At 36.9% G+C, this 72,089-nt stretch overlaps 1 protein-coding gene across 1 annotated transcript; it reads left to right on the top strand.

The window, feature by feature from the left end:
* The first annotated feature begins 20,656 nt into the window (after positions 1-20,656).
* LOC131033843 (uncharacterized) lies at positions 20,657-28,933 on the top strand. Its single transcript, XM_057965135.2, has 2 exons — positions 20,657-22,992; positions 24,758-28,933. Exons 1-2 carry the CDS (start codon positions 20,823-20,825, stop codon positions 28,021-28,023), a joined length of 5,436 nt encoding a protein of 1,811 aa, XP_057821118.2. The 5' UTR covers positions 20,657-20,822; the 3' UTR covers positions 28,024-28,933.
* The last annotated feature ends 43,156 nt before the right edge of the window (positions 28,934-72,089 follow it).

Here is a 72,089-nt window from a genome sequence, read left to right as displayed (position 1 = left end):
CCTATTCACTTGTCTGCGGCGCTGAAGCCATCTTGCCTATTGAGGTCGAGCTACCCTCTTTACGAGTCTCTTTGCAAAATATTATCAGTGATGAAGACTATAGGGTCTCTCGCTTACAAGAGCTTGAACTACTGGATGAACGAAGACAAACTGCTTTTAATCATCTCAAGGCTTACCAACAACGAATGAGTCGCAGCTACAATCACAAGGTCAAGCCTCGCACATTTGAGGTAGGTGATTTAGTTCTAAAAAAAAACCCCAAAAATCAGCAAGATAGAGAGAAGAAGGGCAAGTTCGAACCAAATTGGATTGGTCCTTACATCATTACAGCAGCATATGGATCTGGTGCATATCATCTCTCAACTACAGAAGGTGAACCTTTGGAGGATCCTATCAACAACATGCACCTTCGCAGGTTTTACACATAGCTCTTCAGAGTATCCTAATTCAAAAATTCAAAAAAATAAAAAATACAAAAAAAAATTTAAAACAAAAAATCGTTACTTGGTGAAAACCTGGCAAACAGGCGCCTTGTGACAGAAAAAAATTTAAAAAAATCAAAAAAAGTAAAGAGAAATAATTTCGTCCAACGGTGAAAACCACTTCGGTGGCGCCCTGGGCAAGTACCATGGTGAAAACTGGGTCACCAGCGCCATGTGTAGAGACATTGCTACTCCCTCCTTCAGGATTCACTTTCATCCTTTCACTTTGCACACACGCACAACCTATTCGTTCATAATAAACTTACACATTCCCATCATGGCTTGTTATTGATCTACCCAAGATTGGTTAGCCATTCATAATAAACCTCCCTTTTCACTCCCTTTCCATCCATAATAAATCAACTCCTATCTGTGGCTAAGGCAAATCCTACATCTAGTGATGGGTGTGGAACTGAGAACATCACATGTTTCGAGGAGTATAGTTTCTTCCAGCTTTCTTCAGTATATTCGCGCACAATCCGCAATAAAGCAACATTTGCATCACAGATTCGCAATAAAGTTTCGTCTTCTTCGCAATAAAGTATCAATTTCATGGCTTCAGTCAGTTTTAGATGAGGCACAACAACAAAAATGGGCTTCAACAAATCAAATATTTCAACAGACTCAAACAACATTATGGTTCAATGCTATCTATCCTTTCTGTGAAAGTAAACATTATGACCACAATCAGATAAGACTTATACAAGTGACAAGAGACACTAAACTTGAGGACTACAGTGGATGTTGGTGTCGAGTCTTGGTTTTCTTTTGATTTTATCTTTTGGGTGACATGTCTTTTAGCTTTTCCAGGATGTCTCTGACTAGAGATTCTATCTCCAGGATGTCTTTGACTGGAAAGGCGAGGATGGGGTATCGTCACCTATTTGTATTCGTTGTCTGTGGATTGTCTTTTAGTAATACTATGACTTGTCCAAGGATATGAGGACACTGTGAGTCTAGTGTGAACTGGGGCATTCCTTGTTTGTGACTGTCTTATCTCCATGCAAACGAGTACAATAACTTTCTAGGTCGAACATATGTCTCGATTGTCATAACCTATTTTGCCATAATAAAGCTCAATGATGATAACGCACAAGAAGCTCTTTCACTTTTATATCTTTTGTCTTCCATCCCCCTTTCTTGATTGACTTCCATCGTCCTTTTTGAGTCCGTGTAGCTTGCTATCACATGACTAAGTATAACGACACACCAAAAACATTTGCATTTCATGTAGTTGCACCTACATTATCACATATAAGCATTTCATACATACATATAGATATCACAACTACATCACATCCTGCACACAACACCTGTTAGCACAATTTACATTTGCATTATCATATTCATCTGCATTACATACATTCACATTTACATTTGCATACACATATAAAACATAAAAGAACACAAAAATATTGCATTTCATCATGTACATATTTGCATCCATATTGTAAGCATCACATAGAAACATCACAGAAACACATAGAAGCATCACATAGGTACACATGCATATAGCTGCCGCAAAGAAGAATCATCTCGTATATATAAATCAAAAGTGTCATGATACAATGATGTCAAAATCATATGGCTATGATCACCCGTAGGTGTCTACATCATCATACAAAAATGATACAATACTGATACATAGGGAGCCCTCTACGGCTATGATGAACTCCCTCCCTCGGAGCTGCCTGGCCTTAATGGAATCTAAGCCCCCGAAGGACCCACCCCAGGATCATCCCTCCTATCCCCTCTATCTGGTGGTGGTGGAGGACCCATAACCCCACCACTAGACGCCTGTCTCCTCCGGCTCCCTCCCGTAGTTGTCGCTGTCCGCGATGGTCTATGGAACCTCCTTGCCCGCTGATCGGCTGGCACCACACCATAATAGAAATCCTGCTAGTAGCCAATCTCCTCCCTTGCCCGCAGGACGTAGGCATATCTAGCCCTTGTGTCCTTTGTCGCCTGCCTCCCAGCCCTCAGTGTTGTCTCAGCCTCTGTGTAGCACTGAATGGCTTGGTCCCGCTCCCACTCAGTATCTCTGAGCCACCTCCTGAGTCTATCCCTCTCCCTCTCCAGGTCCTGGATCTCATCTGCCTGTCCCTGGCAAATCTCCCTTAGCTCAGTCAACTCATCCTCCTCTGCCTCAGCCCCCTGTGGCTCCCCTTGTACGGGTGCCTGCCCCTGTGCCTGTATTGGTGGTGGTACCTGTACCTGTCCTTGTCCTTGCACCTATCTGGGACCCTGTGTTGTTGGCACCTGTAGCAGTAATCCACCGCTACCCCTCACCACCCAAGCCTGCCTGTCCTCTCCACCCTCCCTCCGCGACGCCACCCTCCTCTCTTCAATTGCCCCCCTCCTCCTCTGTCGGCCTCTACCCCCATCATCTCCATCATCATCACCATCCCCACCACCATCTCCATCTAGTAGCTCTCCTGGATCTCTGGCCATATGTCCTAGGGTAGGGGCATCATCTCTACTAACTATGTAATAGCCTGATCATATTATAGTAAGGGCCCAAACTGTGTATGATCCCTGATAGTCCGTGCATACATGCCTGAACCCCATGGCATCCGCTGGATCCTGTCGAACTGCCTGCCCACCCTGTCCACTAGCTACCTCTCCAGTACATAAGGCATCCACCTATAGCGTCCTAAAATTGCGACATTTGCAATTTCGACCGCATTTGGGTCTTCACGATGGCAACGCAACACGGAACCTGAATGGAGACCCCGAAACTTGTCCATGACATCAAAAACTGCATTTTTCAGCACCCTGGCCTGATCCTCCTTGCACCCTGTTGTCCCAGGAGGTGGGACCATGGCGCCCAGCGCCCTGGCCCTTGGCCCTATTTTGGGCCCGGTCTCTTTTGGGGCCTCAGGTCTTTATGTTTGCAATTCGAGAAATATTGTTTCCTGGTCGGCCTAAGGTCGGAAAAATCAGTCTATTAACCCTAATTGGCAAGTATATAAACTACATTTCCTCTCCCATTTTGGTAAGATGGAAAAAGGGCAGAAGCGATACTCAAACATTCAAACATTCAAGCATTCAAGCATTCCTTCAAGCAATTGATCATTCTAAGTCTCCATTCAAGGCTAAGTGTTGCATTCAAGACAAGGATTCAACCATTGAAGAGGAGATCACATATCACATACAACATACAACATACAACAACATCTACACCTTCGCATGTAAGAATACAAACATTCTTACAACAAGGTACTAGTACTTGTTTTACATTACAATCATTTACATTTACAACATTTCTCATTTCTTGGTTAATTCCAAAATCGGGGTTTGACCTAAGGGCAAACCCCTAATCCCTAACCCCCCAATCGTCTTCGCTTTTCTGTGTGTAGGTTGCAGGTATGCAGCTGTAATTGAAGATCTGAAATCCTTGTGCAGAGATGAACAGATCCCCCTTCGTTTCGCGGATTTTTCAGAGGACCGGGCGCCATCGTCCCGTCAACTTTCGCTCAAATTTGTAGGACAGCGCCGTCTCGACATTTTACTGCTAATTTCAGGTCCGCAGCTTCATCCTATATTCCTATCTCTGTTTATAAGTGAATCTTTCTCACTTTACATGCATTCCTAGCTCAATCCTTCTATCTACATTCTTTACAAAAGAGGGTAGCCTTGCTGTCTTAACCCTTGAAACTCATTTAGAATCCAATCTTGCATTGTGTGGGATTGGATCTTGTGGGTTTCAACCCCTCTTTTGAATGTAAAGTCTCCCCTAAGTGAAAACTGTCAACCCTAGTGACCCCCTTTCTCTCTCCTTGGAGTAGTGGGGGGAACACTCAGGGTTCGCTGGCGATTTTCTCCTTTACACCACCCAATCAGGTACCTGCTCCGGAAGGTGTAGGGAAGCTCTACTGCATCATCCTCCCACTGCTCACATCCCAGGTACGACCTCCATATAACCATATCAATGTCATCAATAACTCGCCGCCAGTGCTCTAACCTGCCAATCCGTGGCTGCGAGGTGATCATGTCGTACAAATGCACGAAATTGCATCCGTGACCTCTGCCCCTGAAGTGTATTGGTCTCGTCACCGGTAGATGCTCATAGGCCCACACCTGTAACAATGTGACCCCGCAGCCCAATCCCACTGACCCATGGTACACAAATTGATGCAACTCATAATATAGGTGCACCAACATGCACGAACCCCAGACATATCTAGTGTGTTGTGTCACCAGTGTCTCCAACGCACCTCCCCAGCCCACAGCCAACCCTCATGTCGCTCTATCCGAACACAAGAACCCACTGATTGCTCCTCCTATCACCGCTGGTAGTGCCAATCCTATCTATGTCATGGTATCCCATGCCACATGCCCTGCCCTCATCTCCAGCCCTGGGTCCTAGAACACTCGTCTCAGGGCCTCCCTGTCTCCATCTCGATCGTAGGGAATCAGCTTCCCATCGATCGGTATCCTCAAAATCCTGTATACGTCCTCGAGGGTGACTGTCATCTAAACGAAAGGTGCAAGTTTTGGAGTGCCACCTCTCCGCCAATGCAGTCAACAGTCCCATGTTTGCCCGAAACTCAGACCCATAGCATCAATAGCCACTCGGTCCTCGAAGGTCAGCTCAGGTCGCAACCTCTGAGTCGATGGGAATCTCTCCCGTGACTCTAACATAGGCAAATACTCCTGTAGTCAAGCAAATCAATCATGTCAGTCATAGTGGCATTCACCGTTCATCACAAAATGCTACTACTTTTTTTTTATCTAAGTGCATATGGTACTCTATCCTAGTAACACTCACTGTTCATCACAAAGTGTTGCTTCTATTCCAGTGACACTCACTGTTCTTCACAAAGTGTTGTTGATTATCCTAGTGGTACTCCCTGTTCATCACAAAGTACTACGTGTTTTGCACTCCCTGTTCATCACAAAGTACTACTCACATTTGCACTCCCTGTTCATCACAAAGTGCTCCTCACATTTGCACTCACTGTTCATCACAAAGTGCTGCTCATATTTTAGTACTCCCTGTTCATCACAAAGTACTATATCTTGGTACTCACTGTTCATCACAAAGTGCCTTGATCTATCCTATCTTAGGGCCTCTGCTTGAGTGAATCCTCTTGAGTAGTTTCCTAATTAGCAACGTATTTTCTATCACAGAATTCTCAATCCTAGCCTTATTTGCAATCCTAGTCTTCTTTAGAGGACCTGCTTGAGTGTATCCTCGCAGCAACTTATCCAATCGATGACGTATGTTCATCACAGAACTGCCGATTTGACCTAGAAGACACAAATTCACATTTTTGGACACAAACGCGCTTTCCTGACATAAACGCGCTTGCAGATTGCATAAACGTGCATGTTTTACACAAACGCGCCTGAAGCACACATACATGCCTATGCTCTGCATAGATGTGTTTGGGCGACACAAACGTGCCTTCTTGGCATAGACGTGCCTACACAGCACAGACGCGGCCGCATTTTCCACAGACGCGTTTTCCGACATAGACGCGCCTGACACAAACAAAGACGTGCCTAGTGAGCACAGACGCGCCTGGCACCAATGCAGACGCGCCTGGACGTTTTTGACATTTTTTGGACCCTAACCTAGACCACATTTATTATCCTATCTACCATGCATTAATGACAACAATAAATGCAATGAAGTACGAGGAGGTTTTGTGGTACTCACCGGCTCTCCTGCCTCTGCTGGCCTCTGAAATCGACGAACGCGGTCGAATCTGTGAACAAAAGCCATCGCTGCTGACTGTTGTTGCTCTATTTTTGCTCTGCACTCTGCTCTTGTGGATGTGTGGATGACAATGAGGATATATTTTCCCTCGTGGTCTATCTTATAGACTACCCTAGCCCTAGCCCTCGTTTCCCGAGTTAGTCTTCATTGTCCTGTGATTCTGTCACTTTATCCGGTCAGTCCATTCTATCCCTCTCTTTCTTATCGAGAGATTGTCTGCGATCTTTCCAGACATTTTCATGCAATCTCTCGAGGGTGCATATCATTCCCATATTGGGGCAACTCTGTATCAATTCATCTCATCTTCTTTGAAACAAGGCGACAAGCCGCATTGTCTCAGAGAGGAGCAAAATGTAGACACCTAAAATTGTCATGTCTAATTAAATAAATATTTTATTTATTTAATTACTTTAGCCTAATTCTTCTATTAATTAAATAAATCTTTATTTATTTAATTAATTCATTTATCCTCTTCTAACCTTATTTCTCATTTAAATAAATACATTTATTTATTTAAATTATCCTTTTCCTAAATTAAATAAATATCTTATTTATTTAATTGATCCCACTTCTTCTATTAATTAAATAAATTAATTAATTCATTAGCCTTTTCTACCCATGACACATGTCATTCATCTCTTAATTCATACACTGCCTACCTCTTTCATTATTTTATTATTTCTTTTACCTATCCTCTAATCATAGCCGACCTCCTTTTACACCTCTCAATCTTATCCCTCCATTTCATATAGTCTCTTCTATATAAGGAGATGCTTCCTTCATTATCAAACCCTAATCAATCATCTTAACTGGCTAATCACTTGATCAATTGGACTACTTGACATATGCGATCCTACTTGCAACCACATTTTGTTCTTTGTTGAGCTCTTGTGCACATAAAATCTGAGAGCAAATATATCAAGCAAGATCAATAAAGACAGGAAGAATGGAGATCCAAACCCTATTGGACATGTGATGGTATAATCTTTGTGATTTCATTTGATTTGCATTGTCTTAGGTAATCTTCATACGTTATGATGGATCCTTGTTGTTGTTAGGCTAGGGTTTTGTGGTTGAATTCATTTAGCCTTTCAATATCGTTATTATTGTTATCCATTTTCACCATATACAGTTTTTATTATGTTATCAATATATATTTTTATCTAAATCTATTTATTTAGTTGTTCGTGGAGGTGGAAACATTGAAATAGGGGTTTAAGTGAGGCAAGCCCCTATACAACCCTAACATGTCCCCCTTGTTTGAGTGTGTGAAGGTGATGAGTAGGTTCGAAATGTGGAGCTAAGTTCGAGGGCACATTCTAGTAATTTTTTTGTCTTTTGGTCATACAAACAACAACATAGTGTGCACTGACATCCTAAATATGAAACCCTATCAGATTGACGGTAAAATTCATATTCTGTTAGTATTGGTTCCTTTATGGTTAATACTAATTTTATCACTTTGCATGCTTTTGTTGGTTGGTAATTTGTATATATTAGCATGACCTTCTTAATATTCTTATATTGATCTCCTAGTTCACCAGAGCACTAGTAAAGTGAGGTAGCGAAGGTAGATTTGTTCCTTGAGATCTTGCCATCTTGAGGGTAGCAAATCCCCTTCGCTACATTTTTGTGAATCTGACATGAGTGCCTCATGTCAAATGTCTTTCTTTTAGAGTTCAGTGTGTTTGATAATACACTTTTGAAAGATGACTTTGATATGTTGGATGATGCCTTAGATGATTTCCTAGAGGCATCATATTGCGATCGTAAGACCTCTAAGATCGACTCATGTATAGATTCTCTTTTCTTTGGTAGAGAAAAATATGTTAATTTCATCGTGGTCTCTATCTCTCGAAACCCTAAGAGACTAGTTATTTACAGGACTATGGCTAGTCTATATATGGTAAGTCTTTTGAAAGTAATTCTCCTAATTTATTTATAAGGTTTACTCAATCTTGGAATTCTTCTTATAACACTATTGCACATACTTATAATACACAAAGGAATGTGTAACATGTAAATCAACCCATTACTTCTTTACCACCTTCTCAACCTAACCTTCCTCAAGCACCCAAACCCGTAGCTAAGCAACCTAGTGACTATGAGCTTGTCAAGCAACTTTGTGTTACTCCTGCCAAGATCTTTCTATGGGATTTGCTTCAAACTACTCCAATGTACTAGGGTATGCATCAATAAGCTCTTCAAAGGATTTTATTTCCCTCTTCTACTAATTTAGTGAAGTAAATGCCTTGATGGATCGTATTCGTGTAGATACGTTGACTGTTCGCATGAACTCTCGTCTCTAGAAGTGAGGAATATTACAAATTCATTAATGATAATTGTTTATGTTAATGGCATTGGGATTAGACAAACTCTGTTTGACACTAGTTCGACACTTAAACTTTGTAGTCTAGACCTACTACCGAGGATCAAAGTGGATCTAAATGCTATGCTACATCTTCTCTATCTAACTATGGTTTTGATAAAACTAGTAAGACTGTTTGGGCATTATCATTTTACCATTGGATATTGGACCGGTTACTATTCTAACCTTGGTGTGTGTCACGTCAAGACCTTTACCTTATAATACTCTTCTAGGTAGATCATGGTTGCATGCTTTAGGGGCACTCTCATCTACCCTTCATGGTTGTTTTAAGTTTGTTGCTAATAACCAAGGGGTTACAATCAAGGTTGATCTTGATGCCATGCATTTATCCAAGATGGCAGCAGTTGGTCAAACCTTGATTACTCCATATTTTCAGAATTACATTCCATCATTGTCTTCTAATGCAATGACTTCCACTTATACGAAATTCCCTAAAGAGGAGGACCCAAAGAGGGAAAATTGTATCTAAAGAAGAATCATCCAACAAAAAATATCCTCACAAAGAGGACCCTTCCAAGGTAGATCATCCTAAGGAATAAATTCCTAGATCTACCCCAATTCAATCATCTTCTACTTCATCCAAGCTAAGTTATCTTCTCCATCTAAGGTAAATGCATGTTTGGGTGATGATTGGGGAACTTTGAATCTTACTGATGGTTATATCGATGAATACAAAGTTAATCATGTCCACCTAAAGATTCCTAAGATTTTATTCACTTTGGCTACAAAGGATGATAATGCATTTATAAAGTCGGGTGATACTTATCATATGGATCACCTTTTCTACACTAATCCTTTGATCTTTGAAGAGATACATGGCATATATGTTCTAGGGTTTAATCTAGTTTCAAAATATGGTTGTAATGGTAGATATTGTGATCCTAATGAGCAAGGTTTTTGGATTTCCTTAGAGCCCAAATTCCATCATCATAATATTTGGCTCGGGTATTGACATACCAGCTGCAAGGCAAAACCCTGGTTGAGTGTTAACCTGGTTTTTGCTAAATTTCTTCCTCTTAAGCTTATTCATCTTGAATACATCGATATCAATGGTACGTCCAATGAAGTTCCCTTAGATGCTTTCTCCTCAAAGGAGGCCTTATAGGAATTCTTGGGTGTTCATTTTGATTTACTTACGTATCATCATAAACGTTGATTGTAGTTAAGCACACTTTGAAGAATCTGTTCTTAGTGCTAACAAGGGAGATTATTTATTCCATGATATAGAAAATATTTATGTATCTCATCTAGTAGAATGTAGTACACTTCTTAAAGAAGAAACTATTGATTTTATTATGGATACTAAATCTTCTGAGAAGATAATTAAGATTGAAAAATGTCTTTCTTTGGAAGAATCTAAGTCATATTTGGATCTCCTACATTGATATCTCGATGTTTTTGCTTGGTCATATGAGGACATACCTAGTATTGACGAGTCTATAGTAATTCACAATATCATTTTACATTCTGATGCCAAGCCTGTTAAGCAAAAGATTCATAAAATGAATCCTAGGTTGCTTTATTAGTCAAGACCGAGATAAAGAAGCTCTTGAAAATAGGCTTTATTCATCCTATTTATTATTCTCCTTGGATATTGAATATTGTTCCCATTAGTAAACCTAATGGTTGTATTTGTGTTTATGTTTATTTTTCATGATCTTAATAAGGCTTCTCATAAGGATGATTTTCCTCTTCCGAATATTGATATGATAGTTGACTCGACTATAGGCCATGCCTTGCTCTCTTTTATGGATGGAATTTTGGGTTACAATCAGATCTTTATTAATTTAAAAGATCAATACAAGACTACCTTTAGTACACCTTGGGGTACTTGTGTTATGTAGTCATGCTATTTGGGTTGAAGAATGTGGGAGAAACCTATTAGCAGGCAATGACTCTACTATTTAATAACTTCATTCACATGATTCTAGAGGAATATGTTGATGATATCTTGATGAAGTTTGTAACCCATTAAGATCATGTTAGGAATCTTTGTCTTATTTTTGAAAGGCTTCAACTTTATAAGATGAGACTGAATCCTTTTAAGTGCGCCATCAATGTTTTTTATTAAGCAAAAAAAGGTTTTGAGGGGACTCGAAACCCCTTACATAAAAATCTAAAGATAGATCATTAAAGCAACTGGACCAAGATTAACAATAAAGAAATAGAACAAGCTGCAAGAGAGAAGGACAACAAAGACACAACAGCCAGAGAAAAGAACAACCAAAAACCAGCGAGGTGCTAGCGAACACAACAACAAAAAACCATGACCAGTTACATGAAAATATTGAGACCATCAATAGCCTCTTTCTCCAACATCGTCATGGTCTTTATAGCTTCCTTGAGGTTGAGAAGATCCTAAGGCATATGTACCTCCACAACCTTCATACTTTGTCTGGTCCTCCACGTAGTGCGAGCGATATCCTTGGAGCTAGAGACCCCAACATCCATCTCTAGATCCACAAAGTTCCTGTCATTGTGAATCTTCTCCAATCTAACCACCATTACCGACATATTGGTAGCAGACACTCTCGACATAGCCCCACTATTCTCCATGATCTTCTTGAGAGCAATCTCAATTTTCTGCATTTTCAGGCTAATCTCCCCAAACTTTTCATCATATCTATTCTTAAAAATTTCAATAGCCTCACCATTTTTCTGAAGGCATTCTAGCATCATTCTTTTTAAATCTTCTTTCCATAGGGCACACTCATTTCTCTCTGGAGCACATCCTTTCCCCTGTCCTTAATTCTCGCCTAACCCTCTTTCTCCACAACCCCTTCAATCCTTTCCAGCTTAGCCAAGGTAGTTCTCTGCTTGAGATGCATAGTCTTAATTTCATGGAACACCCAACGTTGGAAGCAATAAATATCAACCGAGGCACTTCTAGCAGTTCCCAAAATATCAAACATCGTTTCAGGCTTGTCTTGTAAGTCCTGCGAGTCCAAGTCCATTGGTTCCGATTCCTGGTTTTCAAAAAATTTAGGAGGTTGCTCACCCCCTGTATCAGAATCAAATAAAATTAACCTCTTACCCTTCACCTTGTAACTAGAGGTTTCCTCTACCGACGATATATCATTGTTCTTCTTGGGGATTCAAATCCTCTTCTTAGGGGGGGTAGAGGCGACGACCTTAACCTCATACTCAGAGTCATCAAAACCATCACTAAGGGTGTAATCCTCATCTTTATCTTCCAAACTAGCCTTCACCCTGTTAACCCTAGCTTCAAAGTGCTCATAAATTAAAAGAATTGATCCCCGAGGAGCCAAAGGGCTTGACTTAGGGTTCTTAATGTGGTCAGCCAGACAATCATTAAGGGATGAAACCATATAATAAGGAAAGGAAACCTTATTCCCATATCTAAAATGATTGAGAAACACAAAATGGTAGCTATAAACTTGAGTAAATCTCCCATCAACCATAGCAAATTCCATTATCACTTTCAACATTTTATGCCATAAGCTTTTTACTTGGTTGGGAGTGAAATAAGTTCTATTGTACTTGACAAGCCTCTCCTTTTCATCTTCATTCTTGGAAAATATTTTCACCGCATTGTCAAAGAATTTTTTGTCCTTGAAGAATTTGGCCCCTTCCATCGACAGCCGTGCAACCTCCGCAACCAATTTCTCATCCAACTTCACCATCTGCCTAAACAAAGTGACTTTATTTTTGTTCCAACCCTTAACAAATAGTTTGGAAATATGGTCCTTTTTACCATGTAGTTTCTCCATATATCCTGTTATCCCTCCTTTCTATAATATTCTCCATACTTTTTGTTCCTTCTTCCAACCTTCACAGCTTGTTGACTCATTCATGTTAATATTGCCCCCCATTGTTTCAATAGTTCCAACAACCCCTCCTTCGCTTAAGAAAAAAGAGACTTTGCAATACCAACAGAGAAATGCAGAGCATACAATTAATCGCCCACAAAGCATGCGGGGTAGTCCACCTCATGCAATCTAGAAACTTCTCGCCAACTCGACCATCATTAATGAAGCAACTCGATCTAAGGGCCATCATGACATAATAAGGGAGTAACCTTTCCATTAATGCGATCAAAAAATAATTTCTCCTTAGCCTCTAAAGACATATTGCTTTCACCTTGCCACATGATAGGGGCTGATAACTTAACTCCTATATTGGCAAAAGTGTTCGCAACCTTATTTGCTTCCCTATAGGTATGAACTATAACACACCTATCCAAGCCTTCAATAATTTTAAGGGCCCTTATAATAATGTTTTTAATTTTCCAAGAGGTCTTAGCCAAACCTTTTAGACATTTGATAATATTTAAGGAGTCCCCCTCTATCCAAACCTTTTTAAATTGCAATTTCTCAATAATTTTAAGGCTCTCCATAGCTGCCATGGCTTCAACTATGTGATTGGTTTAGGAACCCAAAGGCATGGAAACCATAACCAAACAACGCCCTTTAGAATCTCTTACCACTCCCCCCCCCTAACTGGTCTAGGGTTCCCCTTAGCCTCCCCATCGAAATTAACTTTCAACTATCCCATCCGGGGGGTAATTCCAAAAAACATCATCTCTAGATTTTTTTGCTTTGACTTTGCTAATATAATCCTCTAACCCCCCACTCCATAGAGATCCTCTTATCCTCCTCGGAAATAGAAGTGGAAGGAAGGTAGCAAATACCACTGCTAATTAACTTCATATTTTCTCTGATGGATCTACACACCTTGTCAAAAGCAATCTCAATTGTGCCAAATGACTCCCTAAAGATTACGTTGTTCCTTTCCTTCCAAGCATATCCAGAGACATAGGGAAACAACAAGGACCAAAGAATTTTGATAAAAGAGTTGGAAGAGGGACACCTCCATTGAACACAGAATTCTTCCACCTTATCCGGAAAGACCCAAGCAATCTTCCACTTATGCAATATCATACCCCAATTCTCCACCATGAAGGGGCAATGAAGCACAAGGCGAGAGACAGATTCTTCAACATTGAGACATAAATGACATCTATTCAGAATCAAGAATCCTCTCTTGCTTAAATTGTCAGTAGAAAGGATTTTATTTTGGAGCAAAAGCTAGAAGAAAATATTAACTTTAGGGGTGAGGTTTTTGATCCAAGCCTTGGCCCAAATAGGAGGATGGGGTAGGGGAGATACCAATTTTCTAACAACAAAGGCCACGTAAAAGGATCCATCTAGGGTCAACCTCCAGATAAAACAATCTTCAACCAGAGGATTGACAAACAAGGACAACAATGCCTATTGGATAGGAGAAAAGACAATATTAATTTCCTCCATATTAACCCAAGAAGAGTTATGGCAGTAGTCATAAACAATAGATCAATGCATAAGCATAGGGGTTCATCAAAAAATCCATAAATCTTCCCAAAATCCGATGCTAGAACCCTTACCTAATACCCAACCAACTCCAGCTTCAACCACCTTTTTAGCCTTGAGAATGTTATTCTAGTCGAAGGAACCATGTGGAATGTCATAGGAATGAAAGAAGGACACCATATTAGGGACACCATTAAGGTATTTGCTGAACCACACTAAATTCCATTCCTTCCTTTCACCATAAGTCCTCCAGACCTATTTAGCTAACAAGGCATTGTTAAAGTCTTTAATAGCCCTTAAGCGTAGACCCCCCAAAGCTTTAGGTAGGCAAATGTTCTCCCAGGAAACCAAAGACATCCTTCTCCTATCTTTAACTCCAGACAACACAAATCTTTTCGGTATCTTCTCAATTGCTTCAACAAATTTGGAGGGGATCATAAATAGACTCAAAGCGTAAACAAGAAGATTTTGAAGTGAGGATTTCAACAACTGCAATTTCCCAACTTGACTAAGCAAGGCACCTTTCCATCCTGCCAGTTTCTTATTGAACCTATCCACAATGAAGCTCCAAAAGGTGTCGAGAGGGGATGATCCCAGTGGAAGTCCTAATTAAATTAAAGGAAAATAATCCACAACACATCCAATGATGTCAACAATTTTTCTCTACCTCCGAGGAGGAGTATTTTTTTTTTTGATCGATAACATAGAGTATTAGATTGCTTTGAAAGAAAAGTATTACAACCAAGGAGCAGATTGACAATTTGCAATACCAAGGGGTCACGCCCCTACTACAAAAAAGAACCCAAGTATCAACCTACTAAGACCCATAGCCACAAAAGGGGTTGCTTACATATACAAAAAGGACCACACCACAAACCCCAACTAGCCCAACCTAGCACCGAAACCATCCCAAAGCTTCCTCTCTTGAGAAATTGGGAATACCCCTGCTGGAACTAGCCACCTGCGGCTCACTCCCACCACCTGGTACCGTTCCAGGCCTTCCTCCACACAACGAGCCATGCTCCACCACCTTTGCTGATTTCCTTGGGAGCTGGTGCAGAACCAAAGGCCTCCCATTCTAGTCCAGGGGGGCCTCAGACCAAATGGGAGTCACCTCCCGTAGATTTTAACACGTTCAGTCGACCCCAACTGGCGAACAAAGTTCATGATCTCAGCCCAACCATTTCTTGCATCCTCCACCTGCGAGCGACCGGTCGAGAAGCCGACCAGACTACAAAAGGCTGCAGCTCCCCAACATCCACTCCAATCCTCTTGCTTGGGCCCTCTGCCATCCTCAACCCCACACCAATGACAACACGGGCCACCACATCCTGCAAACCTCTTGCCCATTTGGGTCGTAAAACCAGGGAAGTAATCCGTTGCACTTCCTCATTTGACTTCCCCACCTGCAGGGCCAAAGCAGTAAACAAAGACGAAATGTCTAGATTTGTTCTAGGTCGCCAATCCTGAGAAAGAAATTCCTCTCCCAACAGAAGCCTAACTGCCCTCCAGAAGACGTCTCCATCCACTCTGAAGACGTTCAAAAGCCTGATCCTCGAGACCGACCCACGAAAGGCAGGCAATTGTCTGTCCGACTCCAATGAAAAATTCGCCTCCATCCTATCTCTCTGCTGCATAGAAAGAAACCTTGAGCACTTCGTCAAATACCAAGCTTTCACCACAAAGTGCCAGGAATCAACACACAAGGGTCTTTAAAGCCGCCTCCATCTCTTGTCATGAAAGCTTCACGTGCTTCACATTACTCCCAACATCATCGCCGGTCACTCACTCCACACACCTCCATCATCAACCAACACCTCAAGGCCACTTGCAACAAATTTGAAGAACACACACCACGAGGGACTTAAATTCCCACAGAGCCAAGGTTGCGAGTGGACAAAACAAATCGAGCTTGGGTTCACTTTTCCAAAAAGCCATCAACTCAAATCTTACTCAAGAAGACTACAATCTCTAAAGTCCTCAAACATACTAAACAAATTTTCCAAGGAACCATTTGCTCCCACATTGGAAAGTTTGTCAGCTTCCAAATTAGCTTCCCACAGGGCATGGGTTACTTTAAAATCTTCAAAATCGTTCAACAAAAATTGCATCCTACGCACCTGCTTATCTAAAAACCATGCTTCCATTCGCCCTCGCGCAATCCCATTCACCGCAACCTGAGAATCACCTTCCAAATGAAGTTTCTTGACTCCCAATTTCCCAGCCATAAGGATTGCTTCCAACGCAGCTTGACATTCGGCAACATTGTTTGATCCATCCACCAATCTCTTGGCCGCAAAGGCCAGAATGTTACCCCGATCATCTCAAGCAATCACCCCAACACTCGAGGGTCCTGGATTGCCCCTCGAAGCTCTGTCAAAATTAATCTTAGTCCACCCCTTCTCAGGTGGAGTCCACTCCGGGTTTGAATTGCCCTTACTCTGAAGATTAGCCCTCAACAGCCCATTAACAGGCCCCTCCGAGGAGGAGTATTGATGAAGAAGATAGAAGTCTTATTTTAGTTGATAATTGGACCATAAGCTTTAGTATAGGTTTGCAAAGAACCTTTGAAAGATCTAGCTTCATGGACAACGACAGACCCAAGGAGGATGGTATCATCCACAAATTGCTAGTGTGAACAAATGATATTGGAAGATGAAGGCTTCATTCCTTTGATTTCTCCCATACTAGTCAGCTTTTTAAGATATATGCTTAAGCTTTCTGCCATGATAGTAAACAAGATGGGGGAGATGGTATCCCCTTGTCTTAAACCTCTCGAAGACTTGAAGAATCTAGAGGGGGGGGCATTTATGATAACAGAGAAAGAAGGAGTAGAGATAAGTTGCCAAATAATACAAGATACTTTGTCATCAAAGCCATAAGCTTGGAGGATTATTCTCAGAAAACACCAATCAACTCTGTCATAGGCCTTGGCAAGATCTAGCTTAATAATTTACCTTTCAAGTATTATTACATTTTATATTATTTATGTAGTTTATTCAAAATCTCCTCTTTCACATGATATAGTCTTCCAAAAGTTTGGATTGTATTTTATGTCAAAAATGTCTAAATATGGTCAAACAATCATTAAATTTAGGCTTTACTCTTACTTGCCAACACATGATTGTGAATCCAAATACTTCTGTATGGTTTTTTTTTTTTTTCGTCATATTCCATGATCCATGATAAATTCTTTATTAAAAAAATTTCAATTCATCTACATAAACTATTTCTATATCACATCTATTAATGACATGTAATTGTATTATTGCGTTCCATTAAAATGAGCCAAAATTAAACGATAATTGGTAGGGCGATGCAAATTTCACCATGGAAATGAAATGAACTATTTTATTTAATGATGTCCATGAGACAAAGTACCTTGTAAGACCCCAAGATAAAGACTATGCTGCAATCGATATAAGCCACATAATAGACTATCCATATTATGTCTAATTAGTATCGATTTCATTTGTGATCATAAAATCTTGTGCTTTAAATATTGATAAGATAATCTATTATTTTTGTCAGCTTCTCTTCTTCAAACAAAATAATTAAAAATCAAATATTCTAAATATAAATGCAATTAATCAAAATTTTCAATATGAACAAGTGTCACATAGTGGCAAGTACTTGCCTTTATAGTATTGTAATAAAAATATTTGTTGTAGTTCTTAATTATTATAATTTTTAATTATTGTTATTTATAATTATATTATTTTAATTATATTTTTGTAATACTAACTATAACTCTCACTTAAATAAAATAATATTAGTAATTATAATATAATATAAACATTATAGTAAAAATATATATTTCTTAACAATAGAATCCTAATTTAATTATTAAATCTATATAATTATAATAATAAAATTAATCTTAATTTTTTTGTATTTTTATTTTTTAATGGTAAGTGCTATTAGCTGTGGGATAGCGCCCTATATTAATATAGAAAACTGAGTACAAAAGTATTTCACAAATCCAAAAACCCTTCACCAAGGGAGACCGAAGCTACTAGGTAAATCAAATTCTATGCTTAGGAAAAGAGTAAATCTACATGCCTGCCTAATCTATCCAGCCAACACTACCAAACTCCTAAAATCTAGCTTTGTCTGATAAAGTGGAGGATGACCAATACTGCCTCCCCAATGCTGAGGAGATTATCAGTTGAGCCCTCAGATAGCCACCAATCCTCAAATTCCAAAAGCCTCCTGAAGTTGTCAAGGTTACCGCTCAACACTCCTGCTTTGAACGTGTGCCATGCCTCTCTTGCAAACCAGGCTCTCCTTCTTTGATCATCTCCGTGAGCCTCCTCTGCAGGATCCACATCCCCCTCTTTGTGCTCCGATTCTGACATGTCTGTCTCGCCCACGTTCTCTGCCTCATCAACATCCTCCCCCTCCTCACTCTCTGCCTCTATCACCTCGGTGCCTTCTTCTTCTGGTTCCTCATGACTGCTCTCCGACGAGTCCTCTGGTTTTGATGTGGAAGGAGAACTCTCTGCAGGCTCAAAATACAGCCTCAAGATACTCTCCCTAGCTCCTTCCCTAAGTTCGAAAATAGCGTCCGCTACAACATGTATGTTTACTGGGTTAACAAAGCCCTGCATCAAGCCGATACCTTCCACCCACGACTCTAGGATGTCTACAATGGGAGTGATTACTACTCCGTAAACTAGACCATCACACCAATGCCACTCCAAGTTCAAAGAGCAGTCCACCAAGGAGATGATTGCCCCACATATTTCTTCCTCCATAATGAACAAATTAACACATTGTCGCTCCAAGCTGTGCCCACAATTAACGCAGCTCAGACCCATAATCTTAAATTTAATTGTTAGTTTAAGATTATTTATTATTTTAATTATATTTATGTAATATTAATTATAATTGACCTTAATAAAACAACTATTAATAATTATAAATGGATTGGCCTTGTGGTGGAGTGGTGAGAGCACAATAATGCTAATGTTGCAGTGCAAGGTTAAACCCCTAAAGGGAGCAAAGAAAAGGTACGACGAAGGTAGTTGCATGTGATGAAGGATGTGTATGAATTGTCCGAGAAACATAAGATGAAAATCGAAAAAGGTGAAGGTAGTCAGGATGGAGGTCGTATGGTGAAGGTAGGGAACAAAGTGGATGACAAGCTAAAGAGGTGTTAAGACCTCAAAACGAAAATGATGTGGCTAGTACAAAAGAAATTGAAGGGAGTGGACAATGTGTGGATAGGTGGAGAAGGAGGAAGGAGGGAGGGAAGGAAGAAGAGATATAGGATGAGGAGATGAGAATGGAGAGGAAGGATAGAGGGGGGGGCCAAAGAGGAAGGGAAGGATGGAGATGAAAGGAAGAAGATGGAGAGGAGAATGAAGAGGGCAAGGTAGGGTAGCGAGGAAAATAAAGATACTTGTAGAAGCTAGTTGGGGAGGTATTAATGCGTTGACTTGATATTGGGGATGGGGTCCCCCATTGTGATCCCACTATTCATAGCTCCAGTGAAAAGAGTTCATCGATGAAAATAATAATTAATAATTAAACAATTATATAATGTAAACCATAAAGTGAAAATAGTTATTTTTTAATGATTAAATGAAAAATATTTAAATTTATAATTAAATGCTATAAAATTATATTATTGTATATATTAAAATGATTAAAAAGAATGTTTTTTAAAAAGTATTAATAAAAATTAGAATGATTTCAAAAAAATTATACAAAATTATAATTATAAAATATACATACTTGGGTTTATTTTCTTTAACATAAATATTTGTTGTGTAATGCTTGTGATGTAACATTTAAGTATTTATTTAAATTTTTAACTGATTTTATTACTTATATTTAAAAAAAAAAAAAAAACATTATTAAAATTTATATATATTTATACAAAAATCATTTTATTTACAAAATTATTAATAAAAATTAAAAAATGATTTAAAATAGACATTTATTTTTTTAAATACAAAGAAATCTAAAAAGAGTTTATAAAATCTACCATTCTTATAAATTGCTCCTATAATACTTAATTTTTTCATCCAATCATATTATAGATGAATAAAGTTTAAAAATATAAATCTCAACTTAATAAAAATCAAATTTATTTTGAAAACAATAATAATAATCAATTTTGATTGGTGCGAAAAATTGATTAATTAATCTTAAGTGAATGCAATACTATTTGCTACATAATAAAATAGAATAGAAGACTTTACATGTCCAACAAGAAAAAAACAAAAAACAAAACCTTTTAGAAAGTAGACTTTGCTGTTTTAACATTGCAAAATGCCACCCATTTATTTATCGTAAATGTTTTATAATTGTAAACTATTATTTTTAAATGTTTTATAATTATAAAAATAATAGGTTTATAATTGTAAACTATTATTTTTAAATGTTTTATAATTGTAAAAATAATAGTTTTATATTTGTAAACTATTATTTTTAAATGTTTTATAATTGTAAAAATAATAGTTTTATATTTGTAAACTATTATTTTTAAATGTTTTATAATTGTAAAAATAATAGTTTTATATTTGTAAACTAGACAGTAACTATATTACTTCTCTAGCCCTCGCTTAATATGTTTGTTGAGTTTTGATGTGCTAATAGCCAAATATGCATACAACGTAACGTGGGCATGTTAGAAGCTATCATACTTAGATGACCGACGTAGTAAAGTCGACCTACTTGTGACTGACTGATCCGGTAAAATGATAAAAATAAAATTTCATACTCCCGAGTTATCTTATTTCAAATTAAAAAAACTGGTTTGCGGTACAAATTAGAATGCTTGGATAGGTTATGTTGTGCAACGAGATACCCTCCGGGGATTCGATCCGGCGACCTAGTGGCTATCAATTGAAAAGGTACGTGCAAAACTTTGCTTCGTTTCAGTCCTCTGTAAAAGTAATTTTAACGATATGGTGTCTCTTCGAAACGAGGTACGCAAAAAGCGTCGAGCCGCTGAGAATAAACTTGTACAGGTTTCACAGGGCTTCCTTCAGCCAATAGAAAAAATAAATTATACAGAACATCCCAGAAGTAATATCTCCGTCAGGGTTTCAAATGATACAGATGGCAATGGTTTAGCAGTTAAAATCGAAGAAACTAGGGTTTGTACTGAGGGAAATGCTGGGTTTTGTTCAGACGAAAGTGCCAGGGTTTGTACAGATGAGGGTTCTAGGATTTGTACGGATGAAGATAATGGGGTTTGTACAAATGAGAATTCTAGGTTTTGTGCAAATGGTAGTTCTAGGGTTTCTGCAAGTGAAAATGGTGCGGCGCAGCTTTTGACACCGAAGGAAGAGAAAGAAGAAGAATTTAGGGTTTCCATTGAGAGGGATGATAGTGCGTTTGAGGGTTTGACGAAGAAGGCGAAAATGCAATCACCCCGTTCTGGCGAGGATGAGGATGAGGATAATGTTCCTATTATTAAGAGTCTGATGCGTAGTAAAAAGGATGAAGACGATGATAATACTCCTATTAGTAGGAGTCTGATCCGTGATAAAAAGGACGAGGATGAGGATAATGTTCCTATCAGTAGGATGCTGACCCGTAATAGAAAGGGGGATGTTCTTAAGAATCAACAACCGTGTCTTGAAAATCATGGTTATGGTGAAATTCCTTTGGAAAATCTGTCGCCTGTTAATTATAATTTGCCTGGCAGGGGTAAGGATGTGTTGGTGGAGCAGCAGGACAATGGTCAGAAGATAAAAAGGGTTATCCGTCGAAGTGATAATAATAACATTGATGATTCTTCTCAAAAGAATGTGCTTTCCGGAGGTAAGGATGTGAAGGTATTGCAACAGGATAAGAGTCGGAAGAAAAATAAGCCTATTCTTCGAAGTGATAATAATAGTAGCAACATTGCTGCCTCGCAAGGGGATGTGCCTGCCGGAGTTGAGGATGAAAAGACTGATAAGGAGTATAAGATTCAGAAGGGAATGAAGCCCATTCGTCAAAGTGATAATGGTAACAGCGATGTTCCCTCACAAGTTGATGCCGCTGCCAGAGCTAAAGATGTGGAAGTAGAGAAGAAGGATAAGGTTTGGGAGAAAAACCAGCCTAATCTTTTGATTGATGATGATAATTTTGATGTTCCTTTGCAAAGCATGATGCGCTCCAGAAATAAGGATGCAAAGATGGAGCGGAAGAATAAGGGTCATAAGAAAAACCTGAATGTTTCAATAAATGATAATGACGATGGTAGCATTCCTTCAAACAATGCCACACCTGTTGAAGATGTTTTGGCTCATGGAGGTAAGGATGTGATGGTCGGCAATCTGGATGAGGGTCTGGTTAAAAAGCAGATTGTTCTCGAAAATGATAAAAATAATGGTGATATTATTTCACAAAATGATTCAACTGCTAAAGAAACTGTGTTTGGGGGAGGTAAGAATGCAAAGATTGAGGAGAAAGATAAGGGTTGTGATTTAAGAAGGGCTTCAAAGTTCCAAGAAGGAGATATGGTCTGGGCAAAGGTGAAGTCTCATCCCTGGTGGCCTGGGCAGGTGTATAATCCTATTTTTGCTGCGCCAAAAGCCCGGAAGCTGAAGCCGGATCATATTTTAATTGCCTTCTTTGGAGACAGCAGCTACGGATGGTTTCTCGAATCAGACCTGGTGCCATTTGAACAAAATTATGTGGAGAAATCGAAGCAGTCAACGCAACGGGGTTTTACCAAGGCTGTTGAGGAGGCTGTGGATGAGATAAGCAGGCGAGCAGCACTGGGATTGATGTGTGTTTGCCGCAATGGTGATGCATTCAGGCCAAGGAAGCAGGAGGGTTATGTGAATGTTGATGTACAGGGTTATGTGAACCCGGGTTTATATTCATTCAGGCAAATCAAGGTGGCGAAAAATGCTTTCAAGCCTGCAGATATGCTTTCTTTTGTTAGGAATTTAGCAGTGTTGCCAGGTAGTGGCGAAGTGAAGTGCATTTCAGGGATCAAGTCTGTTGCTGAAGTGCTTGCTTATCGAGTGGCAACATTTGTTTCAATAAATGAGGATTATCAGTCTGCTTTGCGAATTACAGAGAGCACAGCTTATTTTGGTGCAGATGCTCAGGATCAATGCGAGTCGGAATCTGTAGGTAAGCATTGAATGTTTTTTGATACTTTCTGATGGCAAACATTTTGATTTTAGGCAAACATAAAAACACACACATACTCACACATGTTGGATATTAGCCAACGCTGGTAGTCTTGGGCCCTTCTGTGGTGGATGAAACCTTAAGCATTTGGCTGGATAGTTAGTGTGAGAGAAACCTCAATAGGATTTCAAACTGATTCATTGTTACAATAATCTCTACCATTCCAATGTAGATCATTGTTGCTTATGTGCTAACATGACAATATTTCATAGCTTGCCCCGATTCATGATCTTGCATCTCATTCACTTACAGTGTTACATTCAGTATAACTTCTTATGAGATGCCTTTTCTTTTTACAACGAAGGATATTTGAGATGAAAGAATATCAATAAATGGAAAATGCTCTTATCACCATTGCGAAGGGGAATGGTTCTATTGCTTTCAAAAATTAAGTACCTTTGGTACATGTTACCATGATATTAAGAAGTGGACAGTTTATAGCAACTATCCACCCTCCCATCAGACTCCCATCAGAGCATAGCATCCCATAAAGACCACACTCTTTTCATTGGTGCTGTTTGTTGCTCTAGTTAAAACTTTTTATTTATTTATTGTTGCTCTAGTTAAAACTTTTTATTTATTTATTAGAGTAGTGCGAAGCTTTTCATACCTTTGTGGTTTATGATATGCTAGTTCATAATTAATAGCTTGGATCATCTCCTCATGGAAAGGTTAAATCTGATTGTTGAAATATGGAAAAATCTGGAATTTTAAATTTAACATCTCTCATGATGCTTGTACCAAAATTAAAAATTGTTGATGGAAAAATCTGATTGTTGAAATATCGAAAAATCTGAAAGTTGAATTTGTGTTATCTACTGAAACATTTGTTATTACAGCTCATCGGCTTGGAAAAGCAAAAGGCTTGAGCTGATTGCAGCAGAATGACTTTATAACAAATTGTAACAAAAGAAATTGAAGATGCTGTAACTTCAAGCAAATTTGAACCTATAAAAAAATACTCAAATTTAAAATCTTTTGGAAGAACACTAGTTCTGAAGAACTGAAATAAAACTATTAAGTATTAAATATTTTATTTCCAATAGTATATTGGGACCATACTTAAAATGAATGAATTTTCCTTAGAATATATTTCTGTTGTATTATGCAAGAGCAGTTAGGATGTTGCACTTGACCAGAGATCTTCTTCTGTAGAACATTTACAAAAAACCAGAGATATTACTACCAGGCTTAAAGCTTTACCATAATTGGGCCCTTTTGTATTGGGATAATAGATTCTTTGTTATGGACTTATTACTTTTGTAATTGCTTACAAGACATAAGTTACTCTATAGCGACCTCGTTAATTTTATAATCGCCGCAAGGTTCCTTTTATTCCACCATCGGAAAACATGTCAAGATATTTTGTAAGTGCTTGTACTTCATCATACAGATATTTGCTGTCTTCTTTCCTAGATATTTGAACCTATTTTTTTCAATACAAATAAACAGTACTTAATTTTTCACCGGGAAGACAAATTAAGGTCATAACAAAAGCATTCCACATGTAGCAGATGAACAATTTTTTTGATATATTGGCATCATGCATTCAATCATTTAGTGTTTTGTTTGCAGATTTTTTTAATAGAAATATACTGCATGCTGTTTTCAGGCAAAAAAATCATTTTGTATCTTGATTTCTTCAGAATATATGTCAAACTTTCTAATTATATGAAGATTGAACTATAAATGTGCATTTTGCCAGTTGGCTACACTGATGTCACAGCTGAAACTGCTCCGGTGGATGAAAAAAAAGAAATTTCAATGCATGTGAAGGTGAAGGACCTTGCAAGAAGGTCCATTTTGCTGGGAAAATCTAGTGATATGGAAGATAGCTATTTTCTCAAACGGCGAGAGGGTATTCACAGTCGCAGGTCGAGTACAGGTGATGATTTTCTTTATGTTATGCAAAATTCACAAGCCAATTCAGAATCTAAAGATGAAGGAGATGACTCAGATTGTATTGGTAGATACCTATTTAAGAAAAGGATGCAAAATGAAGAAGCTAAGCCTGCTGAAAGAAAAACAGAAAGGAAAGATAAAAAGAGGAATTTTCTTAGAGAGCTTGATGATTATAAAGAAGAAAGGGCAAGAAAGAAAGAAGTTGTGAGGAAGGCTTTTCACATGAAACCCCTGGACAGAGAGAAGGAATCAATTAAGTCTATTTTTTCAATGGAATTGTGTGAAACAGAAGAGTTCACTAAAGGTGATATTCCAGAGGCTCAAGTAAGAAAAGATTTTTACGTGAGATCCATCAATGAAGGGGAAGAAACACAGATGTCTACTGTTTCAAAGAAGACAGGTCAGGTACAAGAGTTGAATGATCTCTGTAATCCTGATGTTGGGATGTCCAATGTTAGTCCGATTTCAGGGAATAATCAGGTGTCAAATGATTTGCGCTGCATAAATGATCTTGTAGGAAGTCATGATGCTCAAGTCGAATGTGAATTGAAGCCAATTAAATTTTGCCACCAAAAAAATGACAAAAAACCTGTTGAGAATAAAAACAATTTTATCAGCAATATTAGTTCTGGCAGCTTAGTTGAAGAGAAATGCACGGGTTCTGACAAATCATTGGAAGGGGAGCACCAGATGGGTCCTACAATATTATGTGATGAGATAGATCATAGGGAGAATATCTTGGAAGGAGCACCAATATCTAGTGTTAAAGAACCTTCAGATCAATTGAAGTTTCAAGATACTGATTCCAGAGATGCATTAAGAGAACAACAGGTGGTGCAGGCAAGTTTGATGGATCTTCACAAGGAGTCATTCATTGAAAATGAACTTGAACATGGGAATGAAGTATTGATTGCAGCTATAAGAACCCCTAAACTTGAGCCTGCTGCTTTGGAAAGTAGTAGTAGTGCAGAATTTCACAGCAGAAAAGTTTTTCAGAGTGTGGATCTTTCGGCCTGTAACACTTTACCTACTAGTAAGGGTCAGACAGAAAACAAAACAGAAAATGCACTTGATAATGCTGGCAGCAGTGAATTTGATGGTATACTCTCTGTTAATCCTATTAAACCAATAATCTTGAAGTCTGAAGGATCGGACAATAGCTTTGATAAAAGTGGTGCAAAGGTTGAAAATATCAAACTTCATACTGAAGCAGGGAAGACTTCCAATCAGCTGTCTGCATCTTTGGCAGATGCTTCAATGGATCTTACTGACGCTGGTCACAATTTCACTTCAAGTTTAGCATTGGGCAATTTAGATCATGCAGCTATCAAGAAGACAAAAGGCTTTAAGAGACTTGTGAAATTTGCAAAATCTTCAGCTTCTAAAGAAACCCGTAATAGGAAGGTTAAACCAATTAAAAGAATTTCTAACAATGATACACACTTGTTTGATGACTTAGAACCACCTGAGAAGCAATGTAAAGTTTCTGAGACCATTGAACGGAAATCAGAAGTTCTCAAGGATTTGACATCAGCCATAGACCCAGATAAATCAACTGCTTTGGATTATGGAATGGCTACATCGGCGGATGGCAATCAAATAGTCTCCGCTGTATCACCTGATCAGTCTGAAGATAATAAAATAACCTGCAAAGAAGTGTGTTCTGAAGAGTCAAGATTTTGTATTCTTGAGATCATGAATGATTTGCTATCCCTTGCACTGAATCCTTTTTATGGGATTGAGAGAGACTGCCCATCAAAGGTATCTCTAGTCTTTTTAAAGTTCAGATCTTTGGTTTATCAAAAAAGTCTGACATCAATATCATCTTCAGCAGCATCTAAAAACTTGCCTTCATTACATGAGATTGAATCTGACCTGGAGACTAAAAAAATTTCTGGTCTAAAAGAGTCTAATATTAAGCATCATAATGTTGAGGATGGTGTGGATAATGGAAATGCTGATTTGGAATCAAATGAAATTGTTCCTCAAACAAGTGCCAAGATGGAGCACTCTGCTTCTCCAGTTCTGAAAACAGGTAAAAATCAGACACCTGATGCAAATGCTAACAAGAAACGGAAGCTTGAAATCAAGTCAGATGGTTTGAGCTTGAGGAAGAGGTTGAAAAAGCTAAAAGATCTGGATTCTGCACCATCAAAGAAATCAAATTTGACATCTATTGTCCTGAAATCATCAGGTGTTTTGAAAGAGAATGAATCAGTGCAACAGCCAAAAGTGTCAAAGAAATCTTACTTTGACAGGCCATCAAGTTCTTCTAAATCTCTTGAAGTGCCAATGGCACTTTGCATGAAATTCCCACGAGGTTTTGCACTGCCCTCAGAAGTGCAGTTGAAAGTGAGGTTTGCACGTTTTGGCCCATTGGATGTTTCAGGAACAAGGATATATTGTAAATCAGGTTCTGCTCAGGTTGTATTCAAACACAGCTCTGATGCAGAAACAGCCTACAAATATGCTACCGAAAATAATTTGTTTGGCCAAGCAGATGTCAACTTTTGGCTAAAACAAAATCTTCAACCTAAGAAGGAAACTTCAGTATTACAGTTTGCCACTGAGTTGACTAGATTGCCAAGAGTAAGGAACGATGAAGTGCCTTCATTAATGGCAGCCGTGGGGCAAGAAGATTTTTCCTCATCGAGATCACTGGATAAATATGGGACTGCAGAAGCTGTGGTAGAGGGTACACCTAAGTTGGCACTTCAATTACAACCTGTAGTTCAGTTGAAGTCCTGCTTGAAGAGGCCAGATGAATATGCAGTTGATAGTGGTAAAGAAACAAACCGAGTTACATTTCTGTTAGGTAGAGAGGAACCCAATCTTGCACCAGAGACTTACACGGAAGAACCTTTTCAAATAGAAAATGTATGCCTACCTTCCAGTACGTTCCTTCCCGTTGAGAGTAACGGAATTGTCAATCCACCCATTGAGATTAAGGCAATGGAATCTGATCTTCCAAACATATCACATCAGATGTTGTACCTTTTGATGAAATGCAATGATATAGTAACTGATATTGGTCGCTCGTTGGGATACATGCCATATTGCCCTCTCTGAGCTGATAAGGATGTTACTTTTATCTCATTGTGAGTTCTTCAAGAGCTGTTTGCTTCCTGAAAGTTGCTCATATTCTTCTTCTTATGTTGTCTGGTGAAAGAATTGATTTTGTTCCTTCTCACTATTATTTTTTGCCAAAAACCTGGCATGAAGATTCTGTTCCCAAATCATTGTGTCCATAGGAGGTGCAACTTGGGGTCCCCTTTCGCTTGCATCTGATTTCTACTTATTTTCTTACTTGCCTTGCAGACATATTGCTTAGTCTTCTACAGGTGTATTGTTGTGTTCTGATAATGCAATTCCTGTCTGCCTGTCTTATCTCATAATGTGTGTGGGTCAATTACTCAGTGTTAGCTGTGTGGTTAACCGTTATTTTACTGTTAAAGTTCATCATTTCTTATTCTAAAGCTTTAATTCTTTCTTGTTGCTAGTAAAAATATCACATGGTTGAATCTTGTGATTTTTACCGTGGACGTGAGTTGGTTGTCCAGATACTTGGATTCTGTGTCAGACAACTCTCCAGCTTTGCTCAGCAAGAATGCTATTTGTTGTTGTACACTTACAACATGTGGTAACGTCTCTGTCAAGCATTGTTGTAGTACCATCATATTTTGCAATGATGGGTCATATAAAATCATTTCTAATGTAATTCAAAAATTTCCAGCCAAATATCCATAAACTGGTACTTAAGCTAGTGCAGTGTAGAAGTCCATTCATGCATATGTAGTTGACATCTTGTCTTCTTTAGGGAATTGCAGTTACAACAAGTAACCTTTGCATAAAACATGCCATTCATTTGTAACTAACATGCAGTGCGATGGTTGGACATTTTTCTCCAGTTCTGTACCATTACATTTTTTGTAATACTGTAGAATATTATGTCAATAAATAATGAGTTACATTATGCTAAGATGTCGTGTCCATTTATTTTGTTGACATCAATTTTAGAAGGCACCTTTTGTGGCTTCTATGAATAAAAACTTAACTTGGAGATTTTTTAAAGTCACAGTTGGATAATGGAGTAAAACAGTTGGCATATATGAAATTGGATTTATAGAAACTGAAATCGCACTCACTTGCATTCCAAAAGATTCTGGTAGGCTACTGGACATTATGAGATTGGATGTTGAGACACTCTCAAAAATTGTCTAGTTAGCTGCAGGGAGTCATTATGACAGTTTAATGATGTGCCAAAATTGGTTCTCATGTGCTTTTATTATATAACATAGTTTAAGATAAATGCACCGAAATTTGTCTGATATAAATCTCCTGGATACCACCTGGAATTCAAGCATTTGACTTCTCATCAGGACATGAGAGTTTGAGTTATGTGCAGGCTTTTGGTAAATCTTAATGTTATATTATTAGTTATATCAATTTTTTTGGAATCTGCTTCTTCCAGTGGACTGTTCTGCTGCTAGGAGTATATTATATATTGCCATTGCTCACCTAGATAAGATACTGCTTTTGTAATGATACACATTAATTTTGAGGATAAATTTTCCAGGTAAACATCATATTGCTATCAATGTTTCAGCCACTTATCGCTGATCATCAACTATATGAGATCTGCATTTGTCTTGATATGCATCATTTGATTAAATAAGATCTGCTAGGCCTATAATATATACGGCCATCCCTTACCTAGTTAAGACGCTTCTTTTGGAATAATACACATTTTTCTAGAATAAATTCTGGGTAAAGATCTGTGTAAAAATGATCTTGTCATCAATGATTCAGGCCTTTCGTGTGGTTCGTCATTGATCATCCATCCTGATGATGGATTACGAGTGGTTGGAAACTTTGATGAAAAATAAATTTAACACATAGTCTGTATCGAGGAAATTTATTTTCAGTACCATGCACTATGAAAACATGATACCTCTCAGACATTAGTTTTATTCTATTGTGTGGGGTCCTATGATTCTGCCATTTTAAACATCGGACAAATAATGTTTCCTTGGAACAGAAGTTTTTCAAATAGTTACTTTTTGTAATAGATGCCCTTACCAACGTGCTCAATAACTGTCTTTAAAATGTTAAAATGCGCATGCCATTCCGTTTTCCCTCATGTCTTGAAGAAGAATTAAAAGTTGGAATGTTGAAATTGACAGACAGACAACAGTTAATTGCCTAGCATGTTTTTTGAAATGTGGATTACCAAGAGGCTTGAGAGTCACAGGTAAAGATTTGTGTAATTTGGATTTGAACCAGAAGATGAGACAGTGATTACTTTGTCTAATATTCTTATGATTAGATTGCTTTTTTGGTTGCTTTTTGGTTGCTGACTGGGGCAGATGTACAATCTGATTTTTGAGCTGGGAGCAGAGATGAATATGTTTCAGGATTTAAATATCACCAAAAGTTGTTGCCTATGAAGCTGCCTAGCATGTTTTTGGAAATGTGTGTTGCCAAGAGGCTTTTGACCCACAAATAAAGATTCATGTTAATTTGAATTTAAATCAGAAGATAAGACAGAATGATTACTTTGCTTAATATTCTTATGATTGGATTGCTTCTTTGGTTGCTTTATAGTTGCATTACCTTTTTCATCATTTTCTAGTCATTGACTGCTTCAATTGTTGTATAATTGTAAGTTTATAACTGTTCTTGGTGATTCAAATACCCTTGTTCTGTGTAATGTTTCATGAGATCCGACAAACTCTTCTTTCATGAGATCTGAAAAACTCTCTCATCTTACTGGTTGAACAAAGTTTCTGTTATAGTCAAATCACAAATGTATGTATGATGTATCTTGTATGTAGTTTTATCATACAGAGAATTTGTGAATTGGTTCCGTTTTTGTCAGAGGTATTAAAAAATATTATGTGGCTCCTACTTAATATTTGTACATGAAATTCTTAGTGGTGCAAATTGTCAATGTGCATTCACCTGTCTGCAGGGACTCCAGAACAGCCATTTGATTCTGTGGATGAAAACAAAGAAACCAAACCATGTCAAAGTGACCGATCTTCAAGGAGGATCATTTGTTAGAAAAACTGTTGTAAGGAAGATGTATTGGTTCAGAATGCAGGAGGATTGGTTGAGAAGACAAGCCCAAACTATATTGAGGTGAAGGGTCTCACGAAGAGGCTTATTATTAAGGGAAAATTGTGATAAGGAAGACACATTGGTTCAAAATGCAAGAGTGGTGGTTGTTGGTGGATGAAAATTACACTTTACTTAAGTTTACTTAGGTTCATGCATATCATAGTAGTTTGCATATGAGACACTTGGGTGTTTGTGCTACATTGGGAGTGTGTATGTAGGAGAATTTTCACCTTTTATGGTGTGATCTTGTTATTACTTTATCATATCCACTTATTGTGGAGTGATAATTCCACCTTTGGTGGGTGATCCAGCTCATGTGGAATATTTTACTATTTTTCCTACCTACCCCTACCTACCCTTGCATCTCATTGAGCCACATGACATCATTGTGTGCTCTCTTGTCTCTTAGCCTTGTCTTTATAAGAGGACTCATCTACATTGTATGTTATTTTTGATGATCCAGTAGATTAGTATTTGCTCTTGATAGAATACAGTTTATTCATATCATTTATTTTGTCTCTCTATTGTACTTTTCATTGAGCTCTTGATCTTGGCAAAGTCTCACATGGTATCAGAGCCTATAGGGCTTCATTGATTAGTCTTTTGGAGACATTTTGGAGGCTTCAATTTTCGGATTTGGGGACCTACATTTTTTTGGGGCGTCCTACAACGATTTGGACAACATGGTTGAGTTCGAGAGGCTGTTTGTATAAATTTTGAGTATAAACTCGGCCATATTTGGTGAAATAAAAAATTTCGCCTATTCTGTTTTATTGTACGGATTTTGTAAAATAAATATATATTTTTTAATTTTTGCGACCTTTATTTTCAAATTTATTATTTCTAAATCCGCAGATTTTTTTTTTTCAGGCTTATTGTAAAAATTTTCATTTGAAAAATTAAAAAAATTATATATATATTTGGGAGTTCCCACCCTCCCCCCTCTCTTCCATACTTTGTCGGCTTTTTCAGGCCCCGCCGACTCTCGTGCTTTGGCAGCTTGTCCTCCCAACATCTCTTGACATCCCATCCGTTTGTGTTTGTCTTCTTGTCGGTGTTCGTCATCCCGCCGATGTTTGTCTTCCCGGTGGCCCCCAACGGCTTGGTGACAGTCAAACACCGTCAAATTTAAGACAATATTTTGCTAACATTAGCACTGCGTCAGCCTCTTTTTAAATTTTTGGACCCCTCACCTTTTGGTTTTTTGATTACACAGTCCGACTTCAGGAGGCCGTAACTTGCTCATTTTGGCTCCTTTTTTGGTGCAATTTTTTTGTTGTGGATTAATTTTTCGTGCTGTTTGCAATGGTGGAGGAATTTTTTGATTTTGATGGATGAATTTTTCAGAATTTGCAGTTTTTGACTGAACCTATCTAATCCTCAATTTTGCAACTTTAGAGGCTTTGTTTGGGGTCATACGACCTCTTTTTCAGGTGCCGATTTTTTTTTGAAAAGTGCATAATTTTTCGTCTACTTTCATAATCTGAGTAATTTTGGGGGGTGTCTTGTGTGATTGTGCCTCTCTCTATATTGTGTTCTTTCATTTTGGTGCTATGGGTTCTCCTAAATTTCTACTTTTAACTTCTAACTATGCATCATGGAAGATTAAGGCATGGAGTAAACTAATGGAAAAATGACTCATTCATTATGTAAATGGAACTATAATAGGACCACTTGATCCTAAAGCTGATCCTAATGTTCAAGTTGAATGGCTCACTAAAAATTCTATGGCACTTGGAACATTAAGAAAGTATGTATCAGATGACCTCATTTTTCACATTGAGAAGTGTACAACAATCAAAGAGGCTTGGGATATTTATGACAAATTGTATGGACAAGTTGATGAAATTAAGGGCTACAAGCTTGATAGTGAACTCACAACATTGGATCCCAAGGATTTTGATACAATCCAAGATTGTCACAAAAGCAAATGAGTTAAAAGTAAAGCTAAAGGATTGTGGAATTGACAAAAAGGATGCTCAATTGGTTTATAACTTGTTGGACAAGCTTCCATCAGAGTATGCAGCCTTTGTATCTAGCTTTCACACCCTTAGGTTAGCTCAAGGTTCCTCATACACTTCTCCCTCATTTGATGCATTCACGAAGATGTTGATTCTTGAGCAATCTAAGTTGACTAAGATGGGGATTCTCAAATCATCAAATTCACAAGCATTGGTGGCTAATAAAGGGAATCAAAGCAATCAAGGGAAAGGCAAGAACCAAAAGCAACCTAAATCTAAACCACAACAAGATGGAGCACAATCCTCCTCTCCACAACAAGGTGATTCTACATCCTCACCTAAGAGGAAATCTAAGGACAATTGTTTTTGTGCATATTGCAAGAAATCGGGACATGATGGACAACATTGTTATAAGAAGGATATTGATGAGTTGAAGTATGTTCTTGAGAAGAACAAAATCAACCTACCTTCTAGAATGTCTACTTCGGCTTCTTCTTCCAAAGAAAAGGAGAAAGGAAAGGATCACTCTTTTTGGGACAGATAAAAGAAAGGGACAAACTCTTTGTGCTACTGCAAGTCATGATTCAGGGAGATGGCTTCTAGATTCAGGGGCTTCTCATCATATGGCATCTTGGCAGTCTATGTTCTCTTCATTTGAGCCTTGCACCATGCCGCAGATTTTGATGGACAATCATACATACATGGATGTGATTGGGAAATGATCTATTGCCATTGGGGCTAACTCCTTCAATGATGTGTTGTGTGTACCCCATTTGACAAACAATCTTCTTTCCATCTATCAAATCAAACATGGGGCAACTAGGAAAATTGTGGAGTTCACACCTGATTCAGTTATCATTGGAGACTTGGAGACTAGATCTATCATTGCGACTGGGGTGGTTGCTCATGCATCTCGGTTGTACTCCTTTTCCCATTTTGGTCCTATTGATGAGGTTGATTCTTCACATGATGATTCAGATTTTGAGAACTTTGGGTACTTGAACTTGGGTGTTCTCACATGTGACCCCATTCTCGAGCCTTCTATTTCATCTCCTCCTATTGATATCACATCACCTATTGCACTTGATGATGCAGCTAGTGCGACAATTTTGCCTTCTTGTGATTCAGTGCAATAGGATATTCCTTGTCTTACAGCTTTATTTGATTGGGATGACTACTTGATGAAGATGATCCTTCTTTGGTTGTTGCGAGGGAACACTCTGACCCTCTTGTGCATTCTCTACATGATCATTCTTTCGAGGTTGACATGATTGTGGATACTTTTGTACAACAGTTGGAGGATGTCTCTTTATCCTTAAAGGAGACATGTGAGTCTTTGGATATTGTTCTACATTCATCTCCACTAGATCTTGGAGTGCCTTTTTCAGCAGTGTGGAGCAGTTGACCACCTTTGGAGGGGCTAACTTTCAGCATCGACATGGGGACACTTGAGCAGTTTTTAGAGATTTTATTTATCATGAGTTTTTCTACATCTTCCCTTCATGATTGGGGAGACTTCATAGATACACCTTTGGTTTTGTTTCTTCCTAAGGGGAGGTATGTTGTTCAATGTTCGTGGAGCAGTTTCTTCATTCAGCTTCGAGCTTCTACCATTGATGCAGATTCTACATTGAGGGGGGGCTACTTGGTCTCTCTTCTTCTCTCATATAGGGGGACTTTTTCCTCACATGGGGTTTTGTCCTTCTCATACTTCTTTGAGATTTCTTTGTATATGGTTTTCATCTCTCTTTTTGGGGGAGGGTTTTTTCCCATTGGGTTTTTCTCTCTTTTCCCGCTTTATGAGAGATTGCATTGGTTTGCATGCATTTGCATTTGTACATGGGTACCTAGCATGGCCTTGTAGCCGAGATCCATCTTGCATTGGTTAGTTACATTGTAGACTTAAGTGCATTCCCTGAAGTTGCACTTAAGGGGGGTGTTGGTGTAATTATTTATTCATATTGGATTTAATTACACTTTACTTAAGTTTACTTAGATACATGCATATCATAGTAGTTTGCATATGAGACACTTAGGTGTTTGTGCCACATTGGAAGTGTGTATGTAGGATAATTTCCACTTTTTATGGTGTGATCTTGTTATTACTTTATCATATCCACTTATTGTGGAGTGATAATTCCACTTTCGGTGGGTGATCAACTTCATGTGGAATATTCTACTATTTCTCCTACCTACCCCTACCTACCCTTGAATCTCATTGAGCCACATGTCATCATTGTGTGCTCTCTTGTCTCTTAGCCTTGCCTTTATAAGCAGACTCATCTACATTGTATGTAATTTTTGACGATCCAGTTGATCATTATTTGCTCTTGATAGAATACAGTTTATTCATATCATCTATTTTGTTCTCTCTATTGTACTTTTCATTGAGCTCTTGATCTTGGCAAAATCTCACAATGGTTAATACAGTTTTGCTACAAGTGATTATCTTCTGATAAGTTACCTTGCCCAGGCTGATTTGCAAACATGATAATCATTTTATAAATAGAAGAGAAAGGAGATGAGACAGGTGACATTGATATTCATACATACATACGCATATAATTGAGGAATTGATTCAAATGATAAAGCCAATGGTAATGAAAGAGAAGAATAAATGAAATAGAAAGATGAGCTTGCGTAGAATGGAGATGATATTAAAAGAGGCTCAAACAGGTAATGCTGTTAAGTTTTTCACACTAGATATCTGGACAGAGAAAGAAAGAAGAGAAAGATTCTTTTATAGTCTACAATGCAGGGCAGTCTGTATATGGGTCTATAGATGGCTTATAGTAATATGGGACTACCTCGTACTCCTTGCAGTTGACACATATCTGTGCTACGAATGAGGCATACATACCCTAACCCCTTGTGAGATTTGAACTTGTGACCTCTCTTTCACTAGCACAAGTTCTCTACCACTAGGCCAATCCAGGCTGTATATTTTGAGGGAAAGAATTAAATAAATATTTTTTAGGAAGGTGGATGAAATATGAGTTGAATGTTTGTAATTTTAATTTAGATTTTTAATGGCCTGGTCTAATGGGCAATGTTGAGTAGTCAGATTGGTTTAACTAACATAAATTAGTCTTCTGGAAATAATGAACCTCTAGCTGAAGGTGATCAGGGTTCAACCAAAGTTTTATAGAAGGAAAATGATAATAACAGATCTCATCAAGAACAGTTTTACTGGCAATGTTACTTCTGGCTAGGCGAGTCATCTCAAAAGATTAACAGATTTCTCCTGCCAACAGAGCATGTGGATGATAAATATTAAAAACTATTCATGAAAGATCTTACAGGAAGAACCAATATTGAACAGTAAACAATTTCCGGACAGACAGTAAGTTTATATATACATCAGATGAGTCACAGAATTGTAGTGGATGCTAATTTAAGTTCCAATGACGTCTTAGTCAATCTTTGTAGAAAATAAGAAACTTGCATAAGCCATCAGTTGCGGTAGAAGAACCTGATGGGATATTTTGCAGAATATGTTTTTCAACGTGGACTCTCTGGTTGCAATCCTCTGCTCTTTAGTGAGGTTTAAGAAACTGAGTGATGAGGATCTCTACTTTAAAATGCTGGAGCAGACATGCATGAAGTGTATATCTGGTAACTTAATGAAATAATAGGATGCAAAACTGGTTGAAATATATGAACAGGTTTCTGTAGGTTGCCGAATGTGAGGAAAATTAGAGAATATCATTCATAAATGTTGCCCAAATTCAGTGGAAAAGGTTGATGATATTTAAAGTTGCTTCTCAAATGATGAATGAGGGAAGGCATTGATAGTATAGTTGGGAGATGTCTTAGTAAATATCATTGATGGTGTACTGCAGTCCTTGGTGCTAAGCTGAAGAAGGTCAATGATTTGTTTGCCTGATGAAAATGGGAGGCAAAAACATTCTGGATGTGTATCTCCCCAACCAAAAAAATTTGTCAGTGATGGTGGTTAGAATTTCACTCCAACTTCACAGATGAGGGTCCTCTTAGATACATTTATCAAGAAGACAAGTTTTAAAAAGCTTGTGCCATTTGGAGAATTCTTGAAGTATAGAGGATGCTTGTGATGATAAAGGTTTGACTGATTAAAAGAACTTGTAAAACTGATATCCATGTTTGGTAATCTTGAATCAGTTGAGAAGTAGCTTCATCTCTGGCTTGTGAAATGCAAATATGAAGCACCTGATGTTTGACTTTTGACAGTTATAGCGACAGATTGTAGTGATGTTTGGATTTATCATTTTATGTTATATGGATTTTATGATCCATGATTCTTATGTGACTTATCAAATAATTGGAGCACCTTTGTTGTAGATTGAAGTTTGAACACAAATAATGGATGTGCATTGAAAATACTTACTATAGAGGTCTTGTAAATACTTACTATGGAGCACCTTTGTTGTAGATTGAAGTTTGAACACAAATAATAGAAATACTTACTATAGAGGTCTTGTAAATATTTACTATATATATATATTTTTAAAAATCACAGTTTTTGTTATAAATGGCATAGATTTTACTCTGATTTCTGTTTACATTATTATTTTTAACTCCCTACATTTTGTAGGCTGGGGTACATTACAAGGTGGGTAAATGGTGGTCACAAGTCCTGTAAAAACGCTTCCGATGGAAAGGAAATTCAGAACCCATTGATAAGCTGGATTCTTATCGTTCTTTGAAATACTTTTACTATATTTATTCTAATTGGGAAAGACGGATTCATAACCCAGCTGCAAGTACAAAAGTATTTTTCAGTCTTGCTTTTATCCTTCAGTAGGAAAGAAAACAAACAGAAATCTCAATACGTTTGTACTTTACTGATCATGTCAGTCATTTAAGTTGATTATTCCTATCAAGCGTCATTGCGTTTGACAATTTCTGATGTTTATCACTGAATTCCTTCTTACCTAATTGCATAAAGGCTAGTTGAGATGGCAGTCGCTTTCCACATTTGAGCTTCTCTGATCAGCACTCACAATCCAATTTTTCTCTGTGGCAACTTCTATTGACACAGGTTGTTTGATCAGCACTCACAATCCAATTCAATCTTGGAGGCTGTCTTACTGCTCATTCTTATCTCAGATTACGCATTCCTTTTGTTCACATCAATACTAAGTTTCAACTGCATATTGTTATTGATTAGCGTGTTCTTCTGCTGGAATATAACTAAGCAGGTTGTCTCCTTTCCTGGAATGTGTTTATGATGGATGGCTTATTATATATAAACAAATTATTTTGGGATTATATTTTTTATATTTTTTTGAGTGTATTGCCCCTGTCCCTACCTCTAATATACACCACAGGACACACAGCCGCTCTCAATTTCTTGACGCGTTGCAGAATATGCAATTTTGTGTCAACATTGGCAAGTCTAAAATTCTGTATCTTTACAGGCAGACTGAGTTCCTCCACCAGTAGTGCAGAACTTGTCATGATTGTTCTTTATAATTTTTCTCTAGTTACTTAGACATGAAATGTCTTCTCATCTTGATGTGCTGGGCCTATGTAGGCCTTGTTCATCAATGCCAGCTTCCATTTATCTCTTCACTGCAGACAATCTCTTGCGTATGGGCTTCTTGCCTACATGGTTCTTGGGAACAACTTGGGGTGTAATTTTGAGTGCTTTTCTTCAGTGGTCAATTTTCTGAAGATGACAGCTACGCTTCCATGCCGCTCATTAATTGATCTGAGTTGTATTTGAAGCATACAACTCATTGTAGTATGTAGCCATTGCACATACTATTGCAAGATGTTTTGTTGCTAATTTCTAATCATAGTTTAGGTGTTGATCGACTTTTTTCTGTTATTAGAAGGTCAGGACACATTGAGATGACGAATTTTTTATCTTGTTTACTTGGAGATTTTTAGAATGCGTTTTATGCTTTGCGTAATAATAGCACCCATGGAAATCATAGTTTAGATGTCGATTTACTTTTTATTGTTAACCGAAGGTCAGTACACGTTGTAATGAAGAATTCTTTATCTTATTTACTTGGAGATTGTTATGAATATATTATATGCTTTGCATAATATTCCTAGCGAGATCCAAAGAATGAAAGCATCACCTCTTACAAGGTAGGTGCACATTACAAGGTGGGACATTGGAGGCATGATTTGATCCCCTGATTTTAAGGGTTGAGTTGAGTGCAACTCTACTTGTTTCTGTAGTATGGCACTTTGCACGAATAATTTATTTGTATGGGTTGTGTGGATGAACTTTGCCTAAGGTTTTGGGATCATTATTTTGTGAAACCACTTGCTGGGTTTGTGCTTATATTTACGAGTGCACGAGTATTGTAATATATATAGAAAAAGACATCCGTATGTTAGCCAAGCAGCACATGTTGATGCAGGAGGATTACCACTGGAAAATCTCATTTTATTGAAAGTATTATTTGTTAATATAATGTGTTGTTTTGTCCAATTTTTTTGTCAAAAAAGGTTTCTCAGGATAAATCTTTGTGTCATCTGAGTGGGTTATTGTATTGTTTATTTTGTGTTGTATTTCAAACTCCGTTGGAATAGGTTCCCATCTTAAAATGTTGTTATTTCCTTTGAGAGAGAAAGTTGGATATACAAATGTCATTGAATTTTTATGTGTTTCAACATTTTATATTAATGAAAGAGTGGACAAAATATTCCACTCTTGTGCATGATGATGCTATGCTCACTTCTACTTTTCTTTCATGGTATACATTCACACTTGGAAAATTATAGCTTGGTTTTTGAGGCAACAGAAAAAACACTTCCGAGGAGTTGATTTTTAATTGAGTGCCTGAACTTGGCCGTTATTTTCTGTATTGTAGTCACAAGTGGCATTTTTGTGGTGTAGTTGCGGATATTTTACTCGTTTAAAAAGTTTTAGTGCTTTGTTGCCATTCGTCTTTTCTCGTGTTTTTTTGACAGATTTTTGTGTCCTGCTTTTGCTCTGTTTGATATTTGTCTATTTTCTCTTGTATCTTATTGACAGATTATAGTGCCTTTGCTTTTGTAGTTCCCTGTTTTTTTTTGGTCATTGTGGTTCGTGAATAATATTGACACATGTATTGTTAGTGTATTTGAGAAATGATACTTAACTCGTCTATATATTAAAACTGTAAACCTGTGCCTTCAAGTTGATTTATGTTTCAGGTTTCTCGAATTCAGTTTTGTGTGTTTTCATTGCAAGTTAATTAGTTTATGCAAAATGGAGGCTACAGTTCATGGCCTTAATATTTTAACTAAACCCTTCATTTTATGCGCTCTTTGGGATGCTAGTGGAAATAGTTGAATATTTTAGTTAATGACCTACAGTTTTCAATGCATTTCCGAATTTTAAATGCTAGCTGTCATGACACCAACATGTGGTCTACCAAATTCAAAGAACCCTAACATTTTTGTCTTTCTTTTTAAGTAAGAGAAAGAACCCTAACTTTTTTGTCTTTCTTTTTTAGTAAGAGCATTTTAGTTCATTGCATATTGCAACCTTCAAGTTCATGAGGGGCTACCAAATTCAAAGAACCCAAACATTTTTGTCTTTCTTTATTAGTGAGAGCATTTTAGTTCATTGCATATTGCAACCTTCAAGTTCAAATGGTGTTAAGTTCAAATCTTTAATTAAAAAAATGTCCGAGTTCAAATCCTTAATTAAAAAAATGTCCGAGTTCAAATCTTTAATTAAAAAAATTGTTCAAGTTCAAATGGATCAATTATATTGCGATTTATTGGTTCTCAACAAGAATCTTGGCTTGTTATTTTTATTAGGCTTCTAGTTTTCACGTAGTTGTTGAATTATGATAAATTGTGGAAGTCGTCTAGAATGTGTACATCTTTTTCTTCAAGGTTTGTTTCTTTTATTTACTTTTTTAATAAATTCTATTATGCTTAGTTATTTAGTAATTGTCAATTTTGTTCTATTTAATTATTGCTTATAATACGTTAAGTTTTTCAATTAGCGTTTTGTTTTTGGAGTCGCTAGTTTGATTTAGGTGAGGAAAAAAAGAGCTTTTTCACTTTTGCATCGATCATAAAAAAATCAAATTGGTTTGAGAATAGGAGTTCATCAAATTACCATTCTAATAGTTTTAAGTGATTACATGTAGGTATCAAAGAAAAGTTAAAAAAACTCGAAATTATTTCAAGATGTTGATGGAGGAGGTTTTAGAAAAATAGAGATTGGAGATGATAAGCCAAGTTGTATAGATGTTCTAGAGCACTCCAAGCATGTCATGTACCGTAATGAAAATATTTCTTTGGAAAAAGAGATTTTTTATATTCTAAAATTTGAAGAAAATAACACTCGTCGTTCTCAAAGTAGAGATCTCTAATGTCCATGCTTGTTATTCAAGGAAGATTAATGGTGTTCAATTTTGTTGAAAAAATCCAAATTTGGGAGACCTCATCTAGGTTGCTAAGAATTTTTTTTCCCCAAAGTTAATATATAGGAAAATAAATTTCATGGTAATTTCTTTGACAAAAGAACAAATTGGTGTAGGCTAACTCATTTTCCATGGGTTGTTCGAAAATTAAGAACAACATGAAGTAATCCTTAAGTACTAAAATAAGCTTCACAACTACATCTAGAATAGCTTTTGACTAGAGCTATGAACCAGTGGGGCCACAGTAGGGGGCCCCATCCTCATTACATATCTTTGAATTATTATTATTATTATTGTGTTTGATTAGATTGACCCCAAGACCTTCCCCATCTTTTGGAAGGCCAAGAGTCACAACTTAGAATTTCACTTTAGATGTCCCTATTGGGAATTGAACTTGGGTCTCCACAATGAGAACCCAGTGTTTTAACTAGTTAAGCTCAACCCCTTGGACAAATAAAGATAACATATTACTATGCATATGACTCATTTTTTAAGTGTTGTGGAGACAACTACTTTTTAGGGAAGTAACAAAGCAAGGATTCCTTGCCATAAAAGAAAAGAAAAAGGAAAGAATACCAATAAAGGTGTTTGCATATGATGTGATTTACAACTTCTATCTTGCCTAGAAAGATAGTTGCTCTAGTAGAGATGTAGGAGTTGGAGACATACTATATCATTGCTTGTCGATCCATTTGAAAGTTGAGAGGAGAAATCATTGATGCACATTCCATCATTGCTATTCGAGATGCCTCTCAACTATCAATATGATGAATGGTAATTCTAGTTGCAAATGCGAGGGAATGAGAAGACCTTATATTTATGACACTCTAGATGTCTATAATACTTTTTTGAGATAAGTCTAAATGTAGTCTCTATCAGGCTAGACTTCGAAGTATCATAATTAAATTGAACAATAGAAAGTACAATATCCTAGAAGTGATCCCACAATGTTGGCGACTTTAATAACCATGACATAATGCCAATGTGTAATTGCCAAGATTTAGACATCATGCTCGTTATCATACTCCATAAATAATGAAAGACCACCATGATAATCACATGTGATACAACTCCTCTAATAGAACAATATAAAAAGAATTAGTTTCTATTATGATATGAAGCTATGTTTAATTCACCAGTATGTGTACATTTGCATTGCCAAGGTAGATCTCATTCTTGGCATGTCACTACCAAATGAGCCATTGTATAAAAGATTAGTTATTGAGAATGATAAAGTCAAATATTGAATTTAGGCATGGATCCAAAAAAACTATATTTAGGGAAAAGGTTTGATTGCACTACTTGCAAATAAGGATAGAAATGTTGTAAATTTAGTAGATTATTGGCCTTCAAGCAAGATTAGAGTTAAAAATTACAATGGGTGAGTTGGAATAGAGACATCTATGTTCGCCTAAAATGTTATGTCCTATTCTATCAAATAGTTAAAAAGTAGGTTATATGTGATGTGAAACTCTTTAGACATTTACATTATTTTAAGATAAGCCTAGATGTATAGATATCATGGCCTCTACAAGGATAGACTTAAAGGTGTCAACATGAAATTAGCCATAGAAAATACAATATTATAGAAGTGGTTCCTACAAATCTAGTGTTTAATAACCACAAAATAATGTCAACATGTAATTTTCAACACTAAGACAGGTGCTCATTATTAGATTCGATAAGAGTAATATGCCGTGACTACATATGTCGCAACAATTACTATAATAGCACAATAGAAGAAGACTAACTAGTTTCTATTAGGATATGACACTATGTTCACTTCACCAATAGGTTTACCTTTGCATTGTTAGGGGAAGTTTTTATATATCTCATTCTTAGCATGTTACTACCAAGTGAGGCCATTGTGTAAACAACTAGTTATAAACAAAACACATTTAGGTTGATGGTTTGACTGTATTCATTATGAAGAAGTATGGAATGTTGTCCATCTATATTGGTTATTGGCCTTCAACAAGGTTAGAAGAGTAAAACATTTTACAAGAATTGATTTGAAATGGATGTGTTAGGGTATAGACATTCATGCTAGTCTACAATGTTGTATGTCCTATTTAATCAAACAACTAAAAATGAGGTGCCATTCTTAGATTTTGCAACATTTTATCAAGATAAGCCTAGATATATAGATGCATCGTCTTTATGAGTTCATACTTCAAATTTTCACCATCAAATTAAGCAATAGATGCTAGAAGTAGTTCCCACAAATCTAGTGTCTTTAACATGTAATTTTTAAGACTAAGACACTCATGCTCATGATAGGAATCAATAAAGAATGAAAGGCTAAGACAAAACACATGATATAACAACTACTCTAATAGCATAATAGAAGAATAATAACTAGCTTCCGTTAGGACATGAAGCTATGTTCACTTCACCAATTGGTCTACCTTTGCATTTTTAGGGGAAGGATTCAATGGATCTCATTCTTAGCACGTCAATACCATATGATCCATTATATAAATGATTAGATATAGTGAAATAACCCGAATAGGATATGCACTATAATTCTGAAAATAATCACCTGAATTCTGCCTTAATTCTCTGCATTTTTGTTTTTTTGGCTCCAAACCTTAGAGTTCTGATTTATATTCTGGTTACAACAAATGTGGATAGCAAACACATGCCAACAATGATCCCTTATGATAATATCTTCAATCAAGACCTCATCCAACCCTACATGATATAAAAAATGCATATATATATGGAACAAATATGATTTCATGATTATTCAGTCTGCTGCTACAAATCAGAAATTCTGAACATGCAATTACATCCAAATACATAGGCCAAACATGCCCAAATACAACCCATAAATCTACCATTACACATCAAACCTATCAATAGGTTTGTACATACCAAATTGATAGAATGATGCTCAAAACCCTTATGGTAATATTTCAACCTACAAAGATATAAATCTAAAACTCCACAAATCTCTCCAAATTGAATAATGAAGAACAAACGTGAATTCTGAGATGAATTCACCTAGTGGGTTCATTTGGGTTTCCGTCCAAATAGCCAAATCCTCTAGGGTTTTCGTCTTAGGGTTTACTGAACCTACAAGCTAAATCTCTCAAGCTCTTAAGGAAAAGTTTCTTTGAAAATAACAACTCCAAAATGAATCCTCATTGCAATTTTTCCTACTTTTATATTACTTTTCTTTTTCGAAAGTAATACTTTATTTTATTTCTCTTTTACTTTACTTTTCCCCTCAAAAGTGACTTGACTTTATAATTTGTCATTGACATTATTATAAAGTCACTTTATAAAATAAAGTATGTCCAGCTGCTAATTAGATAATTTAAATAATCCCATAAGACTGAGGACTATTTAACATTTAATTAATTAATTATCACTCAAAGAAAAGGGGACATCACATATAGAGAAAGATAAGGTCAAACATTAAATTTTGATACAGATCCAAAAAGACCCCATTTAGGTAAGAAGTTCGATTGCACTCATTGTAAAAATGTATAAAATAATCACTTGAACAAGGTTAAAGGATTTAAAAAAATCAATTATTGTTTTGAATTTGAGGTACCATTAAGTGCTTGTTGATTTGGCTGATGATTGGAAGATTTTTTGCACATCTACGGAGGGTTACTTCACTACACTAGTGACACCAATATACACTAGAGAAAACTACTTCAAGTAAGAGATCTATTAAATATGTGAGCATATCTCATTGAGGAATCATTTCAACGATGCTTAAAATAAGTATCAAGCACGTGGGCTTTGATTTCATTAATCTTGCTAAAATGTTTGCAAAAATCATAAGGAACTCGGGACAAATTATTATTATTTTGCTATGTAGGAGAGTATGAATTTTATTAAACATATTCAATCAAATTACATATAAAGAAGAGTAGCGCTCCTGTCCATAAAGAACTAATCCTCAAATCTCTCTATTGCTCAATATGACTTACATTGCGTTAAATTGACTAATCCCTCATGAATTCCCGGTCCAAATCATAACATCACTACTTACTTCTACCTGAAGCAAAAGACCAAAATGAGTCTTCCCCAAAATACTAACACCAAATATATTTGACAATAACACTATTATTTATATGGAAAAGCTTCAGATCCCTTGAAATACGAGCTAGACATGCATCAAATTCCTCAAAGAATTAATCTGCAACCCATGTTCCCTTTCACAACCAACAATAATCAGCTAGCCTGGTAAAATTTAAATTTTAACTCTCTCTACATTAATATTATGATCGATAACTCCATATGTTCAATCCATTCTCATTTCTTATTCTTTTTTTTTAACCAAATGGTATTCTCGCGTCCCAACCCAATGCCCAACAGTCCGTATTTTGGGTATCTAAGGTGAGACTAGTCCACTAGAGGTGGCAAGAACGCCTGATAGCCCTGTCACTAGGCAAATCTAGTAGACGTCTTGTGACGCGAGTTCAACCCAGGACGATGAGGGAGCAAACTTCTCATTTTAACCAATACAATTATACCTCATTTGCACCCAAATTGGCAAGACTATCTACCTCCCCATTTGCTTCTTTATATAATTGTGCATTCAGTTTCCAATTTAGCATTGTTTCTTTTCTCATCGCGCTGACGATAATTGTAAGAGAGTTAAGTAGCGAAACAACTTCCTACACTAACCTTGAGAGGAGGGTAATGCAAAAAACTTTACAGATCATCACAACAATTATAAAAAATAGAAATAGATATAATAACATTCAAACCATAACACAGTGATTTACGTGGGGAAAACCCTTTCGAAAGAAAAAACCCCAGACCCCAAAAGTCGCCCAATATATTATTCAACAATCAAAACATATTACAATATACTTGCAGAGAAAGCTCTTCGCAGGAGTAGCACTGATAAGAGATTTAGAGGTAACTCAATAGCCATAAGACTCTTACATCCAACCTGTATCTCACATACCTCATATATAGGAGATACAATACAAGAAACTGTGAACGGTATTACAAAACCATGGGCTAAAACCACCTAATAAGGTGTAGTCGATCTTATCTCCCTTCTAGATTCCCTCTGACGCGTCTCTCCCTTTTTACAGTTCATTTATGTGTCTGATGTATTTTATATTTCTTATTTCAGGAATACAAATTCCAGAGGCCACAACTTGAGAACCGTGTGTTCTATTGACGAACCGTTTCAAGCACCAAAAAGATCGCGAAGAGCTCTATTGCCTCGTAAACTGTTACACCATCTACGCCTACTTTTTAGGGCTTTTTGGGGGCCTCTAGAGTCCTCAAAATCAAATTAAAACTTTTCATTGGACCCCTCCAAAACGAAAAAAATTAATATCTTCAAAACTAGCTATGATCTTATGACGTAACTTTACCAAAATGCTTATCTAGCCAACCAGAAGCTTCAGGGAGAATTTCGCACTATTTCGTGCCCAAATAAAAACTTACTCAAAATAGTAACCTCATGTAAATGCAAGGTTGATACACCATTTTCCCAACAAATCTCCCACTTGTTGAACACCTTGAAAGAGAAAGGAGAGTATCAACACAATAAATCAATTGCTAAGGGCCATGAGGCCCATAGACTCCGAGCACCATTTGAACTTCTCTATACTCATAGCCTTAGTTAAAGAATCTGCAACATTCATCAAAGTTTCTACCTTAACCAGCTTCACCCTACCATCTTCAACCATATCTCTGACAAAATAATACTAAACATCAATGTGCTTGGTCAGAGCATGAAATGTTGGGTTCTTAGTTAGACAAATGTCTGAACATAGTCTCTTAAGCCAAATGATCTCTTTACAAGCATGAGTAGCTGCCATATACTTTACTTCAGTAGTGGAAAAAGCAACAACAACCTGTCGCTTACTCATCCAACTAATTGCACCACCAAATAAAGTAAAGACATAAGTACTGGTGGATCTTCTGCTATCAATATCACCTGCCCAGTTTGAATCCACATAACCATGAATATCAAGGGAAATCACATCTCCAACTGAATTACCATGATAACACAAAGAATACTATGAGGTACCCTTCAAATATCTGAAGACTCTTTTGATTGCATCCCAATGAACTTTACCAGGATTAGACATATATTTGGACAAAACTCCCATTGCTTGGGCAATATCTTGTCTAGTACAGACCATAGCATACATCAAACTTCCAACTACACTTTGGTAAGACACTCTACTCATGTCTTCCATCTCCGATGGGGATGTAGAACAATCTGAAACAAATAATTTTGTTTCAACTGTAAAAGGAACACACAATGCTCTACAATCCTGCATGTTGAACGTCTGTAACACTGAATTCACATACTTACTCTGGCCTAGCCATAACTTTCTGTTCAATCTATATCTTTTAATTTTCATCCCAAGAATGTGTTTCGCTGCACCAAGATCTTTCATTTTAAATTTAGTACTGAGTCGAGACTTTAGTTTTGAAATCATATATTTTCTTTTACCAATGAATAACATATCATCAACATGCAATGCAATGTACAAGAAATTATCACCATCAGATTTATAGTAAACACAATGATTTGACTTAGAATGCTCAAATCCCAAACTCAACACATATGTATCAAATTTATGGCACCACATCCTAGGACTCTGTTTGAGGCCATACAAATATCTCTTTAATTCACAGACCAAGTTACTTTTACCTTTCACCACATAGTGCTCCGACTGTGTCATATAAATATCCTCCTCCAAATCACCATGAAGGAAAGCAGTTTTCACATCCATTTGCTCAATCTCTAAATCATAAGTAGCAGCAATAGAAAGAAAAAATCTAATGGATGCCATTTTGGCAACATGAGAAAATATCTCACCACAATCAACACCCTCAACCAAAGAGTAGCCTTTTACAACCAACCTTGCTTTATACTTCTCAATGCTTCCATCTGAACCGATCTTTTTCTTGACCACCCATTTGCAACCAACAAGCTTCCGTCCTTCAGGCAATGGTACAAGATCCCATGTATCATTCTTTTTCAAAGCTGTCATTTCTTTTTCCATAACAATCTTCCAGGATTCTGCATCATTCATACCTAATGCCTCTTCTACATATTTTGGTTCATCCACATTAGTATTCAAAGTAAAATACATCTCCAATCATCAGGTGAATACCTTTCTGGTGGTTGTCTATGTCTTGTAGATCTTCAAACAAGCTAAGTTGGAGGTTCTTCCTCATCTTCTGAAGATTTAGAGCTAGACGAGCTCTTGTCAACTTCTTGCCTATCTTTGGGTCTTGATTCAATTCTTTCAGGTGTAGAAGGGAATTGAATCACATCTTCCTTTTTAGTCTATTTTGGCTGCAATGTAACAGAAGGAGACCGAATTTCTCTAAAAATAACTCTTCTACTATGAATTACCTTTTGTGCAATAGGGTCCCAAAGCATGTATCCTTTCACACCATGACTATACCCAATGAAGATGCATTTCATAGCCTTGTTCTCCAACTTTGTTTGCTTCTCCTTTGGCACATGTGCATATGCTTCACAACAAAAAATTCTTTGATGTCTCAATGAAGGCTTGTGACTCGACCATGCTTCCATAGGCATTTTATCAACAAGAGCTAATGTAGGAGACCTATTAATTAGGTAGCAAGCAGTGGCAACCTCATCAGCCCAATTTTTTTGTTTTAGACCGCCACTCAGCATACTTCTAGCCGTCTCCATCAGTGTCCTGTTCATTCTTTCTACAACTCCATTATGTTGTGGAGAACATGGAGTTGTCTTCTGTCTAATAATGCCACAATCTTTGTAAAATATATCAAAATCATTAGAGAAAAAATCACCACCATTATCAATTCTCAAAGATTTTATTTTCTCTCTAGTATGCAATTTAACCATTGCTTTAAATTTTTTAAATCGACTGAAAACTTTAGATTTACTCTTTAGAGAATATACCCATGTCCTACTAAAATCATCAATAAATAAAACATAATATGTGGATTTTTCAATTGAAGGAACATCTACAAGACCAAACACATCAGAATGAATAAGATCCAAAACACTACAAGTTTTATGAGAACTCTAGTAAAACTGAACGTGGTTTTGTTTTTCATAAATGCAATGCTCACATAAATCAAATTCAAGATTACAATCATTCAAACCTTCAACAAGGTTTTTATTTTTCAAGGTCCTTAGACCCTTTTCTCTAATGTGGCCAAGCCTTTGGTGCCATAACATAGTCTTCTCTGCAGGTAACTTTGCTTCAGAAGAAAGAGCACCCTTAGGTGCCCAAAAGCCATTTCCATTTGCTGAAGGTGAAACCCTCAAATCTTCCATAGATTTACTTTTTATATAAGTGCTATTACACTCAACAATGTATGCGTCTAGCTTATTCAAAGTGCCGAACCTGACACCTCTAGTAATTACTATATCACCCTTAATCATCTTATATCCCGCTTTAGAAAAGGCTACCTACACCCGCATCTATCAGTTTTCTCATAGATAATAGATTTCGTTTTAAACCAGGGATATCCAGGACACCATTATTCCTTTTTATTCTACCATCAGAAAACTTGATTCTAACTTTACCTCGACCAACAATGTCTAAATGTGAATCATCACCCAAGTACACCTTACCTCCATTAAATTATTTATATTTAGAAAACCAATCTCTATTGGCAGTCATATGAAAAGATGCACCCAAGTCAGTTAACGAGGAATCATTACCTGCATGAGTCGCCAAAGCTGCAATAAAGGCATCCCCATCTTCCTTCTTGGAATCAGAATCAGAATCAATCTTCTTCTTTTCTTCTTTGCAGTCCTTACGAATGTGACCTAGTTTATCGCAATTCCAACAAGTGACTTTGGACTTTTTGGGAGATTTCAATCTCCCTCTCGATTTGGACTTATCACGCTTATCATTCTTCTTTCCTTTCTCCTTAGGTCTTCCATGAACAGTTAGGACTTCTTTTGAGCTGCGGGATACCTTCCTTCGCATCTCTTCACGAAGTAGGGCATCCACCACATCTTCAAACTTCAAAACAATAGAAGTACCACCGATAGCCATAACAAGAGAATCCCACAAATCAGACAAAGAACAAAGCAAGATCTGACATTTCTCCTCTTCATTCATCTTAACACCAACAAATACTAATTGAGCCACCAACATATTGAATGCTTCTAGGTGGTCTGCAACTCATCCACCCTCTTCCATCTTCAAGGAATACAATTTCTTCCTCAAGAAAAATCTGATTTAATAAATATTTCGCTTGATACATTTCACCAAGCTTATCCCATAGTTTCTTTGCAATGTTTTCTTCATGGACATTGATCAGAACAGAGCCTTCCAGGCACAGTCTGATTAGACCCTTGGCTTTTCGGTCCATAACATTATACTGAGCTACAACAGTAGGATTTGAGGGTCTTTGGACATTCACATAAACAATATCCCATAGATCTCAATCTATTAAAAGATCTTCCATCTTTAGCTTCCACATCTCAAAATTCGTTCCATTAAATTTCTCCACCTCTATTTTACCTGACGAACTTGCAATCTAAAAAATCCTGCAACAAGATTAAAAAGTGTCTTCTACACAAGCTCCCACTCAAATGTGGATTAGTTCAAAAAACTCAACAACCCATAATTGAAACCAAAGGTTATCAAGCTCTGATACCACTTGTAAGAAAGTTAAGTAGCGAAACAAATTCCTACACTAACCTTGAGAGGAGGGTAATGCAAAAATTTTTACAGATCATCACAACAGTTACAAAAAACAAAAATAGGTATAATAACATTCAAACTATAACATCATGATTTACATGGGGAAAACCCTTTTGAGAGAAAAACCCCACACTCCAAAAGCTGCCCAATAGATTATAATATACTTCAAGAGAAAGCTCTTTGCAGGAGTACCACTAATCAGAGATTTAGAGGTAACTCAATAGCTATAAGACTCTTACACCCAACCTCTATCGCACACACCTCATATATAGGAGATACAATACAAGAAACCCTCAAACGATATTACAAAACCATGGGCTAAAACCATCCAATAAGGTGTAACCAACCTTATCTCCCTTCTAGATGCCCTATGACATGTCTCTCCCTTTTTACAACTCATTTATGTGTCTGATGTATTTTATATTTTCTATTTCAGGAGTACAAACGTTTGGAGGCCATAACTTGAGAACCGTGTGTCCTATTGACGAACCATTTGAAGCGTTGGAAAGCTCGTGAAGTGCTCTATTGCCTTGTAAATTTTTATGCCATTTACACCCACTTTTCATGGCATTTTGGGGCCTCTAAAGTCCTCAAAATCAAATTTCAACATTTTATTAGATCCCTTCGAAATGAAAAATTTAATATCTTCAAAACTAGCTATGATCTTGTGATGTAACTTTATCAGAATGCTTATCTAGCCAACCAAAAGCTTTGGGGAGAATTTCACACCATTTCGTGCCCAAATAAAAACTTACTATAAATAGTAACCTCATGTAAATGCAAGGTTGAGACACCATTTTCCCAACAATAATGCACAAGTCTTTGCTCACCATTACTTTATCTAATTTAAATACCAACATTTTCTGAGCCCTTTAATATAAGCATGCAATTCTACATATTATTAGAACTCACACCAAGAGATTTATGTACCCTACAAACATTTTCTCCTTTCCAATTCCAAATTATACATTCTACTCCAAATACCCCTAGGTTGCTTCTTGATGCCCCATCAAAGTTTTGTTTATACCATACTTCTCTTGCTAAATTGTTGCTTCCTTAAATGTTAAGTGTCTGATCTCCTAGGACCTATCATCTCAAAAGCTTTGTTTTCTCATATATACATCTCATTCTGTGAACTAACAATCCATGGGGTTTTGCTCCTTGATCCTATAGTTTACCACCTCAACTATCACAACTTCAACCTTATTTAAAAAAGATACTAGCTCCATCTCTTTGTCCTTAAACACTCTTATGTTCCTCTCTTTCCATATTTCTCATATTAAAATTGACAGGCTTATTAACTAATGTAGCGCCGTAAATTGTATACCCTTAATTGGGTGGTACAATTCCATGCTTAGTTTAGCAGCTACCTTAGTGTGTTTTCATTTTGCATTTCAAATTCCTCCTTGAACATTTAATTAATTAATTTAATTAAATCTAAAGTCTTCTTTTATCACTCTACACATTGTAAAATTGGGCTCTTTTCCCTAAGTGTGCTCCTTTTTATTTTATTCTCCAAATTAATCATTTAATCAAATACCCTAATTATGTCTTATCTCGACCTTCAAGTCCCGATTTCACATATCTAAACATGGCAAATTCCCACATGCTCCTGGAATTTGCTTTAAAATCATAATATTTTCTTCCCCGAAAATTTGACGAATAGTTGGTCGGACCGCGTGTTCGGACCATGTTGGTACCAACATGGTCTCGACTTTTTCTTCCCGAATTTTCAGAGCATGTTTTGGTGATATTTTATTCAAATCCAAGAGATTGGCAAAAAATATCATTTCTAAGTCGGCCTATGACTCAAAACAATGTTAGGGTCTCCTACATAAACCCTTCCTTTCGTCATTTAAAGATTTAAGATCTAGCGATTGAAGGAGATTCTTATGAAGTGAAAGTGCAGGTTTTATGATGTCTACAACAGAAAATTGAGCATTCATTGTCTACATCAAGTATTTTCAATGCCCTTTAAGAGCTTTGAAGACATTGAAGAATAATAGATCACCGACTGATGATTGACTTGTACGTCTCCCTTAAGGTTTTGTATGGTTTCATGTCTTTGCTTGAGCTTCATTTTTAGATTTACATTCATGCCCTAGATCTCTGGACCATTTGTGATTTGAAACATTTATATTTACATTTACAAGCATTTAGGGTTTTGCTCTCCAAAGTGTAGTGTAGAACTCTAGATTTACTTTATTGTTCATTTAGGATCTTGCATACATACAAGATTCTTGCACACACATTTTTAGTACATTATTGACTATTTGTGAAGGTGGAAAGAACCAAAACAAGGGGTTTGTCTAAGGTAAAACCCAATATAGCCACCTAGACACCCCTTTTCAAGTTGCAGGTGCATGCATAGGAATCCGACAGATGCACAAATTTTGAGACTGATGAAAGGCACATAGATAGTCCTAGTGCCAAAATTTGATCTCAGATCATAGAGATAGGGGTGTGGTGCCCTGGGATAGGATCAAGGTGTGGCACTCTGGTCCCTAGGGTTTTGCAAATTTTAGTGCCAAATTTGCATTTCATACTCTTAGGACATCAAATCCAGAAATCCAGTCCTCTGTCAGGACAGGGACCAAGGCACCCAATGCCCTGGTCTTGCTCATTCTGTATCTTATTTTAGTAGCAGGTGCACCTCTGAGTCTCTTTTCCAGTCCCGCTTTCTGTATCTCAGTTTCAATTTGCACAAAATTTGCATTTTCAGTTTAAGCGTACTTCATTTCTCTTCTCCTATCTTAGTTGATTGTTGCATCATATTTTTTATATCTACTCCTCATTTACAACAAAGGAATAGAAACCCTCAAGATATTCCTTGACTCTTTCTTCCCTACAAGAAGTAGTCAAAGCGAGATATCTCCCTAGGCTCTTTTGTATTCCACTGTGTGTACATGAGAGTGGGATTAGGTCCTAGATACTTGGTTCCATTTTTTTGCCTCACATTTTGGTGAACTTGACGTGAATCTAATCTTCTTAAAATTTTCATTTCCTAGTTAGATCTAGTTATTGCATCCTTCTTTTCATTACAAAGCATACAAAAAAAGTTTTCATTCATTGCATTGTGTGTTTTAAGTTTTGTATGCATTCTTCATTTCAAAAATGTGAAATCTTTATTTGCAAGACTTTCATTCCTTTGACAATGCATTTGCTTATGATGATTATGAGTTTAGTAAGGAAGAATTAGATGAGGCTCTTGATGAGTTTCTATACCCTAAACCTTCTAAACCTACACTTTGCCAAAAGTTAATAAAACTTCTTACTATGCCATTTCGTAGTGATGAGAAAGATAAGCTGAATGATTCTTCTCATGAATACATTCCTATCAACTCGTTCTCTAAATCTAGTGACATGGTGGTTTATAACAACCCCCTTTATGAGGACCTATCTCCTTTTGAATCTAAAGATAAACCATTTAATAGATATGATCATTCCGTGTTGGATGATTCTCTTTATGATTTTATGTCTTTGCCAACCTCTTCAAACAAAGATCACACATCTAAAAGATTGATTAACATGATAAATGTGAATGAACATAGTAAACCTCTTTTTGTGGTTCAAGGTGCTTACCCTTCTCCAACATCACAATCTTTAAACCAACCTCTCTTTACGATTCAAGGTAGTTATGGTAATGATTCTTTTTGTACTCCTAATAAACCCATTATCACTGTGCAAGGAGGATATCCCACTAAGAGTCCTTATGAATAAGCTAAATAAATAACTAGAGAGAGTTATCATTTGGTTGCCCATACCTATAAAAAAAGAAATAATAGGCAACATAATCCCCCTCCGGTTATCCCAACTTCACTTCCTAATCCTCAACCCATTCCTCTTCAAGTACCTCACATTTCACAAGCTCTTGGCAAGGAGTATGATCTCATTGAACAACTCAAGGCCACTCTTGCCAAGATCTCACTTTGGGATTTAATTCAAACTTAAACATATCATGGAATGTTACAAGATGCCTTGAAAAGTTTGAATGTCCCACCAGCAGTGACATCTAATAATGTGGCTTCTTTGATTGACTCTATAACCACACATAAAGCTCAAATTGTGTTCACCCAAGATGAGTTACCTCCTCATGAAGTTAAATGTCAATATGAACCTCTCATGATTGTTGTCATTATCAATGAAAATGCTATAAGACGAACCCTTGTGGATAACATCTCTCGCCTTAATGTTTGTAGTGTTAATTTGCTGCATAGGATCAAACGTGAACACTTTTCTCATGAAACCTGATTCTCTTACTATCTCGGGCATTGATAAAGTGGCTAGGTCTCCATTAGGCATCATAACCTTATCTGTTAACGTAGGACTGGTTACCTTATCTACACCTATTCATTTCATGCCTGATAACCTGACCTACAATTTGTTGTTAGGTAGACGTTGGATTTATAACATGCAAGCTGTCCCCTCTACTTTGCATAGGCAATTCAAATTTATTTAGAACAACAAGATGTATACCTTTCTCGCGATACCAATCTCCAAGTTTGTTTACAAACATATACTTCTAAATCCTCCTCTACTAGTTCCTCTCCAACTGCTTCTGAAGTCCCCTCTAGCATCCCTTATCCTTCTATCACAACTTTCTCTTGTACTAATCCTATTCCTCCTAGTGATCTTGAAGTCCTTGAAAATGATTCTTCTCAATCCGAATCTCTTCCTAAAGATGTCTCTTCCCCTGAGAAGGTACTCTCAGATGATGATTGGGGGTCCTTGGACTTTAACCCTACCTTTGTAGGAGAGTACAAAATCCTTTTAAGAGAATCCAAGGTTGAAAAGAAGGAGGATGAACTTGTAAAGCAACTCACTTTTTCTAAACCATTAAGTAACAACTTTGTGGCTGCTTCCAATTCTAAACCTCTACCTATTTCTACTCCAACTGATTTTGGCATTCAAACCCATGAAAAACCTCCTTTCCTTATTGAAATGGCTAACCTATATGGTCCTAGTTTCCATATCCTAGCTAAGAGTGGATATATTGGCAATGGTTGTGGTGCTCAAGGACAAGGGATCAAAGTTCCTATAGAAAGTAACCATCATGAGACATCTTTTGGACTTGGATACAATCCCCTCAAACCCATCAAAGCTTCTAAGAGACCATCTATTAGTATTAATGTCATTTCCTGCTACCCTAAATCTCTTTCATTAAAGCATCTTGAGTACATTAATTTTGATTCTAGTGTCCTTGTTTTGGATTTCTTTTCTAGTGATGATTCCTTAGCCGAGTTCCTAGGGGCTTATGATATTCTCCCTTGTTACCATCATACCCATGGGTTTCCCTATTGTTTGAATGTGGAAGCAGACTTTGGGGAAGATGCTGAATTAGCTAAATTTAACGATGCAATGATTAAGGTGTTCCCTCAACTAAAGGACATTCCTCAACAAAGTAATCTCCTTATAAGTGACACCATTGACATAAAGATGGATCCTTGCAATGAAGACAAAGTTATAAAGATAGGGAAATGCCTAACTGATGAAAAAGAGAAGGAATATTAAGACTTATTACATGAGTTCCCTGAAATATTTGCTTGGATATACTCTGATATGCCTAGCATTGATCTTAAGATTGTCACTCATAATATTGTCCTGGTTCCCGATGCTAAACCTATGAAGCAAGAGATTAGATTAAGGAATCCTAAGATAGCTTTTCTTGTTAAAGATGAAACTAATATATTATTAGATGCAAGATTCATTTGCCCTATTTATTATTCTCCTTAGATTTTGAATATTGTCGTTGTGGCTAAACCTGATAACAAGATTAGGATGTGTACCGATTTTCAATATCTCAATAAGGCTTCCTTAAATAATGATTTTCCGCTCCCTAACATTGACATGATAGTGGATTCTACTGCTGGACATGCCTTGTTGCCCTTTATGAATGACTTCCTAGGATATGATCAAATCTTTATTAATCCTCAAGATCAATTTCAAACCTCTTTCACCACCTCTTGGGGCACATTTTGTTGGGTCATGATGCCTTTTGGTTTGAAAAAAACAGGTGCTACCTACCAACATGCTATGACTCTTATCTTTCATGACTAAATGCATAAAATCTTAAAAGATTACGTTGATGACATCTTAGCTAAATCCATACCCTGTCTAGATCATGTGAAGATCCTTTGTTAGGTCTTTGAAAGAATTCGTAAATACAACATGCACTTGAACCCTCGAAATTGTGTTTTCGGTGTGGATAGTGGAAAACTGTTAGGGTTCATAGTCTCGCATCATGGTATTGAGGTGGATATGAAAAAGATAGATGCTATAGTTAACACGCCGCCACCTAAAAATGTTTCCCAATTGAGGAGTTTGCAAGGAAAGATACAAGCTATTCGTAGGTTCGTGTTGCAACTTGATCAAACTTTCCATTTCACTGAATTGCTTAAGAAAAATATTCTTTCAATGGAATGAGGATTGCCACCTAGCTTAGGAATATTTAAAATCTTATTTGGCCAACCCTCCTATTTTGCAACCTGCTGATCCCACTAACAATTCCTTCTATATACAACTGCTTCTTCTCATTTTCTTGCAACCTTATTGGCACAATGTACTAGTGATGGTAAAGAATACCCAGTTTATTATTTAAGCCGTACTTTTCTCAATTATGAAGTTTGGTATGCTGCGATAGAAAGGCAATGCCTTGCTCTTTTTTTTTGCAACTCAGAAGTTGATGCATTACCTTTTGAATGCTGAGGTTCATGTTATCATTAAATTTGATCATTTGAAGCATCTTTTCTCTAAGATAGACCTTTCAGGACGGCTAGCCAAGTGGGTTATGATGTTGGCTGAATTTGACCTTAAATTTGTTTCTCAAAAGAGATTAAAGGACATGAGTTGACTAATCATTTAGCTGATGCTCCTTCACCTCTCACACTACCTAACCAAGAATCCTTCCTCGAAGAGTTTGTTATTCCTATTGAAATTGGCAAAAATTGGGAGTTGTATTTCAATGGCTCTAGGTGTCGTACAGGCTCAGGGGTAGGTGTTGTTCTATTTCCTCCTAATAAAAAACCTATTCCCTTATATTACCATTATGTACCAATAACATTGCCAAGTATGAAGTATAGCTATTTGTAGAGTAACTTTAGCCTTGAAATTCAAACATATACATATCTATGGCGACTCTCAATTGATCATTAGGCAAGTTACAAGAGTTTATCAGGTTAAACAAGAAAAATTATCACAATATCAAGATTTGGCCTTATCCTTGTTAGAAAAATGTGATTCCTATACTATGGAGCTTATCCCTCGGAAAGATAATTGACATTTTGATGCAATGACGTGTATTGCTTCCCTTTTATCCTTAGAGGACCCCGTGGTAGACCTTAAATTTCTTATTCATAACCTTTCTTGTCTGGTTATAGTTGATAATTCTAGTGATGTGACTTATTGCTACACTATAGAATCTGACGAATGGTACTCACATATCTCAAGATATTTGACTGATGGTACATTTCTAGATTCCACAAGTAAGAATACTAGAGCTAGGATTCATAAGTTAGCTGCAAGATACATTATCCTTTCTAACAACCTTTATAGGAGGGGTTATAATGGTTTTCTTCTCCATTGTCTCAAGAAAACAAAGATCTCGATTGATCTTGAGGAGGGACATTCAGGTGCTTGTGGGGAGCATTTTGGGGGCACAAATTTAGTTCAAATGTTGCTTCGAATGGGATATTATTGGCAAACCATGGAGAAATATTTCTTTACATTTGTTAAGAAGTGTCATTAGTATCAACAACATAACAATTTGATTCATGCTCCTGCACAAAAACTAAGTCATAAGTGGCCTCTTGGCCCTTTTCCATGTGGAGCTTGGATCTTATTGGAAAAATCCCCTCCTTCATCCCAAGGACATACCTTCATTATAACAGCTACAGGTTATTTTAAGAAGTGGGTAGAAGCGGTTCCTCTTCGATCCACTACCACTGAATTAATTTGTCAATTCATCTTAGATAACATTATTGCTTGATTTAGAATTCCTTCCACTTTGGTCTCTAATAATGGGACTTCATTTAAAAACAAAGATGTGAAGAAATTTCTTGAAAAATACCATATTCAACATCATTTTCTAAACCCTATTATCCTCAATCTAATGGCCAAGCTGAATACTCTAATAAAATTCTAGAACAAATTCTTTGTAAGATTGTAAACTAACATGGTAAGGATTGGCACACCTAGTTGGCCTATGCTCTTTGGGATTATCGAACAAGTGTGCACATAGCTACATGTACTACCCCCTACAATCTTTTTTATGGTGTTGATGCTATTATACCTTTAGAGTTAGAGATTCCCTCGTTGAGAATCTCTCTTAAGGGTATAGCTGATGATGATTTTTATCGAGAACAATGGCTTCAACAACTTGAAATGCTTGATGAACGACATATAAACGCTCTTGAGCATATTAAAGCGTATCATAAATCCTTGTAAGGAAGTTACAATGATAAGGTTAATCAATGTTCCTTCTCAATGGGTGACCTTGTGCTCTATGAGAATCAATGTAACATGAATGCTTCACTTGAAGAAAGAGGAATGTTTAGCCCGAATTGGCTTGGACCATATATCATTAGTGAGGTCTGCGGGTCAGGTGCTTACAAAATAGCAGTTATGGAAGGTACGTCTCTTAAAGAACCCATAAATGCTATGCATCTTCATGGATATTATGCCTAATCTTCTCCTTCCTTTCTATTTTCCTTCTTTTCTTCTTCAAAATTGTATGATATGGTAGCATGTCTTCATTAAAGTATGTAGTATTAAATTATTAACATTTGATCTATATTGCTTCATTCTTGACAAACATGTTTTAAATTATTGGTTGTGTTGAATTCATGGTGTAATTTTTTAGGAATTTACATTCTTATGTGCTAGTATATCATAAAATTTTCCTTCATGTGTTTGGAGTTAAGTACACTATGTTGAATTTAATTAAACCCTTAATTAGATCACATTAGTTATGTAGTCCTTAACTTAAACACATTTATTTACATCATCAATGTTGTATTTATTTAAATACTTAGTAATTTAATTAGATCACACATGTATGAATTTAATCATGAGGTATTGGGATATAAATCACATGAGAATTAGATTAGACATATATGAACATTTCCAAATTTGTTACTTTTAATCAAAGCAATATATACATCCATTTTTTTGCAATTAAAAGAACACATTTAAGGATAAGATCATCACACACACACACACACACACACACACACACACACACACACACACACACACACACACACACACACACACACACACACACACACACACACACACACACACACACACACACACACACACACACACACACACACACACACACACACACACACACATATCATCAAAATTTTTAAATACATCATCATATACAAAGCTGACCACTAGATACAAAATGTGGTCTTGGCTATATCAACACTATCTATGGATGGTGACTACACGAGCCCTCGGGTCCCTATCGTGGTGGTCCAGTGGGTGTATACTGGGATGAGGACCATGCGTGAATCCTAGAAGAGCTCCTCCGATCTCGATCCATGACTATACCTCAATACATGGCTGACTTTGCTAGCCCACGCTGTAGCTGCTCCCCTTCTTCTCTTTTGATCTCTAGCTCTATTTGAACCAAGTCAAATAGATCCTTGTGTTGTTTGACACTCCTCTGAGGTCTATGCATGATCTGTGAAGAATAAGGTATGCATGAAATAGTGACGATGTCAGATAGGATCTCCTGGATAAGGGACCACCACTCCTATACTCCGACTATAGAAGAGGGAATAAAAATCAAATCACATATACATCATAATAAAAATTCCAAACAGATTCAATTAAATTAAAGACCTTTACCTGAATCTCTTGCCTACTAGTGTGGATCACATGTCATGGCCGTCTCTAATCTAGAGCTACTGCTCTCTCCATGCTCATAGTGTCTCTATACCCCAGTAGGTGGTACTCTGGGATATGATCAACGTAGATTCAAGGTTGATCTTCTGAAATCAGCTCCCTCTCCTTTAGCTGGAACTACTAGTGGATCTAGGGCTATGGTATCATCTCCAGAGTGATGAGGTACCTCTTCCTCCTTCTCCTCCACTTTCTCCTCATCCTCCTCCTCTTCCTCTCTCTCCTCCTTCTCTTTCTCTCCCTGCTCGTCCTCTCCCCCTTCCCCCGGGTCATCATCCTCATCATCCCCACCCTGACCTTCCTCCCCACCAATATCTCTATCTCCTCCTCCCTCCTCCTCCTCATCATCTCTACCCTATTGATCTCCCTCCTCTTCTCTCTCATCCTTGTGATCCGATGTATTTCCATCACTCGGGTTCTTAGATGTCTCACGATCCTCACTAGCTGATCACCTTCATGGCCCTGGTTTACCCCTCAGTTAGTCTAAAGGAAAAATGGCTCCAAGGAAAGTCCTATCCCACCATGTGATGTACTTGCAGTGAGCTCCAACCTCATCATTAAATGGTACCACGAAATCTTGATCAGAATCATCTGCATCTGTCATCTTAGTCTCATCACTGCAAGGCCTAGGAAGTGCTCTCAGCCTTGCCATCACCCAAGGGTGGCGTATAAACATTGGCACATCATCTAAAACACCCTTCTCTAGCCCAAATTGTCACTTGACTCGATAAAAATAGAATGGGACTATGATGTGGCTCTAGTGACCCTCGAGGAAGAGGTTCCTCTACATAAGCCAAAGCTAACTGCACTGGACTTACCATGTGGTCACGTGCTAGTATGGCCTCCATGTGATGACATCTAATCTCAATCTATTAATCACAATGTTCCAATGCAATAGATCACCATTCTTCCATGGTCTGGTGAGTGGGTATGCATATACTCTAGGGTAATCTGAGCTTATATCAACTGCTACTCCTACTAGCCTAGTGCATGTGATATGCTCAAACATCCAAATCTGAAGAAGGATGCATGCCATCAAGCTACATCCATTACCATAGACATAATCTCCTAAGTCATGGTCGAGATGGGCAAACATGCGCCGTCCCCAGGAGAACTCCGTCCGCCGCTCCTCCATCGCTCGGATAGAATAAGTGATACCCCCATGCATGTGACTACCTCATCCATCTAGGCATACTGCTAGCCCCACTATGACCATCATGAGTCTCCTCACAAGTGGAATGACATCGGTAGGATGCATAACCAGTAAATCATGATTCATCCTTTGGTCTCGTTGGGCATGAGTCACCCAATCTAGTACCTCTACTCCCTCTTAAAATAAGATGGTGTATGACTTGTTTGATATCTCACTGTGCATCCTCTAATGGGAAGCCTCAGTATGTGGTACACATCCTCAAGTGTTACTGTCATCTCCCCATTGGTAGGAAAAATGTGGAGGTGTCTATGTCCCATATCACCATGAGTGTCATAAACATCACTGGATGCAATTTCATGGATGACATGTTGTAGATGTACCACAAACCTACTGCCTTAAGAAACTCTCTATCATCTTGAGACAATCGCGAAATTTGACTCTGTAGACTCCGATATGTATGTCCGACAATGTGCTCTAGCATAGTCAACCAATCAACAATAAACATTATTATCTCATTCACATTAGAAATCCTGATCCTATGCTTACCCTTGAACACCTTAGTCAGGGACCAGGATGCCATGGAAGGACCAGGGTGCCCCAGTGGGACCATGGCACCCTGGTCCTACCGAGGCGCCCAGTTGGGACCATGGCGCCCTAGTGGGACCATGACACCCTCCTGGGGGGGCATATATGTAATCAAAATTTCCCTCATAGAAAAAAGTCCAAGTCAAATCAAGAGAAAGTACAAAGGTGGTTTAGTACACTCACCTCGTCAAGTGGCTGATTGGTAAGGACAGATTGCCATAGGATCTCCATCTGGGTAGGCATCTCGGGTCATCTTTAAGGAATTGTGAGTGCTATGTGGGCTCCTCTACTACAAATAAGACAAAAGGCAAGAAAATGACAAATGAAAGTGTCATTTTCAATATTTATTTTTATTTTCGAAACTCTAATTCTTGCTTTTCTACTTAAACTCTCATATCTTTAGCTAGAGAACTCCTATTTCTAAAACGTTGGTGGCATTGGAATCATGATTCATTTCTCTTCCTTACCAAATGACTCATGATGTCCTTCAAGCTTGTATCAAGATATTTTGTGAGAATTTTTTATCAGCTCTTTTCACAATTCACTAATGTAAACATGATACCCTTTTCACCTTACTAATTAGAAAGCCGAAACAAAGGGGCATATAGCTATCTGCGAATTTCATCACTTCCCTAGTAAGCATTAGAGGATTTTGTGATTTCATCTAACATGTTGTTTTTTAGGGTGTGGTTGCTAATAGTGTACTACAGATATCGTTGGGGGCTTCGTCTGACACCTTATGGATATATTCTTTTTCATGAAATGTTTACTTTTCTATACTTTAGTTTGCATATGCACGTAATGTCATATGACCACTAAAGTGGGGGCTAAATGTAGAATCATAAATTGTATACCCTTAATTGGGTGGTACAATTCCACATTAAGGTTAGCACTTGCCTTAATGTGTTTGCATTTTGCATTTTGCATTTCATCTTAAGCATTTAATTAAATCTAAAGTCTTCTTTAATCACTCTACACATCATAAAATTGGGCCCTTTACCCTAAGTGTACCCCTTTTTATTTCATTCTCCCAATTAATCATTTCATCAAATACCCTAATTATGTCTTATCTCGACCTTCAAGGCCTGATTTCGCATATCTAAATGTCTCAAATTCCCAGATACTCTTGGAATTTTCTTTAAAATCACAATATCTTGCTTCCTTGAAAATTTGGTGAAAAGTTGGTCAGACTGTGTGTTCAGACCATGTTGGTACCAACATGGTCCCAACTTTTTCTCCTCAAATTTAAGGAGCATGTTTTGGAGGTATTTTAATATTCAAATCCAAAAGATTGGCAAAAAATATCATTTCTAAGTCGACATACGACTCAAAACAAAGTTAGGGTCTTCTACATAAACCCTTCCTTTCCTCATTTAAAGATCTAAGATCTAGCGATTGAAGGAGATTATTATGAAGTGAAAGTGCAAGTTTTATGAAGTATACAACAACAAATTGAGCATTCACCAATTCTACATCAAGTATTTTCAACACTCTTTAAGAGCTTTGAAGATATTGAAGACAATTAGGAGATCACCGACTGATGATTGGCTTGTACCTCTCCCTTAGGGTTTGGTATGGTTTCAGATTGTTTTCATGTCTTTGCATGAGCTTCATTTTTAGATTTGCATTCATGCTTTAGATCTCTATATAATTTATGATTTGAAGTATTTGTATTTGCATTTACAAGCATTTAGGGTTTTGCTCTCCAAAGCGTAGGGTAGAACTCTAGATTTACTTTCTTGTTCATTTAGGATTTTGCATACACACAAGATTCTTGCACACACATTTTTAGTACATTGTCGGCTATTTGTGGAGGTGGAAATCATGAAAACAAGGGTTTTGACGAAGGAAAAACTCTATATAGCCACCTAGACACCCTTTTTCAATTTGCAGGTGTAGGTACATGAATTGGATGGATATGAATTTTGGGACCGACATAAGACATAGAGACAGTCCTAGTGCCAGAATTTGATCTTAGATCACAAAGACATGGGTGTGGCACCTTGGGATAGGACCAAGGCGTGGCACCCTGGTCCCTAGAGTTTTGCAGTTTTTAGTGCCAGATCTGTATTTCAAAACCTCAGGACCTCAGATCTAGAAATCCATCCCTCTGGTAGCACAAGGACCAATGCGCCCAACGCCTTAGTCATGCTCATTCTATATCAAATTTTAGTAGAAGGTGCACCTCCAAGTCTCTTTTTCTAGTCTTGCTTTATGTATCTCAGTTTTAGTTTGCACAGAATCTGTATTTTCAGTTTAAGTGTAGTTCGTTTCTCATCTCCTAGATTAGTTGATTGTTGCATCATATTTTGCATATCTACTCCTCATTTACAACAAAGGAATAGAAACCCTAAGAGATATTCCTTGACTCTGTCTTCCCTACAAGAAGTAGTCAAACCAAGATATCTCCCTAGGATCTTTTGTATTCCACTGTGTGTACATGAGAGTGGGATTAGGTCCTAGCTACTTGATTACATTTTTGTGCATCACAACTAAAGACCAACAAATAGAGCTTGTCCTTCCAACAATGGCCAAGATTTGAATAGGCTCATGATTTCATTCAGAAGATCAAGTATCCATCATAATCTTGCACATAACTGCCTCTAGTATTCCTAAGAAAAAGGACATTCTTACAATAAATGATCCACTGTTTCTTCAAGATTCTTATACAGAGAACATTTAGAAGGTCCACTAAAAACCATCCTCTTAAATTTTTCTACTGTCAGAATTTTGTTTTGCAAGGCAACCCATGTAAAAGTCCTAATTTTGGCAATCATATCTTATTCTAGCAAAGTTTAATAAAAATTTCCATTTGCTCGTTTACCCTCTCTCTTTCGAAATAATTATATCCATCCCTTACATTATATAGTCATGATTTTTAACCATTCCACAAGATGACATATCTACCTTCTCTTATATTCACCTTTCTATCATTAAGAACAATACTAATCTGATTCAGTTCTTCCCTAGAAGGTTTCCAAGACCAATATCTCACTCCTGTCCACTCTTTAAGCACATAATCTTTGACATGTCTACCTCATCTTTTTTGTTACACTTCTTTGGCTAGTTATGCCCTCGTAAGCTTGTCCAAATTGATTTGGCCTAACCAAGAATCTTCATAGAATAATGTCCTCCCATCATGCACATCGTAAGTGAGATAATCAGTTATTAGTAGTTTTCAATCTTGTACGAAGTTCCAAATCCTTGATCCTCTTGGAGAATTTATTGTTGTGAGAATATTAGTCTCGTCTTTACTCTCTAAATATTTATGTTGAAGGATTTTCATCCACTTAGATTTTTATTATTTGTACATCCTCTTTACTAATTTGGTCCCTAAATCTCTATTTTGCAAAAAGTGGTTTTTGTTTCCACAACCTGATGTTGCTCTAGATTGACATGCTTTATCAGAAGGTATTAAAGAAAATTTTCCTTTCTCCTCATTCCCTTGTCATTTTTTTTCTCATTTGTTTATTCATCTTCTTTCTAACCTCTATTGAGAGTAGGAGACAAAATGTCAAGTAAATTAGAATGACATATATCACAACCTTTATCATTGTTAACTTGCCAGATTAAGATAACCACAACCCCTTCCATGAGTTTATTCTATTTTCTATTCTTTCTCTTAATATATCCCACAATTTGTTTGATCTTATTCCCTTAGCCACAAGTGTTCCCAAATATGAACAAGGAAGCTGGCCTTTTTATACCCCAACACTCTCATAATTTCCTATTCCTTACTAATTGAACTGAAGAAAAAATATATTTATGACTTCTCCCTACCAACTTCATGTCCTGATGCTATTGAATACGACCAGAGGATCTCCTTAAAAACTCTTGCCTCTTGTCTTGAAGCAGCCCCAAAGAGCATTGTATCATCAACAAATTACTGATGTGATATATTAGGTAAATTGCTTATGATTTTCACTCTTGTCAATCTATTATTGGATACCACCTTGCCAATTGATCTTCCTAGAGATTTTTCCATAATAATAAAAATAAATTGGGAAAGGGGATCCCCTTGCCTCAAACCTCTCAAAATTTCAAAGAATCCTTCAGGGGAAGCATTTAAGAACATTGAGCATCTTGGGCTAGAAATGAGTTCAAAGATCCATTCTATCTATTCTAAGATAAAGCCAAAAGCCTATATAACCTTCATTAAAAATTCCAATCCACCTTATCATAAGCCTTTTTGATATCCAATTTAATCATAAATCTTGCAGTTCTCATTCTATATAAAGAATGCATTACTTGGGAAATCACAATCCCATGTAAAGTTGATCTCCCTGCTATAAATCCTAATTGTTCTCCTGAAATTATATCTATCAGGATTCTCTTTAATCTATTAGCCACGCCTTAGCCAAAATTTTATAGGGAGTATTGCAAAGAGACACAGACTTGTAATATTCAAGTTGGATATTATTTTCCTTCTTGGGGTTTAGCATTATAAATGTATTACAAACCTCTTTAAGGATTTTTTTCGAATCTATTGAATCTTATATGGCCTCTGTAGTCACATAAATCTGTACACTTAATTAAATGAATATTTACTATTTATTTGATTATTTAAACCATCAATAATCAGTTAATTAAATTATTATTTAATTAATTCATCCTCAACCCCTCCTATTAATTAAATAAATTATTGAATTTATTTAAATTAATTCATTAAGCCACACTCTAAAATTAATTAAATGAATAAACATATTTATTTAATTTCAACATATTTATTGAAATTTGACACACAGGTCGCTCTTTAGCGCTTTTGAACTCGCTTTAGTGCCTTTGAAAGTCGATGTTTTAACGCTTTCGTTAGCTAAAGTAGCGCTTTCATCCTTCAAATAGCGCTATCGTCTCTAGTTTAGCGCTATTGTAATTAAAATAGCTCTATTGTACTAGTTTAGCGCTTTCACGCTCTCTATTTGACAGGATTTCTATTCTGTTTGACAGAGTCTTTTAGCGCACTTGTCTTTCTTGTAGCGTGGTTGTATTTATTTTAGCATGTTTGTCTGTTCTTTGGCACTTTCGTGTTAAATAGTGCTTCTTTTTTTACATAGAGTAGCGCTATTTTAACAGAGAGTTGTATAAAAAATTTGTAACTGAAAAAAATCAAAGTTTAGGCTTGTGGAAGCCCTCCAAAACCTCCATTTCACTAACAAATCAGTTTTCTTTTGCAGGTTTTACTTACTTTTTTGTAGGGTTCAAAGAGTTAAATTTAGGAATCTATAATTTCCTTTTCTTTGCTTTCTAATTTGTTTCAAAGTTGGGTTTAAAATGGATTCATTTTCCCTTTTGGATTTAAAATAAACCTCACTTTTACTTTGGGTCATAAAATCAATCACATTTTTTCAGTTTGGGCTTAAAAGAAACCTCAATTTGCAAATTAAAAAGAACCACAAAACTCACATCAAACAAATTTGCTTTTACTTACAAGTTAGGATTCATTTCATTTTGGGTTTAAAATAAGACAAAACAAACTTTCATTTCTTGCATCAAGATAAAATTCACAATCAACACTTCATTTGTGCAAGTTTAAAAAGAACAAACAATTTGTCCCTTTGAGCTACAAATCTATTTACTTCAAGCAAAACATGCTTCATTTTTTGTTGACCAGGATTTCAAGTTCCTAGATAAACAACATTTTTCCTTGAAGTTAAAAAGAACACCATAATTGTTGGAGCAACATCTCCAAATAGCTTTTAGATCACATTGCTATAAATTGGTTAAAAAGAACAAGTGTTTTCAGTGTTTGACACACTTGTGCAAATTTTTGTAGAGTGGTCCTACTTCTGAGACACACTATCCTCTCCCTTGGCTTTCGTGGTCCTAGGTGCAAGAGAAAAGTGTTAGTAAGACTCAAAGTTTTTATCTTTTTAAGAGAGGCCTGCCAAGAGACACATCACTCTTGGGAACGACCTCACACGGTAAATCCTTCGAGCCGCTATAGAAATCAGGTGTGAGCGAAAGCTGTAGCCTTGGGTATAGTTGTTCCTATAGTGTAACTTGCCAAAAGGACATATGGGCCCCACTACAAGTTACAAGGCTCTTAAGTGAATCACTATAGAATGAACTTATGTCCAAAAACATCAAACATTACTAGACACCTTTTCATATAGAAGCCCACCTGTTCTATTGATTGAGAATATTATTGAGAAGTTCAGTGCAAGAGCATAGATGGTTTTGCTCCCAAGATACTCACCATACATATTTCCTTGAGTAGAAACATGGCTTTTTGAAAGGCTACTTGTAGCTTGATAAACATGGCAAATCCTCCATCATAGGGATCATCTATCTGTTATGCTCGCGCAAGACTTAGTATATCAAATCCTTACCTGCTACGACGAGATTATAAGGTATGTAGTACCAAAGTTGAAGAAATATCATGATGTGGGCTGAAATTATCGCAACTGGCCATTTGACCTTAGGGATAAAGTGTGTTTGAAGTGTCTTCGTTTTGCATTACACCAGTGATAATTTGAGCCAACTTCAGGCATTTGAAAAAACATACAAAAAAATTTGAAAAGGGGTAAAAAAAAAGGTTAAAAGATTTGGTTGATTCAAACCCACACCTATTTGTGCCTTTTGAGGCAAAATTATTGTGCTTGTGTGCTTGCTCTGTTTTCTTGTCACAGGAATTCAAAACCAATTCAAACCAAGTATTCATCCAACATAATTTTCCATCAAACATTTGACCAACAAAAAAATCAAACAAAGTGCAAACAAGATACCAAATTATATGACCATTTTTCAAATCTTGAGAAAAAGGAATCTTCATCAACCTATCAATTTGAAGAAAAGACCATTAAGTTCAAAGGCTTTTATCAAAAGAAGGAAATTTTTCTATCTCAATAGAAATTTTTTTATCTCACACAGAGCCTTCTTGCATCATATGCGTCTATATCTTCTAGGAAAATCCAACAAGTTCGATAAAGAGCCTTTGAAAAATAAAGCTTTTACTCACTATAGAGCTTCGAGTTATCACAAAAAGAAAGGAGGCAAAATCAACCCTGCTTTCTTTCCAAAAATATGCATTACATATAACATAGCTTGAGAAGAACCACCAACCCCTGAGCGAGAAGAGGAAGACGAAGTTCCCTTTGTGACACAAAGTTTTTATTGAGGTCCATATTCTATCCTCTCACATTCATACATCATCAATCAATTTCAAATCTCAAAACATAAAAAGGTCTTGTCCTAAGTTCTTTTTAGATAGTGCTTAAATAAAAACAACCCATCACTTTTAGAGTGTCTCTACATCTAGGATAAATCATCCTACAAGGCATTTCTACGCAGGTTAAAACTAGTCTATGAGTGCATCATCTCATTACTAGGTATCTTGGTTTGTAACACATCTCAAACGTTGCTATACCTTATCACATCAAAAATTGTTGACAACACAAAGAGAAATTCACAAAGAACTTTGGTAACATCCAACCTTTAGTGTTAGAGATCCATCTTCTAAACACTTCACAAAACACTTATCTCTCATTCCATCACCAACTCATAATCATTTTAACCAAACCTCAAAAACTTTCAAGACAAAATGGCTCACACCAGATCAAAAACTAGACAACTAGAGATTGAAGAAGAGGAGGATGAAAACCTCAATGACTTTCAAGAAGCCATTGGAGGAGGTCCAAATGATGAAGATCCTAGTACTCCAACTCCTAAAGCTATAGAAGGAGCACAAAACAACCTCAGGTTCAATCGAATTTTCGATGAAATCCTTAAAAACAACGTCAATGCTCATTTTTTGAGACTTGCTCAAGAGGGTGCTAAACTACCCTCTGATTTTGATACCGCACAAATACGGAAAACATCAGAACACCATATCCATAACGAGGGTGGAAGAGGTAGAGATTACTTCCGATATGACCTTAATCGAGGAAATCCCCCACCTTCTCCTCCTACCGAAATAGACATGTTGAGACAAGTCAAGAATCTCGCTCAACAATTAAATAAATTTGTTAGCCTCTTCTTATATAAATTAAATAAATATTTTTCATTTATTAAATTTGTCCCCCTTCCTTCTATTAATTAAATAAATACTTTTATTTATTTATTTATTTAATTTATTATCATCTTCTTTTTAATCCTAGGCCTCCAACTTGTTCACATGGATCACAACATGAATTCATAGGCATATGACAAGTGTCTAATTCCTCTTTGTTTCACTTAATCTCTCATCCTCTTCACATGTCAACACATCTATCAAATATTATCTACCACTCCATCTTATCCCTCTTGAAGAGGGTGAAAACTAGGACAAAGGTTAGTTGCATAAATAAAATAAAACTCAAGAAAGCATTCAAATAAACAAACAATCTTTATACCTTGCCTTCTCTTCTTCCCCTGATTGAGCGTGAAGTGGAAGTGCACCCTGTAGACACCCAAAATTGTCCAGTCTAATTAAATAAATATTTTGTTTATTTAATTATCTAAGCCTAATTCTTCTATTAATTAAATAAATCTTTATTTATTTAATTAATTCATTTATCCTCTTCTAGCCTTATTTCTCATTTAAATAAATACATTTATTTATTTAAATTATCCTTTTCCTAAATTAAATAAATAATTATATTTATTTAATTATCCTACTTCTTCTATTAATTAAATAAATCTTTATTTATTTAATTAATTCATTATCTTTTTCTACACATGACACATGTCATTCATCTCTTAATTCCTACACTACCTACCTCTTTCATTATTTTGGTATTTCTTTTACCTACCCTCTAATCCTAGCCGACCTCTCTTTTTACACCTCTCAATCTTATCCCTCCATTTCATATTGTGTCTTCTATTTAAGGAGATGCTTTCTTCATTATCAAACCCTAATGACTAATCTTGAAGACTTGGCTACACTACGATCCTACTTGCAACCACATTCCGTTCTTTGTTGAGCTCTTGTACATATAAAAATCTGAGAGCAAATATATCAAGCAAGATCAATGGAGATAGGAAGAATGGAGATCAAAACCCTATTGGACATGTGATGGTATAATCTTTGTGATTTCATGTGATTTGCATTGTCTTAAGTAATCTTCATATGTTATGGTGGATCTTTGTTGATTGTTAGGCTAGGGTTTTGTGGTTGGATTCATTTAGCCTTTCAATATTGTTATTATTGTTGTCCATTTTCACCATACACATTTTGGCACGCCCAGTGGGACTCTTGTCCCTTTGCATTTAACCTTTTTGTTGCAGATCTTGTGTTTTTGAAGTTGCAGATCAGACATTTTTTCGACGACATTTTAGGTTTTTTCGCGTCTGCGAACTTTCGGATCGCATCTCTGAGCTTCAGGAGCGTCTGCGGAATCTGGAATCGCATCTGTGTTTTCAACAAATTTTGTTTTGTAGGTCTCAGACAGGGGCATCTGTG

The sequence above is a fragment of the Cryptomeria japonica genome, chromosome 9 (genome assembly GCF_030272615.1).
Source record: "Cryptomeria japonica chromosome 9, Sugi_1.0, whole genome shotgun sequence".
Classification (NCBI taxonomy): Eukaryota; Viridiplantae; Streptophyta; class Pinopsida; order Cupressales; family Cupressaceae; genus Cryptomeria; species Cryptomeria japonica.
This window is presented reverse-complemented; position numbering and strand designations above follow the sequence as displayed.

Bases quoted from the DNA above. Each gene is read 5' to 3' on its own strand.
- LOC131033843 (XM_057965135.2), top strand. From the start codon at position 20,823: ATGGTGTCTCTTCGAAACGAGGTACGCAAAAAGCGTCGAGCCGCTGAG. The intron at 22,993-24,757 runs GTAAGCATTGAA...GCATTTTGCCAG, and splicing joins ATGCGAGTCGGAATCTGTAG to TTGGCTACACTGATGTCACA.